At 38.0% G+C, this 67,170-nt stretch overlaps 1 protein-coding gene across 2 annotated transcripts; it reads right to left on the reverse strand.

Moving 5' to 3' along the window:
• Positions 1-3,431: 3,431 nt before the first annotated feature.
• Positions 3,432-59,745, reverse strand: AFAP1 (actin filament associated protein 1; the record flags this gene model as incomplete). 2 transcript variants are annotated; one of them, XM_079535029.1, is made up of 17 exons in its annotated part: positions 3,432-3,458; positions 8,373-8,534; positions 9,209-9,399; positions 9,901-10,065; positions 11,835-11,949; positions 13,152-13,409; positions 14,903-15,020; positions 18,576-18,721; positions 20,318-20,529; positions 23,896-24,045; positions 26,494-26,578; positions 27,548-27,640; positions 37,260-37,439; positions 40,372-40,583; positions 43,888-43,996; positions 55,293-55,390; positions 59,619-59,745. In XM_079535029.1, 17 exons carry the CDS (start codon positions 59,743-59,745, stop codon positions 3,432-3,434), a joined length of 2,448 nt encoding a protein of 815 aa, XP_079391155.1. The 2 variants fall into 2 exon arrangements, with proteins under 2 accessions (XP_079391155.1, XP_079391156.1); XM_079535030.1 differs by lacking the exon at positions 13,152-13,409.
• Between the last annotated feature and the right edge of the window lie 7,425 nt (positions 59,746-67,170).

The following is a 67,170-nucleotide window of genomic DNA, read 5'->3' on the forward strand; positions in this document are numbered from 1 at the left end:
TCTTTATGACACGTAACTTTATTAATAATGGTCTTGGATCTGTCGCACCTACCAGGTGCCTGTCTTTTTTCACACTCTGCAAGACTTTCTTAAGAATAAACTAGAAAGGCATAAAGTTAGTTGAAGCTACTAAGACACACATTTGTAGGTGGGTCTGTTTTGGACTTTTTTTTTTTTTCTTTTTAAACAGAAGTTTCTATGAATGTGTGCCAAAAGACAAAATTAAATACGTTGAGAAATACAGTAGAAAGACTATATTTACAGTCAATTATAACGGGCACTGCCAACATATCCAATAACAAAAATAAAACAAAAACTTTTTTTCATGTTTCTTTCATGCTTTTTTTCACAGAGATTTTTAAATATGATTTTGTTTTTAAAAAATACAATAAGGAAATAATTACATTCTTAATATGAGAACATTATCTTACAACACACAGCCTGGGCCAATTAGTTTGAAAGTGTCTTAAATGAAAAAAAAAAAAAAAAAAAAAAAAAAAAGATAGTAAATTAAGTACTCTCCCTCTGAAAAATCAAATTACCACAATCATCTCATTAAAAAAACCCACATTTGATCCCCCAAGATTATGATGTTGTCTTTAAAAAATCATCACCTATTTATTAAAAAAAATTTCAGAGCACCTGGTACAGTAACAAGAGTTTGAGGAAGCACAAGTATAACATCTTGTCAAAAGACACAGAAATGCAATGGTTTAAAATACAATATTTTTCCATTAAAAAAGTCATACTGCTCTATTGCTGACTTTGTCTGGTGATCCTGAAATCATAAAAACATGGAAAATACAAGCTCTGTTGCTTTTCATATAAATCGCACAGCAACAGTACTGTTAAACAAAATGGAATGTATTTCACAGCACTGGATGTGGTCTATCAAGAGGTTATTTCCAGAGTTGTTTGCTGTTGTTTCATCCTTTCAAAACCTTGGCTATTATACAGAATAGATATGTCACTAAGGATAATTGCAGTGTTACCAATGCACTTAGACATTAGAAACATACAATTACAGTGTGGGGTTACAGGGGAGGGGGAATGGCTTTAAGGACCCTTTGCAGGAGGACAGGTGAAAGGGCATGGAAGATACAACACCAATATTGGGTAAATAAGATTGACTCAAGGAATTGAATTTGATTACTTTTGATTACTCTGCGTTACTTGACGTGGGACCACTTAATGGCAACTGTTCCATCCTTGCAAATGTTGACCAGAAGCCTAATTTCATCATAAATATGTACAGATATAAAATAAATATTTATTGAAATATACAAATAAATAACTTAATTTGAAATAAAAAGCCTAAATGAACTTACTTTTCTTTCAAATTTATTTCTGCTAAAATTTATGGGAACTTGATACTGCTTAGTCCATAGTCATACAGTATGGGATGTACTCTCCACTTACAGAGTCAGTAAGTAAGCAGACCTAAACTAATATAAAATATATATATATATCCTGGTTTCACAGAGAACCACTTTGATATTTGTTTCCCATTATATTCGCATTCTCGTGGCTCCTTGTGCAAAGCACAGTCCCAAGAAGCGAAGAGCCTTCTCTAATTTTGAGCCCCGTTTCTTTTCTCCTCTGCTAAGGTCAGTTAGATCCCTAACTGCATTTGGGAACAGGATTTAGCCCTTGGATATGGACTGCTATGGACCTACTTTTCAAAAGCACTTGGCATTCACGGTGGCCTGACTGGAGCAAGCTGCCACGTGTCGAGACTTTCTGACAGCTCAGCGCTGGGGCCCTGGGTTTACTGATCCAAACAGCTCCCACAGGAGTTCCTCTGAGGCAGGTCAGGAATGAGCTGAATGCTCAGCTGACCACATCAGCTGTCACAACCTGTGTAGGCTTCAGGACTTACAGTTCTTCCTAAAGGGAAGAGGCAACCTGAGGGGCCTGGGCCATAAAGAGATCTGCCATCCTTGATAACTATTCCATTGCCAGCTTCTGCAACTTTAAATTGCAAGTCCTAACCATTTATCAAGATTCCAGCCCTAACTTTTCCAATTATCTCAAAATATGAGTACTATTTCAATTTTCTTAAATTAGTTTTTTAATCTTCACAGTTGAGGAGAAAAATCTTGAGAACATGACTGAAGGCTCTCCAAAAGCTAAAAAAAAAAAAAAAAAGACACAGAGAATAAAAACCCCAATTTGTTACATGTTGTTTTTTTCTCTCTGTCTTATGCCAATCTTGAGATTTTGAAAGGCTTCAGCTGGCAATTTAATGCATGTAATTTCACAGGAGTGACACGGATAGAGACAAAGATGAACACGTCTACAATGTCACAGACTAAAATACAAGATACTGTTTCCTAGAAATCCGACTTCTGTCTGAGAAAATCCCCAATTCTTTGTAAAAATGTTTATAAAAAAGACTTAAAATTATCATCCTTTCAGTCTTGTCTTCCTCAGAAATAACAGCTGAGGTCTGAAAAGATGAAGAAAATGAAGTACAGCAGTGTTCTATAACTCAAGTTTAACAATACTATATTTAAAAAAAAAACGACAGACCTCAAAAGCTATTCTGAGTTGCCATTATCTGTTGAGGATTAATTTCAATTACATTTCTTTTTCTTTTTCAAAAAGTATAGAAAAGAAGTAATATCTAAAAATACCTGTTTGCCTTCTAACAAAATCAGAAATGAATCACTGCTAGACAACAAGACTTTTGAAAATGACTGGTGCCTCAGAATAAAGCTAATGTACTAAAATCTATTTTTTTCAATGTGTGGAAGCTTTTTATTTCCCAATGACAAAAATCTATCTTAAAAAGCATCCAAAAACTCTTCACAGCTGAGTTGTGTCATTCCACTGTCTCTCACTGCCATCAAGGCAGTAGCAGTGACAAATTCCCCACTTCCCAGTCCAAGCAAGTCATGCCATTCATGTGAAGCCATTTCTTCAGTTTTCTTTTGCCACATGGACGGCTAATAGCAACGTGGCCTCACTTGTGGCATGCAGAGCTCTCCAAAGCAGTGTTACCTGCAAGAGTACTTATCTGAAATGAGTTCACATCTGTCTTAAATAATGCACCAGTCTTCAGTGCTGTTCAGGCCATCTGATACAATGTAATTCACATTGCTGGTCTGTACTGTTTCAGCAAAGTAAACTTTCAATTGCAACTATATGCCTCTTTTTACTTACTATGGTTGGTTTGCTTTTTGGTTTCCATTTGTGTTACCAGTGAAGCTGGAAATAGAGAGTTACAGGTAATAAAAAGGGGCACATGTAGTTACACAGCAATACAGTAGAGGGAATATAGGCAAATTAGCGCCAAGCTACCATTAACTTAACAGAATTATAAAACCTCTTATGTTGTATCGCTTGATACACCGGATGAGTCCTTTGCAGCCTATGTTGTGGTCCATAATAGGCAAAGCCTTTATGGAAAGTGAGTGGTTTTGCTGTACTTATGTTCCATTCTTCATCTCCCATTCCTGAAAGGGGGAAAAGAAATATGGAAAATGTTAGAGAAATCAAGATATTTCGCCAGTGTCATCAGATCTGCTAAGCCAAAGCCAGCTGAGGTCAGTAACAGTTTTTTCACTGACTCTACCGGATTCAGCCACTAGCCCTCAAGTTAGCTACAGAATGCTAAAAAGTATGGACTGATACAGTCAGTGTCCACCTTCCCCATTCAACTACACATGGAAACCTTTTCCTTTCTAGAGCTTTCTACGTTACATATGTGAGAAAGAAGCAAGCATTGAATACAGCTGTTATAGCTGACATACAGTGATTGCTATTCTCTTCTATTTTAAAAAAAATTTAATTTTTTAACAAAATTCCTGATAGGCACACATTTATATGACAAAAAAGTGAGATTTAGGTAGGGTAAAGTAAATCAAATAGTTAACACTAAATTTGTTTCCTATATACAGAATCCAAGTTGATCTACTGCTCATTAAATTTTAGAAAACTTTTTGCTTTCCTATAGCTCAGTTTCCCTGCCTCTTAGCTGACGATAACAAATGTTACCAACCACTGCAAAGTATGCAATCTATAATACTTTCATTCAGGTTTTTCATTCATAAAATACTTTTCATAAAAGAAAAGTATTACTACTGCAACTTCATATCACAGAATCATAGAACCCTTAGAGTTGAAGGGGACCTTTAGAGGTCATCCAGTCCAACTCCCCTGCAATAGGGACATGCACAGCTACATCAGGCTGTCCAGGGCACGATCCAACCTCACCTTGAAAGTCTCCAAGGATGGGGCATCCACCACATCTCTGGGCAACCTGTGCTAGTGCCTCACCACCCCCACTGTAAAAAAAAAACTTTTTCCTTATATCCAACCTAAATCTCCTCTCTTTAAGCTTGAAGCCATTTCCCTTTGTTCTATCACCACAGACCCTGCTGAAGTGTCTGTCCTCTTCTTTTCTGTAGCTCCCCTTTAGATACTGAAAGGCCGCTATCAGGTCACCTCAGAGCCTTCTCTTCTCCAGGATGAACAGCCCCAGCACTCTTAGCCTGTCCTTGTAAAAGAGCAGTTCCATCTCTTGGAGAATTTTTGTAGCCCTCCTCTGGATGTGCTCCAACAGTCCATGTCTCTCCTGTACTGAAGACTCCACATCTGGATACAGTATTCCATGAGAGGCCTCACCAGCATGGAGCAGAGGGGGAGGATCACCTTCCTGTCCTGCTGGCCACACTTCTTTTGATGCAGCCCAGTATATAGTTGACTTTCTGGGCTGCAAGGGCACATTGCTGGGTCATGTACAGCTTCCCATCCACTATTACCTCCAGGTCTTTTTCAGCAGGGCTGCACTCAATCCTTTCATCCCCAGTGTGTATTACTGGTGGATGTTGCCTCAACCCAGGTGCAAGACCTTGCATTTACATTTGTTGAACCTCATGAGGTTCACCTGGTCCCACTGCTCAAGTCTGTCTACGTCTCTCTAGACCACACCCCACAGCTTGGTATCATCAGCAAACTTGCTGAGGATGCACTTGACCCCACTTCTTCTGCTATGTAAGTGAAAAATCATAGTGATTAGTTTAGCTATGTTTAGTTTAGCTATGGCTAAACACCCCATTAAATCAAACTTGTGGCTATTGATTTGGCTGATAGCTACAGTACTTCCTAACAATACAATGGAGCAGAGGAGATAAAGAAAGCTGGGCTCAGCCTAGTACATCTATGATGTACCAACTCCCTAAATCACATCCATACAGAGATAGGAAATAATGAAGCTCTAAAGGAGTTGGCCTCTCACTGAAGTAATCTCTGTGGAGCCATCCCACAGCTGCTCTCAGCCAGGAACAGGGGTCTACAAATTCCTCTCCCAGCCATCGACTCTGCAGACATGCTCTGCAGGCAGCTTGCTAACTTGGCTCTCAAGCTGAATTCCTGAGTTTAACACTCACTCCACATTATTTAAAAGCTCTAGCTGAGAACTTTTATTTATATATGTAAATATCTCTTTCTGCTGCTGAAAGCGGTAAAAGCATCAGTTTGGCTAAACAGCTCCATGACTGTGACACACTATAAAACACCATCAAAAGTCACAGTTGGTGGCTTTAGAAATGCAGGAAAAATAAGTTTACTACTTTTTTTTTAAGCTTGGCTGGCTTTTTTCCATATAAAAGGTAATGTTATTAAAGTATAATACATTTTTAACATTTAATTTAACAATTTAAATATGGTAAACCTAAATTTAAAACACAGTATTGATGAACTCTAGATTACTTTTTAAAACGGGTGTTAAATATATATTCTCTTTGTCCGTGCTGCCAAAGCTCTAAAGGAAGTGCTTGGCTGAGCAACTGGGAAGAGAATTTTTTTTAAAGAAGTGTTAAATAAGCCTTGAGAGCAGCAGCTTCTTTTGCAGGTGCAGAAGGAGTGTCTGCTGGTTTCCATTGCTCCTGTAGGTTCAATTCAATGAAAGAATGTTTAAGTCAACACCGACAACCTGACTGGGAGCTGGGAAACCATAAGATTTCATTTTACTACAGTCTCCCTTCTGCAGCATAGATTAACAAAATCACAATTCCTTCTGACTGACCCAAAATATTCCCCAACACGCTAAAAACATGGATGTTACAAGAAAAGTTAAAAAAAAAAAAATTAAAAATCCAGCAGCAGAGAAGGATGCAGTGCTCCAGGGCTGCCAAGAGGGTGGATGCAAACAAGAGGGGCTGGTGACAGGCCTGGTGCAAGGGGAAGAGTGAAAAGGGAGGCATTCAGTGCATTCAGTGCAGAGCAGAGAGTGAAAAAAAACCAACATTGTGAATGCTTATACAACCATAACATTGGGAGACTTGCCAGCTGCTGAAGACACAAGTATTAGCACGGATGTGAAATCCGTTTCACTCCCACACATTGCACTGACATGCATGCGCCGAAGCCAAGTTCTGCTCTGAGATACTCACGTGTGACGCCTTTTGTTTAGCCACATCTATAAGGCCTGGGCTCACTCATAACTGCAAAAGGCCAGAAGAATTGAGAGCCAAATTCCACCCTCACATATGCATGTTTAACGCCCACTAAAAGGCGGGTGTGCTGCAGATGCATACCTGATGGCAGGATTTGGCTGCTGCTCCTGGCGAATGGGCTGAGCACAGCTTGGGTTGCACTATCTAATTCAGCAAAATTTCATTGTTAATATTTAGTGCGTGAGGCTTTCAGGAAAAAGCTGCTAAAGCTGAATTGGATATTTTGAGTTATTTTTCCCAGGGTGGGAAATGCACTTAGTAGCTCTATAGACTTTCAGATTAATCTAATCTTATATTCATGATTCCCCTTCAACAGGACTTGACCAACCTACTGTGCCACCCAAAGTGCAGTGATATCGAACAGCACGGCAGGACTTTCCCTGTACGGTATAAGCTGAACACAAAAATGAAATACAGCTGTAAAGTATTCTTTACACCAACACTGTTCAGGTTTTTATATGTTTCTCCAGATCAAAAGATTAAATGTGCCTGACCAGTCTGTAGCACTCATGAAAAAAATCCATGCTGCTTTTTGTCAGGACTGTGCTCTAACTGCTAGACACACTTCCCCAGTAATGCTGTGCTAACATGCAAATCTAAAACAAAAATGTGTAGCTAAAGATGATATCTTTATGAGACAAATTATAGCATAATTGGAATTCAAAGATAAGCTCTGGAGTGCACAAATTCTTCCCCAAGTTTCAAATAGAAGCACCAAACTTCAAAGTTAATAAGAATTGAAGCCAATCACTCCCTGTTTAATTATTCTTAGCTGAATGTAAATGAATCAGGGCAACTGACAGAAAAGGCTATGATGCCCATGGCAAAGAGGGAGGAAGTTGTGGAAGGCTGGTGGAAACGCACTCACATAAGCTACAGCAGGAGAATTAATTCATTGCAATATTGAGACCCTAATGGTGGCTAGAAGAAACACAGGGAGTCAATGCTTGAGTCATAGAACCAAATAATCTGCTAAGCTGATGATTTTTTAGTATCTAGTACATTTAAGCGTCAGGTTCATGCTCAGATAATGTAAATGTGTTTTATTAATGAAGGCCGTGACTGCTTTTAACAAAAGTTATTTAAAAAAAAAAAACAACTACCTTGAATAATGTTTCATTACTTTGGAAGAAAGAAAAAAAAGGGATGGCACAGAAATAGCTGTCTGTGATTATTATTACTGATAATTACGATTAGAAGTGAACAACCCAATCAACAAAAGCATGAGCCAGTGCTACTACTGTCACCCTTGTGCTGCCCACGTGCTTATGTTCTATTGCAAGTGTAGTCCACAAGAATGGTCGTGCAAATCCCACTGAATATAAAGCACAAAAATTAAAAAGTCTGTAACAGTACAACAGGAATGCAAACTTCATCCTGGTATGTGTTGAATTATATTAAACTGATTTTACTTTAAATGCATTTTAGGAGTAAGTAAATTGCATTTCCAATTAATATAGTGCAGGATTATTCTGTTCTTGTACAGCTGGCAAAGATCAGCCCTGATAATGCGTTCCATCATAACTGTGAGCTCTCAGACACATTTCAGCTATGCTGCTTAGTGTAACACTGGATTTTGGATGGGCTGTCTACTCTACATACAACTTTTCTTGCAAATTAAAGTTAGAAAGGAACACAGAGAGAAGTGGAATTAAATCTGATTATCAATTAATCTACAAATGATTCCCCCAAATCACTCCTGCCTAGAGGACAGCATTTATAAAGCATAGGTGAAGTAATACAAATGATCTTGACATAGCACTGCCACTTCTGAAAGCTAAATTTCACCCACAGAAAAAAGAGCCAGTATTTCCCTCTCTCTCTCTCATCTCTCCACGAGTAAACATACATATTTTTTTTAAAGTACGTAAGAAAAAGGACAGAGAAAGAAAACTATATATGTCTTCTCACCTTTGCTTTTCGAAGTACATGCCCCCGACATGGAGAACTATTCGATGAGGGAGGTCGCTTCAGAGCTGCTGCACTGTTCACAGGTATTGAGCATTCGGTGTCACTGGTATCACAACTGGAGATTGGAGAGTTTTCCAAAGTTCGGTGCTTGAAAATTGGGGACTAATAAAGAGTGAAAACCATACACTGAGTTTCCTCCAAGTAGTCACAGAGGCAATAATGCTTAGACTTAGAAATGCAGAAACTACTTTTAAAGAAATTGTATTCATGATGATGATGAATAAATGAAAAAGGAGGTAGAACAAAAATAGAGTGTATGTTCTCTAATGAAAGTTCATTTTCTGTAATAAAATGACAGTGGGTAATGGGGACGGTTTGACACATGGCTGTATGATCTCTGTGATACAATTACCCAGCTGCTGCAGCCAGGACACCATACTCCATCACCATTGTGTAGGAGGTAGTCACTGCAAAGGGTGACAGTGTGACCAAAACAAGCAGATCTCAGTCACTGCATGATGATACGGTGTATTTAAATCTCTCCTTGGGAATGAGAAATATCTCAGTTTACAAACTGTCTACAAACCCTGAGGACAAGGGGGAGTCAGCTTTTGAGTATTATCCTAACACAAATATTAACTTATATATACGACTTGTGATTTCCTTCTTCTTGCTCCCCACTGCTCTAGAAAGTATATCGCATAGAGATGAAGAATACAGTAAGAAGATAAAAAAACCAATTCTGTTCTTATTTCATGTGTTTCATAAACCTTTGGAAAAGTCTGACTTCCCACTTATTTTAATGGAGCCACCCTGTTGTCTTGGAATCTGCATACCTGTGGACTTGATGTTCCTGACTTGGGCTCAATAGCCAAGCCCAGTGTGATGCCACCAGCCAGGGCTTTCTTAAGGCTCTCTTTCACCTCAGTCAGTTCTAGCTCCAGGTTTACACGCTCAGCCTCCTTTGTTTTACATTCCTCTTCCAGCTTCTTTAACTTGTCTTCAAGAATCACTTGGGTCTTCCTGCCTGTCATCCACAGCAATGTTGTTATTTCAACAGGAAGCTTTAATTGACACTTCTACAAAAATTATTTTCTTTTTTTTAAAGAAAAAAAAGAAGGGCTCAAAAAATCACTTCACAAGAATGTTTTATAATTTGCAGAAAAACATTTGTCATGTAAAAAGTTTAGCAATGGGAAGCAAATGCGTTTTCAGGCTCCTTTTCTAGATTTGAAGTCTAATTGCAAATCAATGTTTTTGTTATTTTTCCATGTAATGAAAACATAATTAGCTAGCCACAATAAAATTATTCCCATATTATGCTTGCTTTACATATGCATCACTATCATTTCATAGGTGTGTTTATCTATATGTACCCACACATCTTCATACAAAATTTGTGTATGTGTAAAAACCAAATACAGCTATTACAGAGTATAATTTAACATCAAGCCCAAATTTCACGTAATGGCATCCCTTCATCACAGAATGCCACAGGCAGGACTGAGCACAAAAAAGCACCTCATACCAGCATTCACTTCAATGGCAGCACGTAGATCTTTCCTTTCTTTTCGGAGCTGGGCCAGCCTATTCCGCAGCGCTTCTTTCCTCTTTAGCAGTTCCTCTTCTTTGCTCTGTAGCCTCTTTGCATCGGCCTCCACGCGATTCTTACCATATTTGTACTGTTCTGCATCTGTATATATTAGATGGTAATTATTTATTTGATCCAGTTGGACCCTGTCTGCTGCCACTTAAACTCTGGTCACAGGTTGAAATGGTAGACACAAAAAACTTAACCCTCCTCAATCTAACTTTGGGTTAATCAAGCCTTTATAGAATAGATGTGTGTGAGTGTACATGTGATTCCTCAGCTGTTCAGGCAGCTCGTTACCTCAATGATTCGGTTCAACTAACAGTAAAACCCAAAACTATACCTGGAACTGAAACATCACATGATGCACTTCATGTTTGGAGGACATCCATCTTCCACTGGCTTCTTCTGAAGTTATGTGATTCCTGCTGAGCTCTGAAGCACAGCTAAGGAAATACTACAGGATAGACAGTTTAATCTCTAGGTTTTATTACAGTGTTTTTTAAAAATGCCTTGAGCTTCTTTGTAGTTCAGAGCAAGGAAAAAAAGCTTCTATTTATCTCAGAAGCCCTGATTTTTAATTTAAAGTGGTCAAAGGAAAAACTACATTTGCCCTTTTTAGCTAGCTTCCATTTCTATTTCTAGTACCTAAAGCACATGTCTTTTCTCAGCTGACTGAATAGAACAAAATGACATTCTCAGTTTGATACTTATAAGCTTTCTTTCTTTCCTCCTTCTTCTTCTTCTTTTTTATTTCCCATAGAAATGCTTTTTTTTTCCTGGCTCACATATATGTGTTCTAATTCATTTCACAGACACAATTATACCTCTGCTCCTGCAGCAACTTAAAGGAAATAGGTCACCCCACAGATCAGCTTGTCTGCATATCTGTAGGCCATCCATTGTACCTAAACTATTCCTGAGAAACAGCTGCCTAACCAGTTTAAGTCAGCCACTGGTAACTGAGATGCCTTTTCTCCAACAATCTACTCCAATGTCAACTGACTTGTGTAGTTGGAAAGACACAATTTTTTAATCCTAAAAACCTAATTTTATTTTCTTATATTCCCTTTAAATCCATGACTCCTGAAAAATTTGCCATAGTCTCAAAAAGTCACATTCATTCCTTCACTAGCAGAAGCCAAATTTTGGAATCCAAATCTTAAAAATTACAACTATAGGTCTTTATTGTCTTTTCTTTTTTAAGGGAAACTCTCTCTGTTAGGATTGCTTTTAATTATTAAAAATTTGAGGGCTGGAAATTTGACAACTCTCCTCATACTTTCTTCCTATAAAATTTCTTTTCTAAACCTCCATCTCAGAAAGGATGTACTCGTATTACCTACAGGCAATCCACCTGCCCAGAGGAATCCATATTCTGAATCTGCTGTTTATAGTCTGAAATCTCATCTCTCTAAAGAAGCTTTTAAGCTGTACATTTGTTTTCATTATTTTGTTATATCTTTTTCATTAGAGATAAGAGTAATTTTTCTTATGAGCACCATAATGTTCTCATGACTTTCCTAGCTTCTCACTCTCCTCTTCCCACAGGAATACAAAATTACCTTACACTCCAAACGAAGAATCATTACTAATTTTTTTTCCTTCTGCTCTCATGGCTTTTTGCAGTCACAGAGATACATTTATCACTCTCCACATTACAACCTCTTACATCATGGCATGGCTGGAGTAATAATGAGTCACTAATGCACACAGTATCTCCCATTTGGTGTCACGGTGGGCATCTCCTGCCCAGTCCCTCAGATACAGAAGAGCTATAGTGGCCATTCATCTTGTTTACCGAGAAGACAGCTGTCTTGGGTACCCTCGTGATTCCATTCACACTGGTAGCAGTGAGTAGAAATACTTACTGGATGCTGTGCGCTTCACACATGACACTGAGTCAGGTTTCTTCGGTTGGCTATTTAATGTTCTCACTTTTCCAGTGATCCCGTTAGAAGTTGCAGGAGGCTTCTTGCCTTTAAACTGTTTAAAAACAAAAGCAGAAATGGGCCTCAGCTACTCCTGTGCTACTGGCATGGCAGTTATCCACTCATCAAGGACAAATCTTGACAAAAAGCTGCGTGCTCAGAGAGCCTTAATAGATTGCATTGATCCAGCTAGAGACAAAGCATTCTCCAGGGACTTGGTCTCTGAGAGCAGCCTGCTTAGCTGGATCCCAGAAGGGAAATCAACAGGAATCACAGAATAACGAGGGGATCAACACCCCATTTCGAGTGGCACCATGGTTTCCAAATTATTTGAACATCAAGCATTTACTATACTAATATAGCCACTGTGAGGCAGAATAGTTGTTCCTTATAATAATTTCATGTAGTAAATATTCCTGAAACACAGTTATTTCAACACTGATTGCCCTCATTGATTGCTCAACACGGTTTGCCACAGAAAAATTCAACACTTTCTTATTTATTATATAACCTTGTGGTACATGTGTTTTTGTTTCAAAATGATTCAGTTGTTACACATTTTTAAATGTTAAGAGTTAACACATTTTTTTCTATTCTACAACTGCAAGCTTCTAAAAATTTTTCTTATTAAAAAAAATGAAACCAAGGATGAGAAACATTGTGCTGCCTACTCCTCACATTTCCACCTAGAATATGTTAGCCAAACACATCTGTGCTCTGGCATCTTCATCATCTCCTTCAAAAACCTTTAAAGGACTGAAAAGAAAGTGGAATGAGAAGCCTGATGCAGCAGACCAAGGTCAGGAAGAAAATAACCAGCAGTTATTTGAATATGGTGCATATAATTTAGTATTTGTATATTATATTATCCATATATAATATATAGCTTAATCATTCCAGATAAGTGAATTTGCTGTCACAACCGAGTCATATTTCTTTTTCTTTTTAATTTTGAAGCCACTACTGTATGCCAAGGACATAGAAGGAAACTACATACGTGTTCAGATTAAGCATAGAAGGCCACATCTATCTGCTTGGTACTACCTACAATCTGTAAATCATCATGAGCTCATGAGGAAAACCTTGTCCATGTATCACTTGGCAAAACTGTTTTATTGGCAGCAGTCTGGTGACTGACCCACAAGCACTTCAGTGCTCAGACTGACTGAAATAGCCCAACGTCCTTAACATAACAATCAGATAAACAGAACAGCCAAAAAAATAAAAAGTGTTATCAAGTATTAAATAGTACAGTACCTGCGAGACAGATCCCCTCCCCACAGCAGAGGTATTAGTGACAGACTGAGCAGAAGACAGATTGGATGAGACAGGGTGTTTGTAATGGTTAGAGGAGAGTTTGTCAGTAGATAACCTATTGGTTTTCCTGTCAGCTGGCGGATAGCGCGCAAAGATTTTTGGAGACGGCAAGTTATCGTACAGGCCTGCGTTATCATAAAGCATTTCTTCTCCCATGTTCCTGCTACGAGAAGAAGGAAAGCCATCTTCTGGTTCCCACTGCAATACACACACTTTGGCAGTTAGTAAACAATACATCATGCAGAACCTGAGTGAAATTAAAACATTAGTAAGATTTCTGACCATAGCAAGCCCTCCACATTTAGCAAGCCTATGCTCACTGCTTACTCTTGAAGCTAACTACTCAGAAAGGGGGGGAAGGCACAGAATGGAAAGGAAGCATTGTATTACATGGCTCACAGCCTTTGCATTTTCCATTGCATGAGCAAGCTGATGCTATCCTATTACCCTTTCTGCTCACAGACTGTATCGTCAGTTGTTAGCTCAGCACTGAGGGGGCACAAGGAGAATGTGTTAACAGGGGGACCCTCATGGGCTGCACAGATGAATCTGTGGGATTACATCTGGTACATGAGTTGTTAAAAGCAATAATGCCTAACTGCTAGCACATGCCAAAATGGGCTTTTTTTCCTTTTTTTTTTTTTTTCCTTCTTCAGGCTATATGTATTTGCAGTGAATACCAGCTGCTGATATGCTAGTATTACATTTTACTTGCTGGAAGATTATCATTCTGAGCTAACTATCTAAAATAATAACTACAGGCCATTTCCTTTTTTTTTTTTTTTTCCTTCAGAAAAATGGAAAGCTCAACAACAATACTCCAGTGATTCATTCAATTAATCTTAAAAGAAATCATGGGCCTGGTTGCCAAATATCCTTCCTTAATCCATTCTGGCTGTGGCAGTATGCTACTCACACAAAGGCTTGAGCACATCCAAGAACTACACACACAGACTACTCGCCCCACATGCTGTTGCTTGCAGTTCCTAAAAGGTTTTTTTTTCTACCATCTTTCTGACATTACGAAGAAATGATGGAGGACTTTGCTTGCAGTTCACTTGGCACTTGGAAACAATAATTTTTTCTGATCTCAGCCTTAGTGGGAGCATTTACGAAACAGCCCAAATTAAAAGCTGCCATGAGCTGTATCTGCCCTGTAAATTGTGAGGATCACATATCACTATGGGTAAATTATGCATTAGAACCTATTTCACAGCTGACTGTGATCAGCTCTGTGTATTATGTGGATGGAATCAACCCCTATGACTCTCCTTTGGGATGTGCAATACCTGCTCTCATGGGGAACACATCCCCAGGGACAGAAAAATGTTCTGTATGTTTTTTAACAGACACCAAAATGCACCTGGTGTAACTGAGTACTTAGTTTTGCCAGCTTCAGTGTGATCTGAAAAATATCCCCTTGAGTCAGTATTATATTCAAGGACTTGGCAACAAATCATCAACAGGCAACTGCTTTCTAAATGCATGTTGGCTCATGTACAGGTTAATGTAAGCAATATGTCCCACACCCCTAATACTCTATAGGTGTGAGGAAAGTTTGCAGTCCCCAGTATGAAAAATAGGACTTCATTTGGAATCTGCCCAGTGGGCCTTTTTAGATAATATAATTTTCAGATGTCCATGCATTCAACACATGCAAACCATTTGTGCTGTGTAAATTCAATTCTTACCGATCCATTTATGCAGGGAACATCATCGTAATGAAGTGCCATTCCACTCGGACATGCATAGCCATTGGCAGTGCTTCCCCGGTATGGATTTGTGGATATAACTCGCCTGTTCATAAAACTGAATAAAACAAAATAAAAATAATAAAAAACAGCACTTGAACCCAAGTCTAAATGATGATTCTGTGGTACATTCCCTGTGTCAGATTCTGTAGCCTGGAAGCACATATATTCTCATCTTCTGCAGGAATGCTGTGGACAGCTTTCCTTCTTTTGCTACTCATATGTTGCTGCTAGCAGCCAATATTACACCATGTGTTTCCATACTGTACTCTGAGAGCAAGGATAAGACTGTGTGAAAACCAGGATGGCAACAGCTGTAACCAATCGCTGGCACGTTTACATGGGAACCTGCTGATCTATGTTATAAACCAACTTGCCAGTGTCCCATAAACATTCCCTTGCTGTCTGCATGCACGAGAAGCAGGTGTTTCTGAGTGCACACATGGTCAGGGGGAAACAAACTCAGAATCTGGAGGAGCAATAATCAAGCAAAAAATAATGAATTAATTAATTAATGAATAATCTAGCAAAAAACTGAAAAACAGAAAAAGGTGGAACTCTGATGAAACGTAAGTCAGCCCATCCACAAAAATTTGCTAATCATTCTTCCCATATTCTGGGGATTTTTCATGTCCATGTCAGAACTTTTGGCTGTGTAGAGTCTGTACAATGGCAGTGTGCTTCCTAGCTCTCCACCTGGGCAACTGTACATACAAACAGACTCTGTTCTCATTACCACTGCATTTCACACAGTAGAGAAGAGCCCTCTAAAAGCTTCAAGAGGGACAAATAATTTTGCTTTTGTTTGCTCTCCTCAGAACCAATACTGTTGCTTCTTTTACAGGAATTCTGAAGAACAAATGCATAGTATCACAGACTACAGTGGGATTTGTGTTCAGAGCAAAGATCTAAAAATGCAGAAACTGGAAGATACAAGCCCAAAGGCTGTAACAACCTCAAAGGTTAGTTTTCTTTCCTAGCAAGCTCTGAAACTAAATGAGGTATAGAGTGAGATTCCAAATAATTCCTATAGATTCAGGTATAAGTGAAAGGGAACACAAAGCTTTCCATCTCAAACAATGGGACTATTCAGGCTCTGCGCTGATATTCACAAAATATGACAAAGCCCTGCTAAAGCTGAGAGGGTCTTCTGTAGTGCTGGCCAGAGCTCAGGAATTCTGTGGTTTTAACATTTGCTTTCTTTTGGCTTTGAAATAACATATAAACCATTGAAATAGGTATTCTGAGGGAGACGGATGTGATCCAGCAATGGCTCACCTGAGCCTCAGGAGACCCAGGCTTGCAGGAGGAATGAACTTGCTCAGTTGAGTGTGAGCCTTTTAGACCTGCCTCAGCCCCAGTAAAATGCACAGGCAGGGCATAAATGGCATAATCACTAGCCAGAAGCTTTTCTTTTTTAAAAGAAACAAACAATAAAAAGCCTACCATAAATGCCAGGATAAAAATTGTTTTATCTCATACTTCATTAGACATTATTAAAGGGATGCATTTATCTACTGCTTCTCTTAATGAAGAACATTACTCAATTGTTTCTGGTTAGCCTGAAGGACTACATTCGGAGCTCTTATTGTGCTTCTGCTTATTTAAGTAGATTCATTGAAAGCAATGCGTATTATACACATTTGAAAACTGGGATATTCATTAACAAGATCTGATGCACCTGCCATAACTGTTTCCATCAGCAAAGAAAGCTAAAGTTTATCTAAGTATCAGTAAACACTTCATGAACATTATTACACTAAGCCTCATTAAACTAGTTTACAGATGCATCCACATAAGTTAATTGCACTCTGAAACTGCTAAATGGGAAAGCCAATGGAGAAAACTGCTTGGAAACAATTTTCATTCAGCCTTTCCTAGAAGCCTAATGATTCACATACAGAAAATTGATGAGATAATTAATGAAGAACCAATTATTTGGCAGAGCATCAATCTCATGAAAAGTCTGAAGTGACTGAATGTTCACCAAACCATAATGACAACCACAGTTAAATTGGAATACGAATATTCATTCTAAAAAGGGTGGCAATAATATTTTAATATCATTATCATTTTCTCTCTTTTTCTAGGAATAGTTGAACATCAGCACTTGGCTACTCTAGTTGCTTTCTGACAAGTTCATACAGACTTTTAGAGACACCCAATGAACTTTAACTAATTTTTAATAGGGGATTTTGCTATTTTGCAAGTTGTTTGACATTCCTTTCTAACATGTGGTCTAGTTGCATATGTTTTTTCACTTGGCTCCAATTAATATCACATTTGTTCAGAAAAGGAAAGCCAAGCAGTATTTGGGGGCGAAAGGTTTCCATTCTGTTTCTTTCTTAAATGTGGTTATTGTGAGATGCTGACTGAAGCAAAAACACATGTCAACACAGGATAAACTTTCTGAACCCTATTAACTTCAAAACAAATATTAACATAAGTCTATAAGCACAGTGCATTTTGATTCTATCAAAACTATCTGGTTTTCACAGAAACTGGGATTGTGGTAACACGGAGTCACTTTGATTTCCATCTAAAGACATTCAAGACAGATCCTGAATGAAGCTAAGCATTTTCTCTTGCTGTAGCTTTCTTAACACATAGTAAGTGCAAGTGTTTTCTTTAGGAAAACTCTGAAGCTTTTTCTTTTTCTTTTTTTGGTGTTATTGATCTTTTATGATAGGCAGATGAAGTGTGATTCTCTAATGTATTGTCACACAAATTTCACATTTGTTGAATCCCTAGAGAGTCTCATTTGGCTGAGATGAGGGATGACACCTCTCCAAACTGTCTTGTCAGGCCACTTGCCTTCTGACCCCAGCAAACCACAGCGTACATCTGCAGAGGAGATCTACTGCGGCCCAGTCATTCCCTCACTCCTGCTTCTAAACAGTCTCATCAATCCCAGGAAAAATGAGAGTCTCTTCCCACTGGAGACTGCTTTAGTGACAAAGTTAATTTGCACATGTAAATTGCTGTACATACAAAGTATGCGCTATTTTTCTTAACACAGGATCAGTGATGAAGGACCAATTTGCATTTTAAACAGAATTTCTGTGCTGCACCCGAGAGTGCTTCCCAATTTCCACCTTCACAATTACAAACTATAAATAAATTGAACTGGCTTGACGTAATTCTTAATTAATCAAAAAAGGACGTGAGAAGGAAACACTGAGAAGGTGACTCACAGTTAAATTTGATGCACACTTCTAGTGGTTCTGTTAAGACACAAATATTATATAGTGAATAAGTAAATGATTGCAAACTATGTACCCATGTATTTATTTACTTTTCAGCATAATTGTCTTTTTCCAGGGTTAATTCTAAGGATTCAAGCAAAATATAGTGGTTAATAAAGAGACTCACTTAAAAATGAGTCAAGACATGAGTAAAGTTGGCTGGTGTCTGCATTTAACAGAGCTTTAGCAAGATGCCAACAAGATAATCTTAAACACATCTACCATACTGCAATGCTGAGACACTTCAGGACTTCAAGATCTGGCAAAGAGGCTGAGGGGATTTGATAAGCTCTCTTGGCATCAGACTTAATGTGCAGATATAAATTCTCATAGTACTGAAAACAACTGGGTAGCCGAATGCCTCTCACCAGAAGGTCTGTTTTGCAGCCTGGATGACACTCGCTGTCATTTCCACATCGATGTAGTCATAGTGCAGAGCTCCGGGGTCTGTCGAAGATCCCGTTTCTGCAAGCAACATCCCTATCCATCTGCCCATGTCTTCAGAGGAAGATGCCTGTAAGGAGAATGCAAAACCCTACGTCAAGTCTTTGGTCCACCACCAAAGCGAGGTAGTCACAGCATTGTTTCAAAATACAGCATTCTTCCTGGCTGACCATATTATACAAGAGGCTCTGGTTTCTTCCTGCTGAAGTCAGAAAATCCAGGATTTCTCATTAAATCTGTTTTGATAGAAGGACTGCATTTTAAGTAAGCCGTGTGCTCATCAGCTATGATGTAATACAAAGTGGGCAATCTCCGCAAAAGGAAAAAAAATAATCATTTAAGACTAGTGGATTTAGATTCAAGTCATGTTTATTTTAGACTTCAGAAAATTGAAAGCTGGAACTGAATTATTTTCCTAGACAGATTTTAGTACGGATAAATCCTGAGAATTAAACGTTATTGCCAAGTAGAAATGAGTGGAAAAGAAACTTGAACTAGTAGAAGAAACTTCATTTGTGTTTTTTGAAAGATTCAATTTGCATATGTCTACCTGACGGTGTTTATTTTTTAAGTGGCAGAAGTACAAATACTTTAAAACTCATTTTTAAAAATTCAAATCTGAACAGTAACAAAATAAATAAGTGAAACAAGGAAGGAAAAAAGAAAAGTGTGTGATTTCTAAATTTCTCACTACTTTAATATTTTATGGTCTTTCTCAGATTCTTGACATGCTTTCTTTCAAACTCTGAACTGCTCACATGCAATAGGACTTTCAAGGATAGGGGATTACCATGACCTCCACTATACCTGGCTTTAAGTGGCTTTCTTCTTTCAAAATATAACAGACAAATATCTCCTGCCAAATCCTGAACCACTTTTCAAAATCCAATTTTAACAAGATCTGAAAACAAGATCTGACATAATTTTTTTAAGTTTCATTTTGACTTTTCAGTAATAACTTGCTCCTGAATTTGTTGCAGAGTGGCACAGTCACCAAAGGCAAACTGGCAAAGTTTGCCAGTTATCTTCAGTCAAATTCTGCTCCATGAAATGAGATCCCATTAGAGCCTGGATCCTTCCACAGGTCAGACTGGCATCTGTCCAGGCTGCAAGGACCACAGCTCTGTGCTCTTCTCTCTTCCCACACCTACAGGCACACAGTTACTGTGCAGCTAACATAGGGGTGTAAAAAGAGACTCAGCAGGTTACTGGCACAATGTCTTTCTTGATGAAAGACACGAATTCAGACTGAGCAAAAGTGGCTAACATATACAGCAAAAAAATGAGAGCTAAGAACTCTAGAGTTCCCATCAACAGTGATTCATTATTTAACTAGAACTAAGTTATTTACCCAAAAGGACCATATCTCTGATAAAGAAGCATGCCTAGAAAGGAGAACAGACAATTTAGCACCGGGTCAAAGGAAGGTCAATGCAGGGAAAAGCTTCTTACAGACATTTCTGAAGTGCGTTATGTGACTTGTTCCTAAATCTTATTTTTTCTTTTGCCTACAACTCCTATCTTCCTTTCTCCTTCCAGTATTTATTACCCATCTCTACAATAACATTAGTCCGCAGATTTTTGGAAATGTCACATTGTTTGACAGTGCTTCCCTAATTTAGTTTGTGGTTGTCTCTACAAGTCAGAGCCATCAGATCCACAGCACCTCAAGCACAGCAACCTCCTGCCCGTTTCGAAGCAGCCGGAAGGTCAGGGGATGCTTTGAATCCAGTCCTGGGATGACTTCACATCCACGGAGAGGGATAGAAACAATATGTGTCTTCAGATCTGTCCTGTCCTTGTGGAAAATGAGTTTATTGTCTTTCACTCGGCACCAGCGCTCACGCCAACGGTTATTTGAGAGCACATTGAGATATCCTGCAATGAAATGAAATGTGAGATCTTTTACTTCTAAGTTTTTTTGAAAAACAAAAGAAAAAAGTCCACTTATTTTCAAAATAATGTTATCACTTAAACAAATTATTTCTCTTGTAATAGGAAGACCAGATGGATTTTAGGAAGACAAGTAAATGATTCTGCCCCGCTTCTTCAATGCAAAATTTCACTGTGCCAATAACTTAGCAAAAAATCATGTAAAGATGTGATCCTGCTCACCTGAAAGTGGCTTTTTGTATTAGTCACTGCAATGGCTGGATAAGCTGGAGCTTACCAATGACCATGACTTCAGTTAAATGGGAGATGGAGGGTGTTAACAAGCTAAGTACACAGCTGATGTGCTCATACAGATTTTCACAGAAGACCCACCTGCTCAGTTTATAATTGCTATATAACCATGACTGCCCAAATCTTCTGGGAAATTCACAGCTCCTGTTACGTAATTAAGTGATGACTTAAGAACATTCACAGTATCCTACAAACCTTCTAAGATTCCTCCACTCAATGTCTGCTTTGCCAATAGGAACAGATTAGCACTGTTAGGTTTACACACTGATGTTACCTTTTCTGATTTCATTTAGAAAGAAGAATGCAACACACTTAAATAAGAATTTAATGGGTCAATATTCACATTGACAGAAATAAACTAATACTCACTTAAAACTCAAGAGTTTAATGAATATGAAGTTAGCTAATTTAGCATATATTTAAGACGTGTTTGTTTTTTTCCTTCTTTTTCCCCAACAATATATCACAAAATCATAGAACAAAATCATCGTATCACAAAGGTTTGAAAAAATTTATAACATCACCTAGTCCAACTATCCAGCTGCCACCAGTGTTGCCCACTAAATCATGTCCTTACAACAAATCAAAATTCCATGAATATATACCATTTTAAACAAACCCTGCTTTCCTTGCAATTCTGAATGCCAGATGTAGGCACTATCTAGGCATACAAAGCCATTAAATAGCAGTTATTTCTTCTCATTCCCATAGCAATAATCATTCCAGACATCAAAATCAAGACAATGAATGTCCAATTTTTTCTGTCCTGTTTCATATGTAAACTGAAAAAAAACATCAACCATGTTTTACTTTTGCTTCCTCACTACAGGTGCATCAATTCAGTATGCTGCTATTTCCAAACACTCCATAGAAATGATACGTTGCACAGACCAGGATCTATGTAAAAAATTTTTCTTCTATCTCAGGTCTGATTTTCATTTAAACACTTAATCATGTTGGATCACTATCTCTTCGGTTTTCATTAGAACTATGACTTATCATTATTTTTTCTGGATTTCCTTTCCAATATCACAATTCCAATGTCAAAGCTTGATCCAACAGGATACAGCAGATCAGAATTGCGCACAACTTGGAAGATGCTGTAAAAAAGGAGGATGTACTCAGTTCTGTGATTTTGGCTCCTTGTGATGATCATCCTCTCCAACTCTCCTCCCTCCTCCTCTAACAAAAAAACCTGTATAGCTGTGTACTATAATAGAATCACTAGAAATGGAAAACCCTTCATGTGCAAGCCAGCTGGCTAGTTTTGAAGAGTCTTTTTTTCAGACATTACTTTTCCCCATCCTCTGTTCCTTATGCAGCTAGAAAAGTTCTTCTAACTCTTCATATTTTGCTTAAAAAAGCAGTTCTCCGTATTCTTCCTCCACAACAGTCTTACTTAAATCTTCAAGATTTAATGTGACCAAAATGCCTTGAATGTTGTTCCAGTTGGGGCATTAGCACTTCAACTTAGTTCATGTGGCCAAAGACCAGTGATGCTGAGAGAAGAGCCTTGCTATGACTCTAAGGTGCAGGTGGGTTTCTGTTTCTGTTTCCACTCTAGCTGGGTGCCCCCTGCAGTGTGATTGGGCTTTTCCTTTGTTCATGTAAGGCAGAACATTCTCAAGTGTAAAAGCCTTCAACTACAGAGCAACCTCCCAGAGAGCTCTGCACTCAGACAAATTTCTGGTGGTGAGAAACTCTGCAAAGACTTTCTGCCATGACTAAAGCCTAGACACTTAAATTTTTCTATAAAATCTGCAAGTGGTGTAGCCAAATGCAGACAATAGTAATGGCTATACTCATGCCCATATCTGAAATAATGGTAGAAGCACTCGGAATTAGATTGTACAGCTGTGGTTAACATCTCACATAATATGGAATAATCAACAGACTATGAGACCCAGGAAGTTAGAAATTTTATGAAAGCCAGATGGTTTGGACAATGCATCTGGCTGGACACAGCTTTTCCCAGCTGTTCCTTTACTTGACAAATCACATCTTTACTTAGTTGATATACAGACATATGCACACACTTATTTAATCAAAGATTTCTTATGGGAATTATTCCCAAAGTGGCCTTGAGAGCCATCTGCAATCTATGAAGTTCTCACTGGTGGTCCATGAATCTTCTTTCACACTGGGCAAGCATCTACTATACTTCATGCAGGAAGGATTTTTGCCAGCTGCTGCCTAATCACAGATTTCTAGGTTTCCCAAGATTTCCTAATCAATTAAAGGGGTAAAGTCCAAGCCAAATTCAAAACTGTGCAACTGCTTCACAGTTCTTGTGATATGGCTTTTTGGAGTTTTTGTTGTTTTTTTTTTAAAGATTGGAAGAAGGATGGGAACAAATCTGTTCACATAAGTAGCCATTGCTGAATACTGGAGCATCAAAAGGCAAAGAGGAGAATGTGAGTGCATTGCATTGTTCAAAAATACAGAGCTGTGAGGAAACTGGCTAAATGCATTACAAAAGTCCTAAATAGCAGGCAAATATTAACAGCTCAGATGCAAAACTGAGCTATTTGCATTTTCTATATGTCTTTTCTTATGTACTTTCTTGGTGTTGTCAAGCACTACAGCTGTCATTAACAGTGATCAACACTAGCAATTAAAATAGCTTTCTAGAAATTTGCCCAATAGGCAGCATTTTAGGAACCAACAATTAAAGTCAAATAACTTCATCTGAGACCATGTGGCTGCTGTCATCATTGCCATTGCATATAAACTCATCAAAAATACTTGACTGCTTACCAGGAAGCTTCTTCTACAATGAAGTGTGAATTTATTTTATAATCCAACCTATTTTATACCTATTGGTTTGAAAACAGCTCGTTTCCTTCAAAGCCTGTGCTACTCTTTTATTTAAAAAGTCAAACTATTCTAGACTCTTTGATAAGCTCTTGATTACTCTAGTCTTTCTACCTGAGTGCACCTTTCTGACGCAGCGGTAAAAATTACAGCAGTAAAAGCAAATTAATGGGACTTTCTAGGCTAGAACGTTAAAAATTTTTAGTCACAAGCTGCCTTAAAGACCCAAGAAGAAAAACAACTGACCACATGTTGGAACATCTTCTTCAGCTGATGAGGTCTGTTCATCTGTTGATGGCTTTTTCTTTCCTAAACCAATGATCTTCGTTATCTTTTTCCCTGTTACTTTAGTCACAGTGCCCTTGGCTTCTGTTTTTGAACTTTTTTTCCTCTTCACTATTAAGAAAGCAAAAGTTTGCATTTTAGTGTGTTTAAATTATGTAGTCAACAGAGAAAATCTGAATAAAAAAAAGTAGCTTTGGCAAACAATGTAAAGTAAACATTTGTTCAGTTGCAGTCTGCCATGAGATAAACATTATATGTCCTCCTGAATACTGATGCCCATAAATCACCTTTTTACTATAAAAATCATGGCATTTGGAAGGGTAAGAAAAACAAAAATCAAACTTTTAATTTAATTTCATCTAATCCAGCTTGAAGTCTCTTTCCAAAGCAGTCACTGTGTAAATTTATCAATATGAACAAACTGTTCAGCAACTATACATGAGAATAAAAATTCAGCCAGATGATCAGACACCATTCTAAACACTTATCTAATAAAAGGCAACAAATAATTAACAAAGACATAATATGCTTTCCCAGCAAAAATGGCTCTGTTGTTAAGGAATCTAATCACAATAGGCCTTTCAGAAAGACGAGACTTATAAATTAGCTATTAACAAGTAAATTAATGCGATCAGTATAAGCACTCAATGATTAAAAGCTGGCACTTTTTGTGATCATGATTGCTGATCACAAAAAATACAAAGCTTGCTGAAAGGAGAGATCTTGCTAACCTCCAGTTTGTGCACGGAGCCATGAAAGTAACAGGGCAAAGACTGTGGATATCACTTTTAAAACTGCATATCTGACTAAAATTCTAACTAGCAGAAAAATAAGAAAAAAAGGTTCTAAAACAAAATTTAAAAAAAAAAGGAAAAGGCAATTTATTTGCAAAATAAAACCAAAATAATGAAAGAATCTTTGTTTCAGAAATGACATTCAATGGATTTGGATTCCATCAACAGAGCAAAAGTCAATCTGTTAACTTACAGGGTAGCAAATCTACCCATGTAATTACCCTGATTTATGATTCAGAAGGAAATTACATGTAGGATAGTTACTCATGGAGCTGCTTTAAGTTTACCCCTCACATCCTTAGTTCCATTTCCTACTTCCCCAAACAGAAAGTTTAATGGTTATGGGCTTGTGTAAACAAGGAGAAAAAGAACAAAATGTTCACATGAAAAAGAATTATCTGAAATGATCTGAAATGGGAAGAGGAATACACAGAAAACAGAATAGCAGTTTGAGACTCACAAGGGCATAATTTATCATGTTTAGCTTAATTGCTAGCAAACATGGAAAATGATTTAGTAATTGTATCTGTGGCCAAGACCGTATAAATCTTACACCTGCTAAATGCAGCGCTGAGGGCAAAAAAGTGGTTTTTGGGTGTGGTTGTTTTTTTTTCCAGTAAACACCAACGCAGATGTTCTGGCTACCTTGCAGCACATGCCCCATCAGAATGCTTCCTGCAGGGCACCTGAGCCACTGGTCACTCTGGGATGTCTTGGACAACACCTGGGTGAACTCTGTGTATGACAGAGCTGATCACTGGGCTGCAGACATTAAAACCTGAGCAGTGAGCTTTCTGAAAGCTTAGCAGTTATGCTGTGAAACATAAGCATGTACTGCAGCTTCTGGAAACCACAATAACTGACACTGTTCCATTCTACTGGGTATGTCAGAGGTCTGTATGGTGAGGAAATGCTGGAAAAATGACACAGGAAGAAGACAGTGGGAATGAATGAAAAGGCGAGACAGGGCTGGCAGCTGGCACCAAAGCCAGTATCGACACGCGGTGTTTCCTGCAGCTCACATTACACTTCAGCTTCACAGCTGCAGAAAAACATCAATTTTGTGCCATCTAGATGATACCACTGCTACACAGCCTGTTAAGGAAATCACATAATTTCCTTTATTTGGGGGAGAAAACAAAGGGTGTGGAGGTAAGAGCACAGACGCTGAGTTTTTTAGATACAAATCAGGGAAAATGCCATCAGCTTGAGTTGTGCCTCTGATAACACAGATTACAAGATATGCATTGCTCCAAAGCAGCACACTTAAAATTACATGAATATATACACACAAACCCACTGATATAACATGATTATGTACATTGCAGTATATTAATATATGCAATCATACATAATACTTATTTTTTTATGTGTGCAGACATACACATATAAACTGAGATATATGTTCATATATATGTATTATCCTTTCCTTCTAATATGCAGAGATATAGGGATTTTTTTGCTTAAAGTCTATACATCCACTACTTATATTCCTGCTGTACAATTAGAGTTACCATATGCAACTGTTAGTTGCCTATAGTGGTCGCTCTTGTCCTTAAAAAACTGTAACTCTGAACAGACAAAAAGTCAAATCAAAATTTCTATATTCTGTTTCTTTATACTAATACTGATTTTTCCCACTGAGTAAAAATTCAAAAGCATTACTGACTATCAAAAAAAAAAAGAAGGTAGATCTATTTTACTTCCTCTCTCTCCATATTTGCACATATTCTTTGCAGTAAGCATCTCTGCATTTGAGACATACCTTGTTCTTTTCCATTGCACACTGTGGTGATGCCATTTTCCACAGCACCCTCCCCATCTGAACTTGGTCTCTCAGATGACAACTTCTGCAGGAACAAAGAGATCAGCTGCCCTGCCACACCACATTCTCACCTTCATCACATTAAGTCTCATCAGTCAATTTAAATTAAGCCTGCTATGAATAAAGCACTTTTCAAGCATGGATCCACTTCGAAGGTAAAAAGAAGGTAATAGAATATTCAGGTTTAAATAATTTTTTATAGTTCCATACAGAATTTAGAATAGCACAGAAATCACAAGTCTACATCAATAGATTTTCCTTCTAAGTGAAAAAATCATTGCACATTATGTTCTAAATGCATTACAAGATTGTACAGTGTCTCTGTGTATTAAACTGCTAAGCAATGAATAATCTACTAAACAATGAATGTGGATAAGACAAACTTTAAAATGATTTTTTTTTAAGAATTTCTTCACACATGCATTTACAATACCAACTTGTCAGAACACAGTGCATTCCTACCTGGTGCTTAAATATTTTCAGTATTTGCAAAATAAGAGCTTTTGAAATAGATTTTTAGCACCAATTATCCTATAATTGCTGTGTATGGGATACAGGATGAGGTGGGATAAAGATTATGCTGGCACCACATTCTTCATGAGTGGTGGAGACATGAAGATGTACAGAATACTACAAGAAGAAACCATGGAAAAGTTGTTTTAAAGTGAGCATTTTAGAATACAACTGTTTATTGATATTTCCATTTCATTTGCTAATGATGTGCTGGTGCTTGCAAGCATGCAAACACAGCTGCTTTGGGCTTGTGCACAGAAAACACCTGAGCTATTGTGGAAGATATTTTGCTCTTAATTTCCTGGGTACAATGCAACAATAATGAGTGCAGTGTGATGCCACCAGAGGGACAGACCTTGCCCTCGGAAATTAGTGATAAAACCTTTGTGGTCTAAAGAACACCCTGTCTACCATGCAGTGCCTAGCAGAGCCTCAATAATAGTTCTGAGAAAGTTAGCATTGATCACTTTGGTAAACTTACCTTTTCCAGCTCTGTCTTGTGTACCGGAGAACTAGACAAAGGCCCGTCAGAGTCCACAGTGCCCGTACAGTTGTTGCACACATCTTTTATTACCTTAGGATCAAAGGCAAAACCTATTAATTGCTTACCAAATACAAATTTGAGAAATTATGTATGAATGCGAAGGGGAAACGGAAAGGAGATTCACACAAACGCTTAGCAGGCTGGCAGGTTGGAAAAGCAGTGGTGTGAATCTTTCTGTCCACAGCAGTGTGTCAGGCAGGCTGCCACCACGAAGCTCTCATACTGCTTTCCTGAGCCACGTCATGTGTGACCTGCAGGAGACATGGTGTCTAGAGGTGGAAGCTGTCAGTTTCTAGACAAGCTAAGCTCTAAGGCCCTCCTGAGTAAAGAAACCAAAGCGCTGCTGATTTCTGTGTGCTACTTCTGCAATATGAACTTTGCTGACACCACCGAATTACCTGCATTATTATGCCAAAAAAGTGGGATTAGATCCGAGGAAGTGACAATTGATCTACAGTTAATACTGTGCAGAGGTATTTCATGACATTTTCATTTTATACTTGCATATTGACATAAAGGTATAGGTCAAAGTAATTGTAAATGACTTCTCAAAAATGGTAATGACATTAAGTCTATTTTTAGAACGTTAAAGAAAAATCTCACTGAAATCACTGAGATCTCAATAGAAAGTGAAGTTCAAAACCTGAAACTATTTAAATGTAGACGTAAGTGATGACTAAAGACATCTGATGATTTTCTATGATGTTAACTTTTTTTTTTTTCTAGTGAGGTTCCTACCTGGTGATTATCAGCATGAAACTGCATGTGATGATGAGAACAGATCTTGACTCTCCTATGCAGATTCATGCCAATGGAAACTGATTACACTACTTTTGTCACACGCTACTGCCATCTTACTTGCTTTCTGACTGCAGGAAATACAAGCCTAAGTTCTACACGAGCAGTCAGAAAAGCTGAGCTAGAGAAAGCCGCAATATTCACTAGTATCCTTAAAACTTTTCAGCCATACATGAAATGAAAACTTCAAGTAGATATTTGGATAGACTAATAAGATAACAGCAGACAGAAAACAAAATCAGAATACAACCTTTCAAAAAAGGAGAGTTTTTCAGTATTCAACACATCTAATTAGTATTTAGCACATCTAATCATTTATAAAAAGCAGATCCTGCCTGACTAATCTGATCTTTTCTATGACATGACGACCTATTGAGTGGACGAGGAAACAGCAATGGATGTTGTTTACTTGGATTTTAGCAAAGCATTTGACCCTGTTTCCCACAGTCAGTCTTTTCCTGGAGAAACTGGCTGCTCATGGCTTGGATATACTGCCTTCTGGGTAACAAACTGGTAGGGCCCAAAGGGTTACTGTGATTGGAGTTAAATCTAATTGGTGACCGCCCACAAGTGGTGTTCCCTAGGGCTTAGCATTGAGACCAGTTTTGAGTTTACCTTCATTAAATTTGCAAATAACACCAAGTTGGGCGGAAGAGTTGATCTATTTTAGTGTTGGAAGGCTCTGTGAAGGATATGAATGTGAGGTGATGGATGGACACGACAATATTAAGGGTCTTTTCAAAACTAGATGACTCTATGACTCTATTCTGTATACACCAGTGATCATCCACTACTGGATTACAGCGACAGCCACATGAGGACAGCAGAGCCTGACTTGCTAAAGAAGGAAGACATCCTACCCTGCTGAAAGCTTTCCTGCTAGACATGCAGATTTTCCCCTTTCAATGTACATGGCTGTGTTTACACACTCTGCTCTCTCTTTTTCCCCATTTACAGCAAGTCTGCGTAGGAGAGAGGAGGACTTGGTCTGAGAACTACCAGGTGCAGAAATAGTAGCAATTATCCAACTGCCAAAATCTAGATTTCCTTAAATGGGGAGCAGGATAATAACAGCCTCTTCCCAGTTCTGAACTGAATAATTTTCATGTAGAAACCATTAAATAGCTGAAGACAACATCAAACACAGTTTAAAGTTATTTTCACAGCACTGAAGTTCCCTGTAAGGGTGAAGCTAAGCAAAGCAAATGTTTATGGTCTTACAGAGACCTTAATGAAACAACTCATGAGCACTTTGTAAATTAAAGGCACTATACGCCATAAAGACAGGAAGGGAACCAAATCTATATTACATAAGGAGAGCTCAGAAATGAAAGAAAGATTACATCGCTCACTCAATGTTACTTAACAAATCTAAGCATAGGAGGGAAATGAACCTACATTTTTAGTTCTAAGTATCTTAAAATGTTTCGGTATCCTTTCATGACTGTCTGAACATAAGCACAGTATTATCAAATTCATGGCACTGGGTGTGCTTTCTAATGGAAAATGTAGATATGCCTACTGCAAAACTTTTGCATCTCAGAGTTAAACTTCTCCCTAGGTCTCTACACACACATTGGAATTTGTTTCTGTGTATTATTATCCTTTCAATTACTGGTCTTCAGTTAGAGAAAACACAATTTCTGGGAACATTCATTTCTGTCTTCTGCATGACCCTGATTCAATGGCTCATGTTTTCAGCATCTGCTGACACCACACAGTCAGTTAATTCTGGCAAAAGCAGATATTAATGGGAGTTACAGACAGAACAGAGGGAAATGATTTGGCAGTGCTTACTGAATAATATGTTCAAAGTCATGCACTCAAGTAAATACGGTTCTTATCATACCTCACATATTTAAGGAGACGCTAAAGTTTTTAATTGGGTTGTAATTAAATTTTGATTGAAAAAATAGCATACTGCCAAATAGAAGTTCATGTCAAGATCTGAAGAAAATGGATTTTCAAGGATTCCACACTTCATCTGGGCTCAAGGGGTTCGTTAGCAAATGCTTCCTCATCATCTTCTATGTGCAATATAATTGTGTTTGATGCACAGCATAGAATTCATACTTTCAGAGCTCACCGGGATGAAATGCCTTTAATATATAATGGTTGCCTGGATGCACTCTCTATAATTACGTTTGCAGACAGCTGCCATTACAAATGAGGTTTTCACATGCTTATAGCTTTAACTCAAAATTTTAAGGATAAAACATTCCACTCGCGTTGCCAACTTGCAGAATTTCTGTCACAAGACTCAGAGTGCTTGTCAATTTTTTTCTATAATGTTCCATCTCTTGGAGTCATACGAAAACAAAAGAATGCTATTTCCATTAAAAAATACTTGAGAGCAGGAGCAGGGTGAGGTCAGCAAACTTCTATCCATTGCAATGAAATGTATGAAAATATGAATAAATATATTATCACAGCAGTTTCAAAACTAGAAAGCAAATAAAAGAAATCTCCAAATGTGTGATTTGTAATAAATGGAATTGGAAGACTGCACTAGATTACTTTGTAATGGAGCGTACTCCATTAACAGCTTAATTTTTCCCACACATAAGAAAAGGGAAATCATTCTCTTCTTCTCACTATAAATGCATCATATATAATATACACACACGCACAGGATGCCAGAAAAATCAAACTAAGATTGTAAACATGCTGTGTACTAAAATAATTAAAATATATGAATAAATGTAACCAGAAGACAGAAGACCTTTTATTTGTTTGGACAGCTTCAAAAGTAATAAAATAATCTCTTGCTATTCCATCACAAGAATTTTAAATATCATAGTTACCATAACAATATTACCATTAGATTCCAGAACTGCCTCTTTCAAATGCAGACATGGAAAAAGCTTGTGCAGCCTGCACTATACTATTTTTACTTATTTATGTTATAATAAGGTCTTGAATCCCCAGCTGGATCTGGATATGCAAGTGTATTGCACTGATGTTGGCGCCAAGAGGAATGAAGGGGAAATATTTGCAGGTACACAGCTGGAAAGATTCCCTGCCCAAAGCAGCTGATAATGATGGGTGAAGCCAGTGGAATTTTTGCCATGTGGTATGTCTGGAATATTTGTCTTTATAAAAGCCTAATACACAAGCAATAATGTTGACTACAAATCTTTCACACCTGCACTCACACACAAATTTCTGTGTGTATTTTATTTTAAATGACACACCACAACTGCAGGCAAAACAGTTGCCCTACATTTATTCTTTTTACATGCAAAATCAGAAGAATCAAATAAGGTTTTTCCAACTACCTTCAAAGATCCAACTGCCAGATAAAAATATGGTGTATGCTGTAAAACCAGAAAGTCAGCTACTTACTTACCATCCCCTGCCGCAAAGAAACCCAGCAAATTCTGAGCAAAAGTATTAAGCATGCAGCTGCTTCCTTGTGGTTGAGCTCTTTGGTAACTGATAAGGAGTAAGACTGAAAGCCTTCCTGTGTCTGAAAGGCTTACAAAACTTTGTCTCAGAAGATACCAAGGGATGAGGTCAGTCACAGACTGTACTTACCACAGAGATGTGATTACTGCATCTCTTGTCCACCCAACACCTGTTTTCATGAAACTTACAGGAATTTAATGTCTGTGAGACAGACACCATCTCCCACAACACGCAGAAAAAAGATTAACTTTAAATTTGACTGAGTTCAGAAGAAATGAGAGAGAAAACTGGTAATTCTGCTTCATTTTTTGAAGGACATTTGCTTCATTTCTTTATGCAGCCAAACTAGAAATTCATCCAACCAACCAACAAACCCTTCTGTCCCAGTCTATCCCTACATCTCACAAAATACAGGAACTGCTAAAAGCAGGGGAGGGCTCACGTTCCCTGCCTCTCATCTCTTCTTATCTCTGAAGTTGGGATTATGGTCAAACTGAAATCTGCGTATATACAACCAAGCAGAAGGAAATGCTTTTGGCTCCAGAGTTACTCCTGCAGTTCTTGATCCTGAAACACCTCCTGCTCAGTGCTGGAGGACTTCTGGCGTAACTAAATTCTCATTTTCTCCATTGGACCTCTTATGCACTACATATATTAGCATTAATCTTATCCTACTTAACAGAGCACTAAAGTTCTACTAGCACTTTAAAGAGAAGAAATGCCTCAAGAAGTTTACCCACAGAAATTAGAGGAAAAGCAGAAATTATTCACACAGTCTATGCTGTAAGTCCTGAAAATAAACACATTTTACTTTATGTACTGGAAAACATCATCCTGAAGCATAACCAATCCTGAAAAGATTCATCTTTCTGTCTTATTGCCATTTCTCTCAGTACACTGGGGATGAGATTCCAGCAAACTAACAGCCAGCGAGCCTATTTTACTATGTGTATATTCCCATAAAAATAATTTCCTGGCATATCTAACCAAGACAAACCCCTGTGTCCTCTTTCTTGCATTGCTACCATGAAGAGTATTTCCATATATGGCCACTGGACCAGAAAGAGCCCAGGACAGGCAGTGCTGGGTGGCTGGAGACATTGTTCTGCATGGGGAGCAGTGCCCCTGCACAGGGCTGCACATCCAGTCTAGGCGATGCAGGGATGCAGAATGCATCTCAAGCCATAAATCTGAGCTGGGTACTGTTTAATTAATTTGCCATCCAAAGCTGCAAGCAGCAGAGAGAAGGAATGCTGTCTAGTGGGGAAAGCAGGAGATGCAATCTCAGCCCTTCCAAGTGCCGCTCTGAGATTTCCTACAGCTTGCATTTGAGATTTTAGCATAAAGAAAATGCATCCCTGAGAAAGCAAGCAAATAGGATACTTGTGGTTCCTTATTCGTTGCATTTTAAGAAAATATTACATACAGCATCTGCTTTTTTTTTTAAAGTACATCTTTTTCCCACAGTGCCAGTCATACAAACCCACTGGTTCATGTGGCTGCTGGCCACTTCCCAGAAAATACAGGGTTCTGCTGCTTTGCCGAAGCACACCAGAAGGGACCTTGCAGGCTGTCACAGCTTTCACATGCAGCTTAGCGCTCTGAGCCTTCAGGTTCTGCCATCACTGCATTGCACTGGTGATGAAGTGCAGAAAGAACCCAGCCTGACTGTCCCAGGACACTGTGCATGCCTACAGTTACTTGTAAGCCAACAAACACTGTACGGAAATCAGTTGTTCTCACCATGCATCCCCCTACTGCATTTCTACTCAGTTTTAAGGTACAATCATTCAGCACTTGACTTTTTCCAGCTAAAAAATGGAGATAATGACAACTTTAGGGAGCTTTGCTTCAGCCAAAAAAAGTAATGTTTGAAGTATTTTGAGATCTTCATCTGGAAATTCCCATAGAAAGTAAAAGCAGACACACAGTGTTTACGGTTACAAGCTCAGTTTTCTGCTGATTTGAACTGGTAAACAAAGAGCCATGCCAGTAGTTTATTCTTCAGTAAAACTCAGTCCACGTTAAGACTGAAGCTCAGAAGCCACTTGGCCTTCTCACTAAGCTCAACGTAATGGGGGAAAAATAAGAGGTTTTCTAAGATTTTCACAGGAGATAACATGCAATTATCAAAGATGGAAGTTGGGTAGGTCAAGTCAGCAGTCTCATGACGAGCAACATAGCATCACTGAATGAAACAGCTCTGATTTTCTTCTATCTTTGGGATGAAATCTCTCTTATTAAAGGATCAGGACAATGCAGATACGAGGATAGATACATTATGTGCTCAATTACAGACCTTGAAGTGAACAGCTGCTGCACACCATAAGGTGAAGAAAAGTTAACCAATGCTAATGTTTAGCATTAGGAAAAAATGAAAATAATGGACAAGATCCAGAAATGATTCATAGATTAACTACAATGCATGATAGCTAAGTGGTGAGTGATAAATCAGAAATTCATTTTTCATTTCATTTTTGCAAGAGGCATCTCTAGGAGGAGGGGAAGGCCTTGGGGCCAGACACCGTGACCATTTCCCTCTCCTATTGGTCTTCTAAAAGAAGCTGCTTCAGAAATTATTTCTTTGGCATCTGTGTATTTATAATATTAAGAGCTGTCTTCTGGGGCTAGTTTGAAGGCCCTGCACAAAGAACATATTCATCTGTGTGAATGAAGCCATTAAACAAGCATCTTCTTGTAATCTTCTTAGTAGTCCTTTTATTTCTAATGTAGCATTTCCCAGGGATGCTCACAAATAAGTGCGTAGTTTCCATCAGTCTGTTGGATGTGCTGAGACAAACACGAAGATTTAAGACCTCACTTGACCACAAATGCACAGAAGTGCACACAGATGCTCATATACTCCAAGCGCACATGGAAAAAGCTCATGTTTGGGTCAAAGTGTGTAACTGCATACATTTTTTCATGTACATTTTTGTGGGAACATTTTAGGACTCAAGTTTGGAAATTTCCACCACTTTATGTTGTACACAGTAATACTGCTATGATCTCAGCTGTAGCCTGGATTTTATACCAGTTATGCTCAATGCTCTGCAATCACGACAGGCTCTTTGGTGACATCAGCTATCTTTTTCAGCAAGTATTTGTTAGCTGGTAAACCTGAAACTCCCTCTGTGGTTTCCAGTCTAGACTTCAATTTGCACGTTTATCAGCTGTTTTCTTGGTGTCATCTTTACAAAAAAGGTCTAAAATATTCTGCATTTATTTCAACTCTACTTGTTCTAATGCCCCTTGTCTTTCAATAGGTATTTTAAAATTAGTTGCTTAAGCAAATGCATTTTTTAGAGATTACATCTGACTTTAAAAAGATCATCTAGTTTAGCTTTCATGGGAAAATCTGGCCTTCAAATCCATTTTGAGCTTTTCAGGCTCAAGAATAAAGCTTTAACTTGATACTTGCATACAGATTTCTTCATGGGAACCTGTTGTTCCCAAGCAATAACCCAGGTCCACTGGCATGTACGCATTCATAAAGCATCAGCGACAGAGAGGGCGTGTTTTGATTAAAAACTAAGGATGCAGAGGCCCTTTGCATAGCGTACAAATCTGTCTATTTATTACCTACAGAAATTAAAATGTTCACAAGCTCACTGTAAGGGCTCAATGAGCAAAGCCCAAGTATTTTCATAATTTAAAAAAAAGCAGTTTTTTCATACCTTTTAAAAAACAGAAAATAAATAATTTTATTTTCTGAGGAGCCACACTTCTCAAAACTGTGGAGCTGTTGCAAGAGCTGCACAAACCACTGCGTTTTAGCTGCTGGCTTGCTATTTGTGTTGTACAGATCAGAGAGTACGGCAGCAGCACTGAGAACCTGGAAGCTGAGCATACAGTAGCATTGCCATGTTGTTGGGATAGCTTCTTGGGGAGAGCTTTGCAGCAGGAGGAACTAAATAAAGTGCTGTCAGACTGTCTCCACGTGCTCTACGGATGACAGCATACTGTACAGCCATTCGACCTCATCGCACACAACTGTGCCAAATGTGTAACTGTACAAAACCATTTTTCTTTTTTTTTTTTCTTCCTTAAGTAGCAGGAATGCATCCGGGATAGGGAAAATCTAGTACTGTTCTCTGTGAAGAAAGTCTTATGGGAAAAAAAACAACAACAACAAAAAAAACAATTTTTATGAAAGAAAGTCTGATAACTGCCAATGTATTCAGCTTCACTAAACCCAACTTTAGCACAAGGCAGGAAATAATGGGACCGTTACTATGATCTAACTAAAGTGGAATTCCCTCAGCAAAGACTACTACTGATGAATTCATTTTCATTCCCATCAATGCTTTGAATTTGAGGTGAGTTAATAGGACACTCAGATGGTTTTTTGTTTTGAAACTTAAAATACTGGTGTTAGAAGACACCTAAAAATAATGATTAGTTTATATTAAAAGGAGAAAACATTTTTTAAGACAAAATGCAAACTCCCATTCAAAAACAAAGCATGGACATCCTGCAATCCCCAAAAAGTATATTCTAATGTTGCAAAATAGGAAATTACAGATTAATTTTCCACTTGGTCAGTTAGCCCACAGCAGAGCTCATACCTCTTAAGCTGCATTTTCTCTCTCCTCCTTTCTACAAAAAAAAAAACAACTGTCATCAGGAAATTCCTATGTGTTTAATTCAATTGTGTTTGGAGAAATACAATTTATTCTCAGCAAAATAAGTACCATATAAGGTTAGATCAGAGCACAACATAGAGAATGCCTGATCAGTCTTATGCATTTAGACTTTCAACATGCACTTAAAAGGCTGGATTTAAAGGTCTTAAACCAAGCCACTAAAAGTGCAGTGGTTTCCCACACTACCTCACTGAACTCCATTATCCATTATCTGAGACTGGCAAAGTCCAGTATAAAACTGCCACCCTTGCAGCAAAATTTTCCACATTTTCAGAGACCGCACAGAAAGGTGAAAAATGACAAAATCCTGTTTCTCAGAACTGTCTTTTCCAGAGCAAACTGTAACAGAGGATGCACTGCTCCATGAGAACCAGAACTTTAACTGACTTCAAGAATCTGAATATTTTTTCTTCCTCCTGAGCAATTCAAGCAGGTACCTCCTCAGAGTTATGTCTTTTATAAAAAGATGACTGTGATGGTGGTATGCCCAATTTTGCATGGTAGCCTTAGCTGCTATGTTGATGGACAAAAAGCATGCTGAGTGCCAGCTTTCTTTACCTGAGGGAATCTGAGCCACCAAATCTTTCTGGAGAATGAGCTAGAGATAGAAATGGAAGGGAACTGTCATCTCCTCTCGGTACCAATTGCTGTGCTGTTAGCAGTGAAAAGCACAAGCACCCGCAGCAGCTGTGTGACACTGAGCTTCTGGTTGCCCAAGGAGCTGCCTCAAGGCCAGACCTTTAAGTCTGGATTTCTGCAGTCTCAGACTGGCTGGAATTTAAGTGGTTACCCCATACCTTTAGCCACTGCTCCGCCTGCTCTTTGCTCTGTACTGCCAGAACTAGTGCATCCGCTCCTTGGTGCGAGATTTTCAGCTCGTGTTTCTTCTTTTTGCTGTCTTTGGGGATGTAGGTGATGCTGCAGTCATTCAGGAGCAGCTCCATCTGGGGCTGCTGGTCCTTAGAACTTTTGTAACACTGTAAAATGTAAGGGAAGGTCAAAAGTTAGATCTCATCTTTCTGAACTTTAGAGGAGAGCTGTTATTATATAGAAATTCTATTTTTAATATTTTCCACAGACCCTTTACCACATACCATGGAGCTTAGCCAATGCTGGCTTCACATTTCTCCTTCTCATCCTCTTTGTAAAAAAAATTGCTTCCAGACCATCATTAATAGAGATCTGCTGTTGCAGGACAGGTACAACATATGGAAGGCATTAAGGATCTCTGCATTATCTTCATGATTCAACCTTGGCCTCCATCAGGTATGGAGAGGGTGATTTTGCATTTCTGTTCACAGGCAGCAGTAGAACATGCCTGTACAGTTAATAACTTTCAAGCCCAGATGCTGTGTCTGCCCTCTAGCACCATCAAGGCAAACCTAGGGTGTGCCTACATGGCTGCCATCACTCAGGAACAGACAGACACCTTATTCAGCTGCCCTTTTTGTTCAGATAAGTAGCAAATTTTGTCACAGTGTGGAAAGAGGGCAAGGCAAGAGGACTGTAATTTTTCAACTAATTCAGTTTCATAATTCACTGCAAAAAATCACACAAATGTTGGTTTACTCTATAAGCTTCTAGCTAAAGCTATATGAATTATACTTTTTGTTTTCTTTTCCCTTGGTAGCAAGTGCTGTCAAAGAACAGCCATTCCATACTGGATTACTGATGACTTGATCTGTGTTTGAATTGGTGACTAAAGCATGAAGAGTTCCACACTATGTCACTCGTCCTGCTGACCGAGTTCCATTTTTCTAGCACATCAGCATAGCTGAGTTTAAGAAAGCTGTCATAGAGTGCCAGACTGCAGAACAATGTTCAGCTGTGTATATGAATGCCAAGTAATTTTATATACCAAAATAAGTTGGACTTTTACTCATACAGATAAGCATGAAGGCTGAAAAGGTATCCGGTATTAAACACTGACTAGTATATACACATGCAGAATATACGTATAGATGTAAGCAGAATGAAGCACATGGACTTCTGCATATTCAAGCCATGATGCAAACTGTCAGAACAGTAGCTCTTATAAGGATATCATAAACACTCCAATTTAGGCTGAACAAATAAGGCCACTGTCTGCAAATTACCCACCATCTTCCTTTCTCTCCAAGGCCAATTAACTCAAAATTTCTCCCGCTTGGTCAGAACTTTTAAGGTTGTAATTGCAAAAAACTTAAGTTTTCAAGCTATGAAACCTACAAAACATACAACAGTCACTCAAAGAAGCATTTAAAAGCATACAGATTCCTTTACATTAATTTAATTTTTTTTACAGTTATGCATTACTAAAACTGAAGTATTTATATATTAGGTAACTGTATGTGAAAAAAAAACAATTCTCTACTAAGTCTTATTCTTAATGTCTAATTCTAATTAAAACATTTTTGTTTTTCATTAAAGCCACATTTATAATGCTGGCAATTTCTAATCCCTCAGAACATATATTTGTTTTACTTGCATATCTCATAAGTTATATCTCCAAGTCTTCCTTCAAACAATAAACCAATCTTGTGTAATTTGGTCATTAAACTCCTATTGGGATTTTAATTTTCTTAATACCCGTTACAGAATTAATGAAAGACAATCCCTATAAAGAGAATAATCTTTGCAGACCACACATGTGGCTATAGGAAAAAAGAAAAAAATAACATATTTCCCTATAGAACAGCAAACATAATTCTAGAAGAAATACTGTGTGACTTCTGAGAAAATTTGCTTCTTTCCCTTTTTATTCTTTCTTTTCTTCAAGCTGTAATTCAGGTCCTGAAACCTGACTTGGTTCTGTTATATGTTGATAAAAATGTTGACTAAAAATAGTGACGTTACAGCATGATACAAACCAAATCACATTAAACATTTCTTTGTTTGGATACAAGCATTAAATCCTCAGTAACCATGGAAAACTAACAAGTGAACTCCAGCCAGATTTCCAGAAGCTTCTTACCCACATATCTCTATTTCATATAATGACAGTTCCCATACAGCCAATAACTGTTAATGTACTTGGAAAGTGAACACCCCTAACCTGTCCTGTACACATGTAGAATACTGAGGTTCTACAGAAAGTTTTCTATCATGTGTTAATCAGCTTTTAATCCTTGGGATATTATAGTATCTACTAGTTACATAATTAGCTAGACCTATCGCAAACATCAGACTGGAAGACTGGGAGGCCCCAGCTGATACGTTACTATAAGCCTCAGAATGCTTTATATATCACAGAAATGAATCTCAATTAGGCCTTCTTTTCAACAAACAAAAAGACTTCTATAAGCTGACAATTTACTAACTTTCAGAATCTTTTACTGGTGCCTCCAATCATTCAGAAACATGACAGATTTGCTTAAGAAACAAATATATCCACTAACAAGTGGATGTATTTCTATAATGCAGCTGTGCATCATGTGAATGCTGCATCTGTAATTACTGCAGAACAGATGGTGAAGGTTTAGTTTAAAGTGTATACATTACAACAGCATATGCTGCCAAGTGAGTTCTCAGTCTAACAAGGGACTTTTCTCTCCAGCAGTCTGATCCAACAGTTCATACACAAAGCTCCCTATGAGATTTTTGGTCCACAGGGAATGAAAGATTGGATTTATAGTTTCAGCAAAATTTTCTCCAAATGAAATACAGTGAAAGCTAATAGGCTAGACTTTCTTTCCTACATCAGGGAACCGACTGGGTTTAAGAGCAATAAAAGCCTAAGTGGTTACATGATACGCTTATAATTTCAGTAGTTTTCAGATTCTTGGGTAAATCATAACCGAACTTGTTGGTAAGGTTACCGTAGACTTGGCCACTGTTTGCAGAACTTATTCCAAAGCTAAATCTCTATAAAAATAAATACACAGTCTAAAAGGTAGAAAGAAAATACAGGCAGATAGAAATAAGAATTACCAGTAGTTTGTTTTCTTTGATAACACACAGTAGTTTGGTCCATTGCCCGAATCGTTTCTTTCTAAGTAGGAAGGCACAAATTTTGGCATCCTTCACCAGATCCATAGAGGCCTCCTCAGAAGGCCACTGATGTCTCATTTTCTTCCCCTTTCCATCCTCTTCCTCTTCATCATAGGATTCATAAGAGCTGCTCATAGCATCTGAGTCATAATCTTCAAGAAAAGCATGAGAGAGTCAAGTTAAAACATTTAGCCATTAAGTGTACAGAAATAACTGAAGAGCCCAACAGGGTGCCTTTTTAAACTAAGGCTTTTGAATGTCAGCCATGAACAAACTACTGTTTCAGTGCTTAGTAATATCAGTACATTAAGTTAATTAAATAAAAGATGTATTTCCATTATGAAATTTTACAGGAGACAGAGGTGTTGAAACCTTGTGAATTTGAATTGAAAAACAAGTTGGGAATAAATGGCTTTACTACCTTCAAAGTGTTACTTGGCAGATACTTTCATCATTTGTAGTTCTTTTACAGAGAAAATGTCTCGATCTCACTGATTGCAGAATGCAGAATGTAGGCATAGAAATGTAAATATTAGTAAAGCACATTAAGAAATAAACACCGCATATGACAAAGGTCACAAGAATAAATGTGGGGGTACTATCTACCTGTCATAACATTTCTTGTAGTTCACAATTACAGCACATGAAGAGACATGATTAATGTTGGATAGGCAATGATGTTCCCTGAACTATGGATTCTGCTCATGTTAAAACCATTCTGCAAAAATACTTATTATGTGCTTAGCTGAAGTAGTTTAATCCTGCACCAAGTTTCATGAAGTAGTGGCAAGATTCCTTTTTAATTACGCAATCTTTGCTTAGTTCTTATGCTTTCAATAATGCAGACAGCTCTCTAGCAGTCCGCTCTATTACAAAACTAATTTTCTATTACTACAGAGCCCTCATTTCCACCATGCATATTTAGTTGATTATGTGGGTATACATGAAGCCCCTCAGATAATTACTGAGACATGAAGACACACTTGTTTTCCAGTGGCACATGGAGAAGTGAAGAATCTTCCCACGGAGAAGAATTGCTTGGAATATTTCCCGTTGATAAAATTTCTCCCAAAAAATTCAAGGAAGAAAATCTCTCATTTGCTTTAGCTAGTTACTTGGGACACAGCCTGGGACACAGGAAAGAGACCCGCAGCACTTAGGAACAAGACAAGGGACTGAATTGCTGGTGAGCTTACTGTGTGTCTGTCCCAACCAGTTGCAGCTGACAACAGGATATACCAGAGGCTCCAAATCGACCCCAGATATTCTAATCTCATTTGTAGTATACACAATAGTTTGATCTTCATTTAAAATAGATATTTAAAAAAAATATAGATGAGGCTGCACTCGGAATTGTAATTAAGATCTGAAAATGTATTATGCACATGTACATGTGAACAGACTCCTAAGGTTTTGGAGGGGTGGTGGTGGGGAGGAAGGAGAGAAATATGAAAATCCGATAGGAAAAAAAGAAAGTGAAAAGCATCTGTCCAAAATAAACTGTTTTGGGGTTTTGTCAAATCTAATCAAGTCTGAGTGACTTTAATGATTTCTAGGGATAGTATATAGTATGAAAGTTTCCTTGCTACTAATGATATTACAAAAATACTCTGTAGGAATATTTGCTTAAGATAATTGCATCTATCCCAACAGTTATTTAACAGTTTATTCTTTCATTTCTTATACCTCCAGAAACTTGCTGTTACCGTCTTCTTTATCTCAGCAGTCTGACTACCTATAGCTTCTGTCTTTGGTTAATACAGTGCTTTGGTGGCTTATTTTAATAGTCATATACACTAGGTTTTGTGAAAATTTTGGATGTTGATAAAATTACTAATGGTATATTAAATTTAAAAGCAACTTAATTACAGAAGAAGAGCAGATGATTTTTAATACAAATTATAAGCCAAGGATATAAGAAAATTTAGCAAAATCACAGCAGGGCGATGGCACTTTTGCACTCATAAGTTACTGTAAAAAAGCTTCATATATCTGGGTGCATATACTAACATTTATGGAAGTATTAATGAAATTTGAAGGCTGATATCCTAAATATTGTTATGGATTTGGATGGTTAAGTACAAAAAGATATCAGTTTCGTACTGTGCCACTTTTTTTTTTCTAGGTGATCCTTTAGCCATGCTATTAATATCTGTGCTATAAGTATTTTCCTGCCTGAGTATGACTTTTGTTTAATAACAAAACACAAGTCAGCAGTTCACCAGTTTGCAAGGTATAGCAGGACCACCCTGCAGCATTTCAAGCAAGGAAGTAAGAAGAGAAGTGATCCTGCTACCCTAAGTTCCTTCATTTACTTTTCATTATATGAAGTTACTTCTTATCTTGAATTTCCCAGCAAATTAAGAGCTGCCAGCTACCTTGCTTTGGTTTTTAATGTTTAGAGGTAACACACAATGACAAGCAAATTTCCCTGCCACACAGTTATAATTACTGTTTTCAGGTGATGCCGATGGAAGTACTATAAGGACAGAAATATTATTTTATGTTTTTGCTTTGGTTCAAATAATAGAAACAGTAGAAAACTAGAAAAACAATAGAAAAATACAGGCAGATATCCCTTCAATCTTCGGAACACACACACACAAAAAATGACTAGGCCGTACAAAAGTATTAAATTACCTCACCCAATAAAAAAGAGTAGCAAAAGGGAAAATCTTTGCAACTTTTTATTATAAAACACTGTGCATACATTCTCATTATTATGCCCTCATCCTGTCTCCTCTTAAGTGCAGTGAGTCTCTGCATAAGTACTGGAATTTGATAGAGAGTACTTGTGTGCTGCCAAAGGAAGTTTTAATGGTCACCTGGGGGACTAGCCTATGCCTTTTGCACAAAACAAGTAGTTACTGTAACACTCTCGTGCATTAAACATGGCTTATGGGAGTCCGTATAAATGATGTGTCGCTACATCATCAATCAATAGAAATTCTGCATGTTTTCAATAATTACTCAGTTCAGAAAAGACAATTTTTTGCTTTTTATTTGTATACTTTAGCAAGTAAGTCAGTGCAATAGGAGAATAACAATAGATCTGCAGGTCAAGACCAATTTTGAGGCCTCTACACTATCAGCAGTTTAGTGAGTAGACAATACTTAACTCTGGACCCCTGACTCAAATGTCTCCAGCACAGTCATGCTTCAAATATGCCCAGAGGACCAATCAGGACCTTCTGCCTACAGCAGCAGTCAAAACATCAATGTGCACCTAACTTGAAGCTCCAGATTTACTCTCTTCTAAAAGGAGCCTGGATTGTGCAGATCAAAACTTTTCTGCATACCAAAACAATGCATGGCTGGTGAGGACAATGAAACTACACTTATGACATACAACAACAGCACCAATAGAGATATAACTGTTGAATTCTAAAAAAAGCTGAAAGACACTAGAATTAGCATTCAATTGCTGTGAAAATAATCTGGATATATACTACTCACTGGAAGTGATATATTCAGGAGCCTTCCCAGGACTAAGTGGCACTGCCTCTTCATAATAGCCTTCTGGAAGGGAAGATGTTGGTAAAGGCGGAGGCCCATTATCTGGTGGCTAAAAGAAGGGAAAAAAGAATAAATGAGAAAGTAATTGAAGTAATTAAATGATAACAAGGCGTTAAAATAAACGTGGTCAGAACATCTGCTCATGATCAGCTCATAAGGCTGGTTATATATTATATGTACACACACATACATACATAGAGTCACAAGCATAGCCATTCGGTTTACATACTTAACTATATAACTGTTTTTCACCTTAACTATCTCTAAAGTCAAGGCTCTGAAGGAGTTGGATGTTGTCCTTTGAATAAGATGCAGAGTAGCAGGTTTTAGGAGAAAAACAAGTCTAAATCTCAAGCTTAATTATATGATGTTATAATTAAACAATAGTAAGTAGAGGTTGAGATTTGAAGATGGGAAGTGACTTAATTATGCTTCAAACTTTTACATCTGCTCATAATAAGGAAGCAGAACCTTCTCTCCTGTACTCAAACTCAGCCCCTTGGGACACAATATGATCCAAAATGTTGAAAAGATATAGTTTGCTAAGAACTAGAAACTCAGAAGATCTCTGTAGGAAAGAGACTTATGTGCGTAGGCTGTTTTACCCCTTTGAAGCTTATTTATTAGAAATCTATATCTAAAATAATTCATATACAGTAGCAAAAAAAAAACCCTTTGGTTGTACAGTTTAGAAAAGTTGAATGGACTGGGCTGGTAGACATCAAAGAGTTAACTTAGATCATGCTTTAATGATGCACGGTGTTTTTCAATAGCAAATTAATTCTTAATATAGATATTAATTCTTTACTTAGAGAAAACCGAGCAACAAATAACGAATAGTTTGGAACATCGAGAAACTATTACACGATAAAATAAATATTTCAAATACCAGGTCAAATTCTGAAATGCTTCTTTTCTAAATATAAACCTGCTTTAAATTTAAAGCTGACCAACTGCTGGTATGTTGATCTAGTAGCAAAGTGAATTTAGTGCTCTGTGACTTCTTCCGTATGACTTTACTGTTCTATTTTTTTAGCAAAAAAACAAAACTGCATTTTATATAAATCACACAGATTTGCCATAAGTTTTCAGTTTTACATTTTCATATTGGAGGAAATCATATAACAGAATCATAGAGTGGCTTGGGTTGAAAGGGACCTTACAGAACATCTCATTCCACCCCCCTGCCATAGGCAGGGTTGCCAAGCAATAAATTAGTTACTGGATCAGGTTGTTCAGGGCTCCATACAACCTGGCCTTGAACACCTCTAGGGACAGAACACTCAGAACTTAAGTCTTTTTCCAAAGCCAGTGGTTTATTGTACTATTACAAAACCATAACTTCTAAGCAATCTTATTTCTGCAGTAACAGTTTCTCCATAAATTGTCATGCAAAGAAATAAATGTGTTTGTCTTCATTAGGCTCAAAACTCAGGGAACAGAGATATCAAAGTAAGAAACTAAGGTGGGCTTTGATCATGACCAGATAAAGACACTTCTGGAACACCACTCAGATCTCAGGTGGGCAAAACAGTCAAGGAAATGCATAAAGCCTTTTTGCACATAATACAGGTGAAGACATAGTGACTAGATTCCTCTTTTGCTATAGGTCTAAAGTCATCTGGAAAGAACTTGAGCATTAATAACATGACATTGTCTGCCTTTAAATTATTTGTCACTTTCATCTCTGCATTTCAGAGCCAGACATGACACTGACTACATGCCGATGCCAGACACCTAATTCTCAACTAGAAGATGATGATTACCAGCCTAAGAATGCTCTGTAGTTAAATTTATATACAGTAGGTTATTTCATCTCATAAGGTAGATGCTTATGAATTCCCAGTGGCGCAGAAAGAAAAGGAAAAAATCTACACTTCAGTTCATTGAGCACTAACTTGCCATCACGCAGCAGAAACTTCGTTATGACCAATGAAATGATTTGTGACTGACACAAAAATTCCTGGTCAGACTGACTTTCATACTAATATTATTTCTATATCAAATGATATAGGCATTGAATATGTCACACTCAACTACAGATAAGAGAAGGAAATTACTGTTATCTACAGTGTGAATCAAATGAATTTTCATTGGAGACCAGTTTTGCTAGAACAATTATCTGTCAAAGAAGCAAAATAATGAAAAAATGCGACTTTTAGTGTAATTTTCGTGTGATTCTGTTGAAAAACACAAATTGCAAATCTGCACATCATCACAACTAAATGAGTCTTTCAAGGTTATCTGCTGCTGTGCAACAGGTATAAGAGACATTAAAACATGCTTTGCGTTACTTAATATCGAAATATTGACAGCACATCATGAATTTTGCACAATACACCAGCACAAATCAGCTCTGTGTGGCCTGAATTGTTAGACACATTAGAGCAAACTTCCTCAAGAAGAATTTTCATTTTTTATGTATTTTTTATTTTCTCTTTACAGAGCCTTGCTCAAGTGAGTCATGGTCAAGGTTCCCGGGGCAGTGCAGATTCATATCGCCTCTTTCATCAGACAGATACATTAATATCTTGGTCTAGCCTCAAACTATTTTCCTTGTCATGTGTATAAATGTTATATGAAATTCCTATTATTATTAAGCCTAAGTCACCCAGGAAATAGCCATCCTGAGTATCATACCAATTTTAACTTGACATCACAATGAAGTTTCAAAGCTATCCAGAAATGAAGAAGAGGTTCCAATACAGAACAGGAGAAAAAAGAAAAAAAGAAAAAGCTTGTTTTTAGACAAAATGTTATTCAGAAGGAAAGAAAAAAGGAAATGAAACACAAATGGTGCTTGTCTGAATTCGACCCTGCTGGAGCACCGTTACTTCATGTAGCTGGAGCGGGCTGCGCTGTGCAGCCAATATCAACACAGATGGAATCTATTGGTGAATTACCCAGCCCTTGGTTCTGAAATGCAGTTTGCAGTGCCTGCCATAACAAAGTTGAAAATAATTATAAAAAATATTGTATTTTTGAAAAAAAAAAAAAAAAAAAAAAAAAGGAGAAACAGAAACATCCAACATTAAATACTTCTGATTAAAGCAAGGCTCTTTCTTACTGAAAGAAAATCCGACTGACTGAAGACAAAGCGAAACTGTCTTATGCAAAATTGTATCATAAACAGCTACATCTTTTTGGGTACTATGGAATTCGTACATCCTTGAGCATCAAGAAAAGTAAAATGTGAGCATTCTGATACTATTTAATAATATTTATATTTGTTTTTCTATTGCTAGTTGCATTGCTTAATTTTTTCAAATTGGCAGTTCTTCAGTGAAAGAACTATGGTGAAGTTATGAGTTAGGAACTGGTATAACTCTTGACTGAATAACTTTTAATTAGCTCAACGAAAAATAAAAAGTCCTTAAGAACACTAAATGATTTACATATTACATATAAGGATTAAGTCTCAAAAAAACCATAAAACACACAGTTTGAGTGGTATCAGGAGGAAAAACCTGGCAATCTGCACAAAACGCATTAATACCCATTTTTACTTATATTTTTTACAACAGTCACAGGGAAGAAAGTTAAAGAATGCTGCCTTTCAGGGCAAATAACTTTGTTCAATCACAGGAATAAGAACTGAGTTAGAAAAACATAACCATTATTTTTATGTCTGTGGAGGAAAAGGGACAAAGATGAGTGAGATACTGTTGCCCAGAATAACACTGGTGATGTTGAAATAACAGATAAAGGTGTCTAACAGGTGCTGGGTCTGAGAAAAAAAAAGAGCAATGCTTTTCCTGAAACCAAGAAGTGGGAGGGGTGATGATTACACTACAGAACTGAGATCTCTCAAGACACTAAAAATTGGGTTGTTTGTGGGATGCCCAAAAACAACTTACAGGAGGCACTGCCAAGAGCAATAAACAGGTATCTCTAAATAAGCAATATTTATCTGCATATAAAAGTTCATTTTACCAGTCAGTATTAAGAAGACTTAGTGCAGATATGAGTTTTGTGCCTTAGTATGGTTTGCCCCTCCGGCTACCCCTCTGTGTTAAACAGATCACAAATAAACTCTTTCTTTCTTTATCCCAGGAGACCAAATTCTTAATTTCCCCCTTCTGCCCAGGGATTACCAAGACAGGTAGTAATGTTCTTAGGAATAGCCTATCTAACACCTGATGATGATATAGCGGTATATAGCGTGCAAAGTGTTATGAAAGGCAGAGGAAAAGAAATGTCATCCTCCAGAGCCTGAGGTTATAAAATCGCTTTATACCCCAATGAAGATGTACACTATGCAGGAAATAGAAAGAAACAATTCAATTTACACAATGATTCAGGACTTGGAGGTTTTCTGTGAAAAGCAGCAACTTTAACAGAAGTAAACACAGTAGATACACCCAGTTCCACAGCTGTGCTCATACATGTCATTTCATCAACCACCAGCTCAAGCCCAGCTGGGCAGTGGGGCAGCTGCTGTGTTACCCATCAGTGCTGCAGAACAACAATGCCAGACTGCAAGAGTGCATAATAAAGCTATTCAGAAGCCAGCCGGCAAATGTGGGATGTCAAGAAGAGACTGTGACACATGCATGTGACTTTTGTATCGGGGCAAGCTTCTAAGTGAAAAAAAAAAAAAAAAAAAAAAAAAAAAAGGATGTCCAGAAGGGAAGGTGAATTGAGAAATTGAGTGACTGAGTGCCAATATAATTGGAAAATTGACCATACATTTCAACTAGGCTTCATCACACTGCACTAATGGCTGAAAAACGGGCACCACTAGATGTCAGGCACTGGGAGTTGGTGTGAAAGTTGTTACATAATGTCAAACTCACTAAGGCACTAAAAAGAAATTGCTGTTTATTGCCAGCAAATGAGGACATGGATGGCCCAGGGATATATTCAGGACAGAAATGCTGACTATAAGGGACAATAAGAGCATATTGAGCTGTGCAGAAGTGAAATGTTATCCTGAGCATAGACAAGCAAAAGCCAAGAAGAATTCTTCATTTGAGCTCAGCTCTGTATTCCAAGGTTATTAATTTCTTGAGTTTCTGACTGGACCCTAAGAAAGCAGGAGCCAAATCATGTGATAAAAAAGTCAAACAATTCCTCTTTTCAGTCTCTGAGCACATAAGACAAAGGATAGTAACCAGCCAGACAGATAACAAACAAATGTGGCTCACAGGAGTGCTAAAAGGCTCTTATAATTATTTCCAAGACTAAATACGGCTGAATTACTACTGCTAAACTGTCAGTCAGTGGCATTTGCTAGACTGGAGTTCACAGATGCAGAAAAGAGATGAATACGCTCAGAAGACAGGAACCAGATTGCAGGCTAGAAGTAGTGGCTACTAGTCAGGGGATGGATATAAGCACAAGCTTACGTGTTTAGGGTGACCTGAAAAGATTTAAGAAAGACAAACAACAAGGGAAGGCACAGTGTTCCAAGCAGTGTAGATGAATCTGAAACTGCCCAGGAACAAGTCTGCTGATGCAAGAATGAGTGTCTAACAAAATCTAAAAAAAAAAAAGTATATATACAACATGATGATGGAAAAAGGATCTGAACAGATTTGCTCACGTTTAAAGAATGAATCAGGGTGTAGTATGGCTCCACATTTTGTTCTGAAGACTGTCTGGACAGCACATATACAGGAAACACTCCATGAGCAGAGGCACTTAACTAATTTGCGTGTGATTAATTTGCATTTAATTACTATTTAATATGTTAAATAAAACTGAGAGGACTGAAGCACCACATAATGCACCACAGAAGGCATTACACTCAAACACTAAGGAAGACAGAAGTGAAAATAAACTGCAGACTACATGGAAGTAAAAGAAGATCTAAGGAATAAATTCAAAAGCAAAAAAAGAAAAAAAAAAAAGAGCCAGAAACACAAACATGGTATTCCTGTTCCATTACACAGCCATTTGGAAGCGTCACTTAGACAAAACAATTGAGCTGACTCATATCAGGCAAAGGGTTTGGGTGTATCAACAAATGGTCTTTAATTTATGGTAGGAAACACTTCCGTGCATATTACATGAGAAAGATGAAACTGAATTTAAGTAGCATGGGGCCCTCAGTCAGAGGTGGTTATTCTGGCTCAAACAGCCTGTATTCTATGAGTTTATAAGCTCATCCAGATACCTGGCATGGCTGTGCAGACAAAGCAGCAAGGTGAAAAAACAACACCACGTCCACTGGAATGATATTCTCTAAGAGCATCAAACAAAAGCATGAGAAGACTTTGGTACTTACTGGCCTAATTTCTTTGCCAGGTATTTATATGCAGCACACTAATAAGCATGTTTAAGAAAGTAAATAGGCTTCAGTTGCACCAGAAGAGGTTGGATAATTAGGAAAAATGTCTTCTCTGAAAGAGTGGTGAGGCATTGGAACAGGCTGCCCAGGGAAGAAACATGTAGATGTGACACTGAGATACATGGTTTAGTGGGCATGGGGTGATGGGTGATGGTTGAACTAGATGATCTTAGTGGTTTTCCCCAATGTTAGTGATTCTATGATTCTGTCAGCATAGACAACGCGCTTTAATGAACAAGTACAGCACAGAAAGAAGAAATCAAAAACCTGAGAACACAAATGTGAATGTTAGGAAAAAGAAGTGGGACAATACCCTATCAAATCTGTGGCATTAGTAATTTAATAGCTGTCCTTGATAGAAGTCATATACACAAACATGGAAACTATTCCACATCCAAACCATGCCCAGGGGACCCCTCTTCTGGTGACTTCTGGTCAAACAAGATCATGAAACTAGAGCAAATGAGAGACACTGATATGGGAACTAGTTCAAGAGGACAAATTTATACTTCAGAAACAAAACTAAGAGAGCCTTTATTAGACACAACGCTGAGAAAATGGAATCTGGGAAGAGTGTGATTTAAGATAGATTTACCAAAGTACCTCTTCCTTTTGTTTACCGCAAACCTAAATGCACATTTGAAAAGATCACCTTAAAAATCCTTTTGATTTCAGATCATTTTTTTCTGTTTCAAGGACACTGTCTCCTTTCAGCATTTTTTAATAAGTATCTGAGCTAATATCAGACAGGCAGCCAGATAAAGAGTTTGTCAAGTCACATCTCCACAATAGGAAACTCATTTATATGAAACACTCCTACAGTGTGACTGTGTGTGTTGCAAGAAAGGGTTGGAAGAAGATGACCTATCCTTTTGATTTATATCTACAGGGGTTCTGGCATATTGCTGGACACTTGTTGTGGTTAAATAATTATTAAATTGTCATTATTCCAGGAAAAACAAAACGTATAGCCAATTTTACTGTGAAAATCATGCAAAAGAGCTAAGCGTGCTGTTCGTATTTGATTTTCTTGGATGGCACAGTGCGCTGAAATCACTGATTGTCAGATGTAATATGGAACCAAATGCTTGGAGGCTAGGAGTGTTCTGTCACTGTCATGCTGTGGATAATTTATGCCAGTATTCTTCTGATGCATCAGAACAGCAGGATGTACTGGATATCGTTCTGTTGCCTCAGTACTTCAAGGTAACTTAGCGGTAGTGCAGTGATGGGATCCCAGGTATTAAACCCCCAGGGGGTATCACAGAGCTCTGCTATTTCTCTGACCCCCCATCTAGCGCTCCCTCTTGCCTGTCCTTCCAGTGCAAAGATGCATCATAAAATTAGGTGCTGATTTGGAGAGTAAGAAAACAGGTGAAAATACACAGCTAAGAAGACTCAAGAATGGAGAACCAACTCAACTCTGTTTCACACAATGATCTCCTCTGCTGCTATCTCAGGCAAAGCTTCATTAGCTGCTAGCCCTGTATTCATGCCAGCAAGTACATATTTTCATTAGTAAGTGAGGGGAGTTGACTTCTGAGATCCCTCACATGCTCACATCCTTCACCTGTAGCTTTTACTTTGCTGGCTGTCTGAAGGAGCTGTCTGCATGGACTAAAGCAAGGGAGGACTGGTTCCATCCAAGTCTGACACAAAGTCTGATATACCAGATACAGGCAAGGGAGTGTAAACAGAAAAAAATAATTTCTATGAGATCATGTGATTTGTGCTTTATTCCAGTGTATGTAAAGTCCAACTTTTTGACTTAAACACCTGGTCCAAAGCCCATTGAGTCCAGGAATACACTCTGGGCCTCAATGCATTTTAATAACTGGAGACTTCATTTTACATATTAACAGCATGTCTCTAAATAAAATGAATTTCATTATCTTTGTTCACAGACTGACGAATGATAAAAATGATATAAAATTCAGCCTGAGCAAATATGCAAGTCTATTTACAGATCTGCAGAGGAAACCTTGCACAGCACCTGCCCACACATAATTCTGGCTCCTGGCACTACTTTAAGGAGGACTGAATTCCTTCCCACCCACACATCTTTACATAAGTAAAAGCTTAAACATCAATTCAGACTAAACATTTTTCAATGCACTCCCCTGAGTGCCATAAAAAGGAACAGTGGTGTAAATGAAACTTTAATTTCCAACGTGTTCAGTAACCGTTGTGCTAAAAACTTAGATTTTAAAACAGTACTAGTTTATTTAAACTTAGTAATTCCCACTTCCAATAAATTCCTGTGTTCCAGCAGCACACTGTGTTTCTATTGGAGACTTAGAGACCACCACTAGATATTATTCAGCAAATGGAAAAGTTGTGGCGAATGTGCTGAATGGCTGATTAAACAAAGTGCCACACAACACGATTTTCAACTTGTAACGTGAAGAGGGGCATCTTGGTGCCGGATTTCCTATCCTCTGGTGGGCCAATGAATTTCTTTCTCTGGAATGCAAAAGTCTGGTCTATAAAAAGTTGCTATGAATGGCAGCACATCACTATCAGACATCACTATCACTGAATCATGTAATTATGTAGAGTTTCTATAGAGACTGGCAAGATACACATTTTTAGGAGCCCAGTGATTAAGGGTGGATTGAAAATCACCATGCAAGAGTATTAATGAAAGGAAAAATCAGATGTCGGCCACTATCACTGATGACAAGTCTAGTGTTAGAAGAAAGATGATGCAAAAGTATCTGGTCATATCTAATAAGTGTGTAAGAAAGAAGCATCTAGCAGGGAAAGGTTTCCAAGAAACAGCTAATGATCAGCTTCATTAGCTCAACATGACTTCAGGATAAATTTTTGAATGCTCAGATTGGGGTCTGAGCTTGTAACGTTGTCCAAAAGTCAAAAACTAGAAGGTTTGGCCTTCTGCTCTGGCTCCACCTGGTCTTTTGTGGGACAACAGTAGTCTGTCATCTTTTTCACAAATTACGTGTTAAGTGTCTTAAAATAAAGTTGCTCATAACCTGTATTTGGATAAGGAAAGACAGTGAGAAGCCTGGAACATTTTCCTGCTGATCTCAAAGTGGCACTAACAACTGAGGTAGAGGCATGAACCACGGCAGCCTGACAGCAACACTGGAACTGCAGGAATAAAAATCAGCTTCCACTACTACGGAAAAAACGGCTCAGCTTTGTGACTTCATTGAGATGAAAGTGCCTGCCTTATTACTGGCTGGTCAAGGAGGAGGGTCATGTCTAAACACCATTTTGCCAGACTCAAAAGAATAAGAACATGCTCCAGAGCAGGCAGTTTTAACTGTGCCAGCTTTCACATTAATTCCACTGTATATCAGAATACTATTTCTGTTTCTCTGAAACCTAAACTGAATATAACTCCTGCAAAAAACTGCTGATCTACTGGACCTAAGTCATGCTTCACAGCATTTCACCCAGTGCAGCTGTACTAACTTTAAGGGAATTTACCCATTAATATGAGAAAGGAGAAGTAGGTTTATTGTCTTTAAAAAAACAACTTGAATCCTCAGAACCAATTTATTAAACTGAACCTATTTAAATACAAAAGAACAAGGAAGTGAATTGGCTCGAGCTTATGAAGTCTATGTGTCAAAGTTGTGTGCATTTTGCATAATTTTTCTCCATCTCATCAACCATTTCCCTTGTGATTTATGCTAAATGCATCCAGAATTAAAGAAAAAAAATAATCATTTTCAGGCACTGTTAGCCATGAAATGGATTCCCTAGGTTTCACTGCATATTAATAAGATCGCTTTTGCATCCACTCAACTTCATGCATAATTATTTTTAGCATCCACTTTAAGTGACTCTTGCTACTGTATGTATGTCAGCTCTCAATTCAGATGTTTCTAGCATAAATATCCCCTTTCTATAATATTTCCTTTTCCTGGGTAGAATTAAAAAAAAAAAAAAAAATTTGTTCCTGGTCACAAACCAACCGCTGACAGCACATAGGGAGACACTATGATAAAGGCATTTTACATAAAATCTTTGTTTTTAATGTGTTCTGTAATATGAAAGTGTGTAGCATTACTCGCTATCAAAAAGATTTATTAAGAAGAGCTCACCAAGAGTTTGATCTGATAAGCCAGTTCTTATGTTCATAAGATGCTATTGGATTGTAAACTAGGTAAGCTTCTATTGGGCAGAGATGTAATAACAGAATTCTAGTTTTGGTGGGTTTTGCCCTCACCATGCACTTCACATTAATGAATGAAGGTCTCCATAGCAGAGCCTTCGATTATCCTTATCAGTGCACAATATTTTCCACAAATTTTTTTCCCACAAAAAAGATAGATAATTTATCAATGTTAGGGCTAAGACTACATTCCCCTTTCAATAGGATAGACTATTATCTGCATATGCATCTCTAAAAAAGGTTGCAAATGTTTCTTCAAATCTACTCTAAAGTAGCAATTGAGCATTCACAGAGGAGAATGAAAACTTGTTGATAGTTTATTTCTTTACAAGACAGCTGCTCCCAACTGCAGGAACTGAATCTGCAGACAGTATCTTTGCTATAAAAATCACCAAGAACTTACGCTGCTACTTATTCTGCCAGGAATTTCCTGCCCGAAGACTGAGCACAGAAAGGCACTAAGTATTCTATGAAAAAAATAAAGCATTCTTCCTGTACTTTAACACTTCACACTTTAATTTTTCAAGAACCAGGAGGGAATCTTCTCGTAAGACTCACTACAGGGAAAGCAGGTTCTTAAATCCTACAAAACTGGCTGTGACCCATGGGCCACATCAAGATCTCCGCAAGACTGGGTGACTTCTAAAGTTAAGATTAAGTTGCTCAGGCTTGTGCCACTCTAATCTTGAAAATGGAAAAGACTGGGATTCCACATTTAATTCACCCCAAGGGAGGTTTTTTGTCTTCTCTTCTGCAAGTTGAACACAATTCTCTTAACCAGATCGGTGCTGTGAGGAATAACCATATCCCTGGACCTGCAGGTTCCTTCCCCTTGTAACCATTTCTGCTAGTGCTTATCACAAAAACATTCTCTCATATACATATTGATATATCTAAATTAACACTCACCAGCCACTGCTGAGGTATTTCTGGCAGAGGCATTTGAGGAGGTGCTGGCAGGCTGTTGGCAACTTCTGGTTTCTGCACATGTTCTTTTATTTCAAAACCTGCAGAAGAGAAACACATATCGCTTAACACTTTGGTGGATGCAAATGGGACATTTTTCTGTATGTAGATCATCATACACTGAAATCTGGCTTGCAGTCCTTCTCACAACCTGCCTCCCAACCCTGATTACTAAGGAAAAACTTGAAGAATGCTGGGAATTCTGGAATTTAATCAAGCACAGCAAACACATACTTACTGTATATGATAATGACATATATGATATTTGGATCAACAAATACCAGACAGAGAAAAAATGTACTGGAAATCATGCTGAACTGCCTACCCATCTGGAACTGAAAAATCTAAAATTCAAACATTGTCAGGCATGTATCACAGATAAAACCAGTGATATGAGGAAGATACCACGCTTAACACTCTGAAGAGTCTCAGCAGCATCATATAGCAGATAAAACAGTCTACTTCCTCCCTCGGGAAAACCACTAGTTCTGCTGTTTCTGGCACAATAATTTAAATTCCATTCAGATTCACTTCACAGGAACATGGCATTGTTTATTTTTCTGAATATCAAGGGGAGGGTGCATCTCAATGCTTTGGCAAAAAAAAATCAGCCAACAGGACATACCTTCCTTACTCCTAGACTGAATTAAGTTCATAGTGTTTAGGTAAGTTTATACAATGTATATTTACATAGTCAAATGGATGTCTTTTGGTCAAGATCATGTAATTCTCAAAAATGTAATTAATGATTAAATGTTTCTTGTCACAATAACCCAGACCCACTGGCTGTGAAGTCATAGATTGAAAAATAACACTGATAAAATAAACCGTCTCTAAGGGTCACAGATTCTTCTTTCTTCCTACAAATCAAGATGCAGATTAGTCTTGGGAAACATTCAATTTTTTTTTTTTGTTTTCACTTGTTTTTTGGTTTTGGTTTTTTTTTTTTCAATTTTACTTGTTCCTCCTTATGTAGGATGAATTCATGTTCCCACGCTTTCCGTAACAACCAAATCTCAAATATGAAGGACGTTTTACTGAAGGAAAAAATATATATTCCAAGTGGATTTTACTCACTCTGTAAAGCTAGTTTTCACCCCAAACTATGTGTGCTTTAGCAAGAACCTGCTATAATATTTTCATCCTTTTAACAAGTTGCATCAAAGTCAGTATTATAAATTTTTGACATCAAGCCCCTTTAAGGGAAACCAGCAACAATGATGGTCATACTAAATGACTGAATCCACTAACATCTCTTACTCCAAAATCAACTGTTTGTGCCTTTGTTTTTTAGAAGGAAGTCTGAGTTTCACAAGGAAATGCCAAATGTTTTGTTCAGACCTACAGTACTCTGGGCATGCCAAGATTCAGAAGAAAAACAAAGTTTATAGTTTTGCCGGCTCCTGAAGGTGACCACTGGTTTGGACATGCAGAAGGTGGAGGCCTGGCAGCCACGATGTGAAGAGTACATCTGACTGGTTCAGCGCCCTGATGGGTATTAAGTGAAGGGAGTGGTGTGCATTTAGGAGATGTAAGAACACAATGTAAAAGATTTCTGAAGATTTTTCCAACTTACTGAAACGAAAGCGACAGTTTAAAGTGTTTTACTGAAACACAACCATTATAATTTCCACACCTTTATGAAGAAAATGTAATTGTTGACTTCCAGATGTTAGAAAGAATCCATTCAGTTCCCAGCTGCACTGACCCTTCATTACCATTCCCTGTTGTTCTTAAATGGCTTACTTCAGCAATTGAAATACACAGTTGGATTCACACAGTTGATTTTTTTCAAATGCCTATAACGAGCCTGAACTCTGCACCGACCTCGGGCTGTGAAACCATGCCAGCGATCCGCGAGCTCTCATGGAGCTGTGTGGGTGGAGTAAAGCAACGTTTTGAAAAACAGACTCGGAATGACAACTCAGCTTAGTTACAGACTTCTGTGGGCTTAAGAGTCTTTCATTGCTTTTAATTTTAATGAAGAGACGAATAGTTTCAAAGGGATGGGAGTACTGAATGTTACAGCTGATAAAAAAAGCAGCAGGGTCATCTCTGTCCATCTGCATGACTCCTTCTACTGTCTCACAGCCAATTTAAGCCAGCACAAGATGGCTCACAAGGAGGCAGCTCGCTCCTTTCCTGCCTGAATCCTGTCCTGCACCAGCCTCTCCTCTGTGCTGGCATAGGCATGTGTGTGGCCTCAGGTTGAACCAGAGCTGGTCAGGAACAAACCAGTAAAAAAAGCAAACAATGCCTGTGCTAGCAGAAAGGAAGCAGCAACACACGATGAGCAAGAATGAGTAGCCTGGGGAGACTAACAGCATGCTTTTTTAGAGGCTGTGCTGGCTTACACTCTATTTAAACTACAAATCCTTAAACTAGAGTTTATAGACATATGAAGTACAATCCTATGACTTCTTGCTTAACTGAGCTATAGGACTTCCTCTAATTAATTCTTGCTTGAACTACAGCATACCTTTTAGCAAAATATTACATCTTGAAAAAATGCCAGCAACAGCATGCAGACCTTACTAAGTTCTCCCATTAATTCCTATCTTCAGTGCTCGAAAAATGTGCTTTATTTCCACTTTGAAACAAACATCCAGCCATTGCACACTGCTTTTTTTGTTGTGTCTAAGAGCTCATTCTCAGTCATCTCTTTTCTACATCAAGATTAATTATGATTCATCATTTAGGATAATTTGAAAGCATATTTCTGGATCCTTTAATCACTTTATGTCCTTCCTTTGAAATGCCTAAACTGTATTTCTCTGAATGCAATTGCTAGAAGTGGGTATAATGTTCCACTAACAAGTGCACTGAACCAAACCCCGTCACTAAATATATAGCTCTTGTATGGATCTTGTTAATGGATGAATCCTGTAGTAGGATGTAATGGATCTTGTTACAGATCCTGAAATAGGCTCTAAACCCTAAGAGGTAGGTGCTGAAAGGTAAAAAGCTATGACCCTTGAGTATTTTTATCCTCTCCCACGTCTGTTACCTTAAATTAAATGTGCCTGGTAAGGCATATTTTTCTGATGAAAAAATCCATACAATTTTATTGAAAAAGTCAAGTATTTTAAATAAATTGTGTTGAAAATATTAAAAGATAAACTGTCAAGTCAGCATTGTTGATTGGACTCCCATGAAAGATGACAAACTGCAAGTTCTTACCTGCAGCCGTTTGTTTTGGGGACTGCAGGGTATTTTGATCAGCCTATGGAGCATGAAGCTCCCTTGCACACCATCTGATCCTGATGCCTGCTTCTTTCACTCATCAGTAAAGTAAAAGCAATGATAGGTCTTTAAGAATGTCAAAACTGAAAGAAGGACAATCACCATTTCACAGCTGATCTCCTTGGACATGAATCCTGCAGCAAATTCAATTTCTCTACTGAAGAGGATAAGACTACATCAACAAAAAAATGTATTTTTTAGCGCTGGAGAAGAAACATGAGAAATGCAGCTGCTCACATGGCATTTTTTCTCAAAACACCCAATCATTTTTCAAAAGCCTGAATGTTGGGTGTTTACAAGTGACGAAACTGCTGTCAGTTGTTGGAGAGACAGAAGTCATACAGCCCTGCTGCCTCTTTGTACAGAAGGGCGTTGTAAGGACAAATAAGAGTAATATTAGGAAAGACGGTGAGGAGCATTTTTTGTAAAAGCCCCATGGAAAGGTTGATTTATGCAGTCAACCCATAATCTTGATGGAGACCAAAGTAATTGTGCAATCAAAATGGTTTCAGATAGCATGACAAAGGAAAGGTGAATACTAATATACCTTCAACGTGCAAACCAAACACGTTGCCAGACATTTCCTATCTCTTGCTTGGTATTCCTGTGCCAGTCATGCACCAGAATACACAGCAAAATCAAGCCCTGGCTTGATTTAGGTCTCACAAAGAGATGTAGCACATCATGCAAGACTTTTATAACACAGTGTATCAAAATGGATGGATAGAATTTTTGCCTCAAATACAATGAAGTAACCACTATACCAACAAAGGTGAAAGCACTCTATCTAGCACAGTTTTGTGGTTGGATTCAGTCATATGCAATCAAGTTACTTCCAGTATAGCTTTTGCTACATTTTACTGTTGACTGAGGAGAAAAGCATTCAGGAAAGCTGCATTTTGGCTTTACCCTGCCTCTCTGTCTTTCTTCAATTTAGAGCTTGTCTTCAGCCTTTAAAGCTATTTCACTGAACTGAGACTTATTCTGTGCGCTCTGCAAGCGAGAAAACACACCCCTGACACTGACCTTTAGATGACTGTATCCTCAGGAGAATGTTAGTTATTACTGCCTTCTTCTCTCTGACAGTGGAAGTCAGATATTCATGGTCCAGAAGTTCAAGAAACAGTCGCAGCTCTACTATTAACTCTTCCATGGCTGAAAGAGAACAAGAAAATTACTTTTTCTAAAATGTCCCATTAGAAAAAAAAGAGTTAATACTTATTTTTTATATTCTATTATTTTTAGCAGTTCTTAAAAACGTACAGTCTTCCCTGCTGGCAACAGACTGAGCACTACTGGCACATGTAGCAGTTACTTCAAAATAGATGTAGAAAAGACACAGTTCTTCCACATAGCACATCATCAAGCCAGCCCTAGACAACAACACAGGAGTGGCATCCATCTGTTCTTCAAGCACTGTCACTCTGATTCCTCTCCTTTAAAAAGCAATTTCTAACTCCACAACAAAATTACAGCTTGATAAAACTTCCAGACAAATTCATATTCTCCAAAATCTTCAGGGAAGACTACTATCTGCACCATATTTATTCTATTTGCAGTGGAAAAAAAAAGTTTCTTTTTGCATTTGTTACACTCTAATCATATGATTGCTATTCAGCAGATTTATGAGAAGTCTACGCTTCTGCGTTTCAATACACTCATAACTGAGAGTCTCTGGTCCCTTCACTTAAGTGGATTGTCTACGTTTAGTAATGGGTTTGTCTTGGATGGAATAGCTCACATTTCCCTACTTTTTGTGTCTGATGACATTATCCTCATTGAAAGACGAGGGGAAATATTAATTTCATTTCAGGGCCACATCTAGGATTAATCTTAGTTGTTGCCTCATTCTAAAGTGCCTCTACTTCAGTTTTTCTCTACTTACATATGTTTTACGGTATTTTCAAGATCTAACCAGGTGACTGCTAGTAAGTCTCTTCAGACTTCTAAAAAAAGCCCACTATTTGCTGTTTACTCTCTTTCCTACTCTCTTCCCTACTCTTAAAACCTTCTCTGATATGGTTGTTTACCCAAGCAAACCTGGAACTTGTTTCTTCCACTTGTGACGTACAACTGGATGCTTAAATTATGTTTGGTCCAGTTGCATTTGTTTCACCTGATGCTTAAAAATGGGATTGTGCAGGGAAGTCTGAAGGTGCCAGCTACACTTCTGTGAGGGGCTGCTGCCCCTTCTTGTCATCCTACGAATGCAGATGGCACTTTTTATTTGTAGATGGTTATACCTGCAAATATGCTCAGGCAAGGCTGGCAAAACCAACACACTCATAGCAAACACCGTAAGATACGGCAATACTAAGGCATGGTAGTATTTTAACAAACAACCACAAAAAAAAAAATCAATCACAAGAAGTCCACTTCAGCATATCATTTCTGAAAGACACCATCAATTTGCACATACATATCCATCCTGCACAAGTTTTCTCTTCACAAATATGTTCTGCTTAACTAAGCACTATCACTGCAACTATATAAACAAACAGTAAATGTTTTCATGAAATATTTTTTCTTCAAGATTTTTACAAAGCCTCTCTCATCTCTTTCTCGTTCTATACCAAAAGAGAGGATCCAAAATGACAATAAGCATGCCTACATCACTTGAGAACATAGCACATGATACAGTGGCTACAGGTCTTTCTTTTTACCACCATATTTGCAGCTGGCTAGGAATCCGCCTGAAACCCAAAAGTTCTTCAGGACAACTGTATTACTTCCAGTTGTTCACATTATAGAAGAACATACAGGCTTCTGACGCAAAAAGGAGGAGATTCAGATGATTTAAAGAGACTATTTAAGTCAGATCAGATTTGCAGAGCAATAAGAGATCACAAGATTTGAGGAAAATAAAGAAAATGAACCTACAACTCAAAAAAAAAAATAAAAAATCAGCTGCATTGTGCTTTAAATTTTATATTTTAGAAATAAGATGTGTATACTATTATTAGATTACAACTACACAAACATTTCAATTACAATGTTCTTTTAAGTCTGCTTTGATTATAAGGTTTACTAATATTATTCTTATGAGCATTATTTTCAATTATCATGGAATATACAAATCTTTCAATATTTACTTATTTATGATATTACATGCATTTCAAGAGCAATACCACAGAAATTAGATACTCAATGTGAAATCTACCCAGAACACAGTACTAAAAATGTACATTTTTTGCCTAGTTTTACAGCCACATCAACTACTGTCAATACATATCAGCATATATGCACTTAAAAAGGCATCAAGCACTGAAAATAAGGGACTGTCAATTCCATTTATTACTTCAACATTTATTTGAACTGGCACGTTTTCTAGATTTTTTAAGACAAGAGACTGTAAATAAGCTGAATGGGACGTCTCCCTTCTCCTCTGCCCCAGTGAATATAATGTACAAGAGTAATCCCATTTCTCTGGCTAGAACACTGGCTTCTTGAAAGGAAGAAAGAACATGAGGAGTGGAATTAAAACCATTGTACAGTATTTCTAACTTTCTTCAGTTATTAAAAATGATAAGATCCTTGTGCACTGGAGCTTATTACATAATATAAACAGATAGATGGCAAAATGAGAAATGAAGACAGACCAAGATGGAGTTATGAGGCAAACACACAAGGAAGCAACAGAAGAGGAAATAGGAAACTGCCATTGAAGAGACAACTGGGAGATGGCATTGGCCCATGTTTCTCCGGAAGCCTCGGTTGTTTATGAGGGCAGACAGTGATAGGACAAAGGAGGAATGGTTTTAAACTGAGACAAGGGAGGTTTAGGTTAGATATTAAGAGGAAGTTTTTCACAGAGAGGGTGGTGACACACTGGAACAGGTTGCCCAAGGAAGTTGTGGATGCCTGTGGATGCCCCATCCCCGGAGGCATTCAAGGCCAGGCTGGATGTGGCTCTGGGCAGCCTGATCTGGTTTTTGGCGACCATGCACATAGCAGGGGGGTTGAAACTAGATGATCTTTGAGGTCCTTTTCAATCTACGCCATTCTATGATTCTATGATGATTATGTGAACATAAGGCCCTCTCCTTCACATCCACTTTCTCTTCCTCCATGCCTTCAGAGGACATCTGCATTACACGCTGGTGACCACAGATCACTGACCTATCATGACCAAGCTAAGTTACTCAAAGCATTATAACTGAACCCAGCAGTAGTTAACAGCATCACAAACATCAAAGCGTTAAGGAAGGAAGTTTTGAATTTCACTTTCTGTATATGCAGTGACGTCAAACATCCATAAAGAAAAAGAGGAAATGTTGGTTCCCATCTAGTAAGAAACACTTTTTCTACATATTTTTAAAATGCACTTTAATTTATAATGTTTTTGCTGCTTAAGCAGAGAACAGAAATACTACCATGAATTGAATTTAGTCCATACATAATAAGGAACTGCAAGCACTTTTTTTTTAAGATCGCAACAAAAGTATTTGTATGTACTTGGGGAAAAAAAACGTTTGCCTGTTTTCAATTCTTGGCTTGTTTTCTGGATTAAAGAATCTTCTTTTTCCTAGAAATGTAGTGATGTGCTCACAGAAAGTAATGGAATTAAATAATAGAAAATCCACATAATGCATATTTTCAGTAAGCAATCATTACTTCTGAAATGGAGACTACAAATGAGAGGGTGATGCAAGTCCCAAAGACAAACATATGCCTCTAGTGAGAGATTACCCTTGGAAATCTGACATCACCACAAAATAAGAATAATAATCAGAAGGATCTCAAAAAGGCAAAATTCCTTGACAGTTCTGGCTGAATTCTCCTTGCCAAAGGAATTACTTCTAAGTGGCAGGTGGTGAAAAGCAGGGTGGAGCCCAGAGATGGTAATCACAACAGTAAGCAGATTTTAGCTTGACCGAGGAGCAAAATCACATTCATCATATTAAAAGATGAGGAGTTCATTCTATGCTCAATAGTAATCATAAACCCCCAAAGTGCCGCTACAATTAACGTGTTCAAATAAAGAACAATGATACATCCTGAAGCGTTGCCAGGTCTGGATCTCAAGAGTTTTTAACTTTTTTTCAAATGACAGCGCATAAACTATTCAAGCAAGCCAGCAAAAGAATACACCAAGGTAAAAATAATCAGAGAGAGGCAACTGCATCACACTGCAGTTTTTGTTCCAAACCAAAACGAAAACCAACTGGAATAAGATAACATAATGATGCAATTATTTCAAGTCTCCATTTATGGGCACTAGTCTATAACCATTTTTTAAAGAATAGACTTTTTTTACTCGAACTGATTAAAACACTGTTAGGAACAGTGCTATCTCATACACATGCTTCCTAGGTTTCTCAAACCAGACAAAAAGTCAAGGATGAGCTCTTAAAAAGAATGTTCAGGTTGTTTTTTGAAAACTGCACCAATATCCTATTCACCAATAAATGTTGGAAAATCTACTGACATTGTTTGCTTTCTTTTCTTCATTAGATGATATTAGAATTCCCTTGGTCTACAGAGATTTCTTCATGCTTTTGGATCCACTTTTCTAAATATTATGAAGAATGCAGTTGGGTAATATTATAGAAAAATATATTTTCACTTATGAAGCACTGTCTAGAGTCTTGCATATATTCTCCTCATGGTTTCGCTCTTTTTTATGAGAAGAAAGAGGTGTTACTGTTCTGGGTTTCATAACATTGTAATATGGATCACTAGATTAATACCAGAATATGCACAAGAAATGAATGTTAAATGAAATCAAAAGAAGTAATGTTTCTTTGAAAAACGGGTACTCATTATTCATTCTAAATGGTATGATGGGAGCAGCCACAGGCCCCACAGAACCCTTTACTGTATCTACCTACTGTAAGAGAAAATGAACTTCTGGGGCATGAGACACACATCATTTAAAAAATATACCATTTGACATCTTCATTTGTGACCTGGATGATGGGATGGACTTGCATCATCATCAAGGTCATAGACAACTGCAGACCTGGGTAATATATGATAAACTACAGGGTAGGGCTGTCATTGAAACTGACTTCAGCAGCCTGGAAAAAAAATGCTAGAAAACACTTGTAATTGAGCAATGGGATAGAACCAGCCCAAGCAACAGTTTGGGATGGCAGCCACCTGGCTGAAAAGCAGCTTTTAGAGATGTCCCTGTGGCTTCTGGTAGACGAGTAAAGCACTAGTCAGTGGTTTGCCAATGAAGCCAAGGGCCACATGCTGGGCTGTGTTAGCAAGAATAAAGCCAGCAGATGGAGAGGAGTAATCCTTCCCCTTTAAGCAACACTGGTGAGACCACATATGGACGAGTGTGCCCACTTCTGGCCCTGCTGGTACAAAAGAGTCATTGATAAAGCTTAGTGAGGATTACTGAGGTGGCTGGGAGGCAAAGCCTATGACAGATGAAGAATTGACTGAATTCCTGGTAATGAACAAAGTCACAGAGACTACATGATTATATTACATTAGCCCAAGACCACATCCAAGTCTGGATAGGATATAAAATGTGTATTAAACCCTGAGGCTTGTTATATCCTTACCATAAGACAATGCTTCCTGTAAAGGAAAGGATAATTACAGACAGATAGCAGATAAACCATTTGTAGATAATTAATACAGTACTTGTGAAAAGGGAAATCTGGTTTCTTATATTCTATATTCACTGTAAAATCCGAGATGTTAGGAAAGAAAGATTTAGGCGATCCAACTTCTTTGCTTCACTATCAAAGAGAGAAAGCAAACAGATACCACTGAGACAGTCCTAAACCATTGGACAAACAACACCATAGTGCCTGGTTTGCCTGGAGATAAGTTCCTTTTGCTACTGAGGGCATCCTTTCATTGCATCTCAGCCCTCAGTTCCTGCTCCTCACAGTTGGCTTCTTTGTTAAAAACCAATTATTTCTGAAAAGGAATCTCTGTGAGACAGAAATGGGGGGAGGAAGTGTGAGAAGACAAGACTTTTCACTAGGACAGCTTCTCCTGGTTGCAGAATCCCTTTTTTGCTGCTCTCTGATAGTGTATGAGGTGTGATGTGTTCTGTTAAGTACTCTAAAACCCTCCTCGGTAAAGCAGAGATCATCATTTTGGCAGTGGACGGCACAACAAGGAAGAAAAGGCAAAAGGGCATGGAAAAAGGTGAATGCTACATAGCAGATGAAGCCCTACAGATAAAGAATAAGCAAGAAGCAAGCAAAGCAAACACAAGGATTGTCATTGGGGAATTTTAACAAACAATCAAACAAAAATTATATTTGAGCCTCTCTAAAAACTCATACAGTGATCTTTTGTTTAAACTGGAGCTTTCCAGACTGTCACTCTTATTCCAGGCAGCTTGGGGCAAGAGATGCAACTCACAGCCACTAAAAACTCCTCCTGTCTCATACATATTTATGATCAACCTCAATGAGTGTCAAGGGATCATTTCAGCCACAACCCACACGTATTCCTTCCTTTCTTTCTTCTGCTTCAGTTTCCAAAGAATTGGCTTTTACAAAACCATCTTTCCGAAAAAGCCATCAGAGCTCCGTATGCTGCTCTTGCAGTACTTGGATGATAAAACAAGAGGTGGGAAAGCATTAAGGAATGTTTGGACAAGAAACAAGTTGCCAAAAATCCTACTCAAGCAGCTAGAGTCATGCAATGAGTGACAGCAATGCAGGAGTATAATCCATTAGCTGAGGCAGATGGATAAAGAGTTTATTTTTTTAAAGTTCAGACCAGTGTTTAAGCACTGCCACAGATTTCAGAGAGGAATGCCTGCTTCTAAGCCAGTTCACAGACTCACAAGAAAATAAAAGAATTCAGTATTACAGACATTTACTTAAGTATTAATTATCCACATCGAATTCAAAGTATGTTAGGCCCAAAAAGAAAATGCTGACAATTAGCTACAGAAACTTACAGCAGACTTTAACAAGTTGCTTTCTCTAAAGGTATATTTTGCACACAAGGTTCCTTTTGTTCTCAAAACGAACTTTGTAAAGCAAAAGAGCATGGATTTTACTCCTTTTTAATCCTCCTGCATGCTCAGCAGCCTAGGCAAGGGTCTCACCCTCCTGTGTCAATGCTCATGGTGAGCATTCGATTTTAGTTTCCTTTTCAGATCCTCATTCCCCTGATGAGGGAAGAAAACTGAGATTTTTTTTTTCCATTTAAATCATCTGCAAATGTATCAGGCAACATCATCTCATCAGCACAAGGAATTCCAGGTCTTGCTTGCTGGCTCCTGCATTAGTTCAACTACTTCATCACTCCAAACCACAAGAGATAAGCAACCACGACAGTTAAGACTTCAGCTGTGCACAGATCTGTCTGTAGGTTAGAATTTCTTCCACAGTTATGGATATCAAATCTGGATTCTGCTGGATTGCATATCCAGCAGAAATGCGAGACAGTAAATTAATGAAGTTCATGGAATAAAGAAAAAGAAGAAAACAATAATAAAGAAATACAAAAATGGCAATGGCAGGTTGCAACTGCACAGTTGCATTTGTTGTATCCTTTATTCATCAATACAATTATTGAAATACACATCAAATATCAAACCAAAAATTTGTTTGAAAAGTCAATGATTACGTCAGCCATACCTGCTGTACAA

This window comes from Tetrao urogallus (genome assembly GCF_951394365.1).
Source record: "Tetrao urogallus genome assembly, chromosome: 4".
In the NCBI taxonomy this organism is placed as follows: Eukaryota; Metazoa; Chordata; class Aves; order Galliformes; family Phasianidae; genus Tetrao; species Tetrao urogallus.